The sequence below is a fragment of the Elgaria multicarinata genome, chromosome 4, assembly GCF_023053635.1.
Source record: "Elgaria multicarinata webbii isolate HBS135686 ecotype San Diego chromosome 4, rElgMul1.1.pri, whole genome shotgun sequence".
Lineage (NCBI taxonomy): Eukaryota > Metazoa > Chordata > Lepidosauria > Squamata > Anguidae > Elgaria > Elgaria multicarinata.
The window spans coordinates 26740107-26812195 of record NC_086174.1 but is presented as its reverse complement, the minus strand read 5'-3'; positions in this window follow the sequence as shown (position 1 = coordinate 26812195).

The window sequence follows — 72089 nt, the reverse complement described above, 5'->3', positions numbered from 1 at the left end:
CTCCTCCCTTTAATATAACGCTTTCAATCCACTTTCATAGTGCAATATCCTGCTTGGTGTAGATTAGGCTCAGGTTCACGAGCATATGGAATAGGGGTAGAAGGAGGAAGGGATCTTCTGATGGCCACCCTTCCCACAAAAGAGCACTTCTGGAATAAGTTGTACCGGGTGTTTGGTGTAGACTAAGAGTGTCTACTTTCCAAAATAAGTAGTGGCAAGCAGGCAGTCCATAGATAAGTGAGGGGCGGTGGGGGGAGTCAGAGAGAGAACACAAGAACATAAGAGGAGCCATACTGGATCAGACTAGTCCAGCACTCTGATCACACAATAGCCAGCTAGCTGATGGTCAGGAACCCACATGCAGGTTCAAATCCCCGCCTAGCCATGAAGGTCATTGGGTTATCTTGGGCCAGACACCCTATCTCAGACTAACCTACCTCACAGGGGTGTTGTGAGAATAATATGGGAAGGAGACCATGTATGCTGCCTTTTATTCCTTGAAGATAAGGTGAAATGTAACTAAAATTTTAGTACTATGGAGGTTCCCTCCTCAAACTACCATGCAAGAGTCACATGTGTTCCAGAACCTACCCACACATGTCTGTATTAATGTACACCTGATGTAAAAGGGGGGTTGATTGTACAGATCCAACATGCACATAAAGGGATGCATGTAAGATGATGATGATGATGATGAGAGAGAGAGAGATAGACAGACACATACGTTTCTTGGCCACCTTTCAGGATATAAGCCCTTGTAACAATAAAATACCCCTCAAAAGTTAAAATATTAAAAGCAATAAAAACATAAAAACAATAACATAAAAATAAAAACAGTAAAAGCCAACAAAAAACAGCAGGAACAACAATGGCAATAGCAGCAACAAAAGTAGTCATATCACAAGAAGGCCATTATTATTATTATTATTATTATTATTATTATTATTATTAATTTATTTATATAGCACCATCAATGTACATGGTGCTGTACAGAGTAAAACAGTAAATAGCAAGACCCTGCCGCATAGGCTTACAATCTAATAAAATCATATTAAAACAATAAGGAGGGGAAGAGAATGCAAACAGGCACAGGGTAGGGTAAGCAGGCACTAGTTCACGTGACACAACAGGCCCACCATGGGTTAATTCACTGGCGGGGACAATCACGCTGTGCTGGATGCCTATGGCCACCATTTTTGCATGACGCCCCACCCGCCGTGGCCCGTCCCGTCATGCAAACCCAGGGAGTAAGGGTTGTTTGAGGGTTATACAGTCACAAAGAAATGAATGGCTGGTTTTAGGGTTATATGAGGGTTGTCTAACCCTCAAACAACCCCCGCCTCCTGGATTCACACAACACGACAAGTCACAGCAAGATGGGTGCCATGGAAAAATGGTGCCTTGCAGGTGCCCAGCACAACACAACAGGTAGATTAACCCATGGTCGGCTGTTGTTACAAGTGCTGCTTCATAAGGTGGCTATAACTTATAAAACAGGAGTAAGCAAACTGGTGCCCTTCAGATGTTTAGAACTGCATCAGCCTCAGCCAGCATGGCCAAGGGTTAGGAATTATGGGAGTTGTAGTACAAAATCCCAGGAGGGCTATGGACTGATATGGAAAGCAGAGTGCAGGGCCATCTAGACACAAGCAAAGCTACCTGAAACCCTTCTGTTCTTTTAATGCTGCTGGGATAGCTTTCTAGACTGTAGGTTAGTTTTCTAGACAATAGCTTTCTATTTTCCATGGCAAAATAATATGTTTTCAACGCCTTCTTAAAAGTCTGCAGTGACCGAGCATGGCGGATCTCCAATGGCAGTGAAGGGCCACTGCAGAGAAGGCCCTCAGACGTATCATCACCCACCTAATGAGAAATGAGAAGGGCCTTTCTTTCTGATCTGTTCACTGATCTGTTCACTGTGGGTTGGTTTGAATGTAAGCCACTTCTCCACACTTGAATGTAAACTACTTCTCCACACTTAGACAACTGGAAAGCTGAACGTATGAGCTGTCTTCACAGAGAAGGCAAGTTCTGCTTGTGGTTTTAATCTATGACGGCTCATTCATACCAGGAAGTCATCATTTGAGAGTGCAGTCATCAAGTAGTGTGAGAACCAGCTGTCCACATAGAGAGGATTCCTGGTTTGGTGAGTGTGTGATTGAGCCCTTTGTGACCATGCTCAATGGAGCAAGCAGCAACACAGGAAGTTATGAGGCATACCTCCTCTCCTGTTGCATCAAACAGGGCGGAGCTCACACCTTACTTCACCTCGCCACATTCTAACATTAAAAACGGAAGTGATAGTCTCTCCAAGTTACAGCTCTTTTTTGTTTAATTCCATGCAGACATCTGAGATTGTTTACAAAGAAAAATGGTTGCGGTAAGCATGACGTGAGCGTCACCTACCTCGGAGGCCTTTGGCTTCCTTATTGCAAAAAGTAGATGACAGACTGTAAACAAGTGTTCGTGCAAGTTTTCTGTCCAGCAGTACTCCTAAGTAAAGGGTATATTAAACCTTAAGAGAGATTTAGTACAATCCTCATCTGATCCTTTCCAACTGCCGGTGGCAAACTATATAAGTCTGAAACAATTAGATATTGTGGAGAGGCCCAGATAAAAATCTGAAGTCATTTCAGCTTCCCTTGCAGCCTGTAGAAAAACAGGAAGGCAAGAGAATTCTTCTTCCAGAAGCTCTCATATTTGTGCTCATAACGCACAGGGCAACGTGTAATGATGTGAGTTTCATATCTGTTTGCCACATTAGACGATGATCCGTACGAAAGCTAGAGATTAGACTGCGACAAACAGAACTGCACCCCAAGACTATGCTGGGAAATACATTTTCTCTTCTACCTAAGTATCTAAAGTGATTTTAAATGCAAAATATTAGAAACAGATATCCATTCAGTTCTTAATCAGCTCCCTACACATACACTCCGTAGCATGATTATCCATGATATGTAGCAAAATTATCTATTCTGAGTCTTGGGATGGGGGAGGAGGAGCAGACTAACTGCAATTCCTTTTGGATCTACAATCATTTTGTATTTATTTATAGATTACCCTTTGGCTCTTTAAAACAAAAACCAAAAAAACGCCCACGCCACCAGCACTTCAGAAATCTCATTAGATTTCTTTTGGATGCCATCCATGTGGGTGAGGGATTCTTATTTGTATTATTATTATTAATAATAATAATAAATGGTATGATATTATGGGGCACAGTCCATTTTTCTGTGCGTATTACTCTGAAAGGCAAGAAGTTTCAGAGTCCATAGCAGGGCCGGCCCTACCATTAGGCAAAGTGAGGGGGGTCACCTCAGGCAGCAGATGCTGGGAGGTGGCAGCAAGGTGCTGAAGGAAAGAGAGCTGTGGTTCACTCAGCCTGCCTAAGCTAGCCTGTTGGCTTCAGATGTGGTGGAGGTTGCACTCCCATGGCCAGTGTTGAAGTAAGTTTTAGCTGTCAGTTCTGTGGGCATACAAGGACTGGAAGGGGGCGCCATCTTGTCCTTTACCTCAGGCAAGACAACATCTTGGGCCAGCATTGGTCAAAAGGCAACATAAAAATATCTGTATAAACCAGGGAGGGGCAACTTCCACAGGTGGCCCCGCCAGACTCCACTGGGGGGTTATGCCCCTGCTTCTGCCATGCTGCTGAGCTGTGTGGTAGCAATAAAAATGGGGAAATGGGTGCCTTGTTTTCAAGCGAAATTGTGCTCGCAGGAGGATTCTGAGTATCCTAAACACACAAGGAGAAGGACCATGCTAGCCCTGCCCTTCCTTGCATGTTTTGATCACTGTCTTCTGATGGAGGGTGACTTTTTATGAAGAGAGCTTCTGGTATCTAATGAGGTTCTCCTCTTGAGCCAGAGCACTGGAAAATCAGCACTGTTTCAACGATAGAGGAGGCTTTCCTCTTCAGAAAGTCTCCCTCCATGAGTAAAGGGCAATGTATGTGATGACAGAGGGGGAGGGGCTAGCATGCCTCCCTCATTCCTTGCTTCTTAGCTATCATAAGAATATATGACCGGGGGGGGGAACCCACAAGCAGGACACAAGTGCAAAAGCACCCTCCCACCCATATTCCCCAGCAACTGGTGTACCTAGGCTTAGTACCTTTGATACTGTATGGGGTGACCTTATGGAAAGGCAGACAGAGCTTCTGTCTCTTTAACAGTTGCATAGAAAAGGGAATTTCAGCAGGTGTCGTTTGTATTATGCATGCTGTTGGAAGTTAAACTCTTTTCCAAGATAAGCAGAGTTAGAAGTGTCTCTCAGCAGGAATACAGCAAAGACTCAAGTAAGGCTCAGGATACTTTGTTTTTAAGTTAAAACAAAGCTTCTTTACTGGCATAGAAGTTCAGTTGAATAAATCAGTTACAGCATCACACGTATACTCACAACGATCATATCAGTTACACAGCAGTACAGATGGGGTACAGATGAGGGAAGTAAGAAGGCATACACAAAACACAGTCATATATATAGGGCAAAAACTGTACAGTCATCCCAGCCACTAATTGGCTAATTGAAAAATCATCCCAGGCCAATAATTCAATAATTGCATTGTCCAGCTGTGGCCTTGACATTTAGAAAGCATTTCTTCATATTTCTTCATGTCTTCTGCCATTAGGCATTTCTAAAACACTGGAATAAAGTAAAACCAGATCCATTCCAGGATCCAACACCCCTTCTTTTACTTTATGGAAACAGCTTTATGCAAAAACAACATTGTACAGATATTTACATTTGCTCCTGCCTGAAACCTAACGTTTCACATATTTCTCTGTGTCTTGTAATCCCTAAAGTCTTTGTGAACAGGTCAGCAATGTTTTCCTTTGACTCACAATAATCAAGCCTTAGAGTTTTATTATTTATGTGTTCCTTCACATTCTGATATTTAATTGCAATATGTTTTGATCTGGCTTTAAACATATCTGCGTTTGCTAAAGCTATACAGGACTGTGAATCACAAAAAAACAGTAATTGGTGTTTCAAAAGAAATTTTGAAATCCTTCAGTAACTGCACAAACCATGTGATTTCTCCACATAATTCAGACAACGCCTCCTATTCCACCTCACAGGATGAAATGGATACGTATGCTTGTTTTCTGGATTTCCAGGAGATTAATGCTTTGCCAAACATTAACACGATTCCTGACGTTCACTTACGATCTTCCAGGCAGCCTGCCCAGTCTGAGTCGACATAGCCCAGAAACTTTTTATCCTGTTCTGATGACAGCTTTAGACAGAAATCTAAGGTTCCTTTAGATACCTTAGCACACATTTTGTTGCTTGCCAAGCTGGGACTGTTGGCTGAGCAACAAACCTGCTCAGAATGGCAACTGCAGCAGCAAGACCTGGCCTAGACCATGACACCAGATAAAGTAAAGTGCCCACCACTGAATGATACAGACTTGGGTCACTAAAACTTTCCCCCTGCAGATTCTTACGTATATCAACTTCCAAAGGACTTTTGACTCCTTTGCAATCTTGCATCCCACAAGCTTCTAGCAAGTTCAAAATCTTCTGCTTCTGACTAAGCAAAAAGCTTCCATCTTCTGCTATTTTCACTTCTACACCCAAGTAATTTTTTACTGGGCCTAAAGCCTTTAAACTATACCTATTTCCAAGTTGATTTGCAACTTTCTGGATTTCTTCAGTGTTAGTACATGCAATCAGAACATCATCAACGTAAACAATAACAGCTTTATAATTCTTTCCACTTACCTGTGTATACAGACAAGGATCTGCCAGGTTCCTGTCAAATCCCATTTCATTAGCCAAAGTGGAATTTAAAACGGAATTCCAGCACCTGGCACTCTGTTTAAGCCCATAGATTGCCTTTTTCAGAAACCAATCTTTGTTATTTTTAGTTTCATAACCTTCTGGCTTTTTCATGTAAATTTTTTCATTCAATGGAGCATTCAGGTAGGCCATTTGGAAATCGAACTGTTTAACGATTAATTTTTCTTTCCCTGCAATGGTTAGAAGCAGCCTTAGCGTCTCTGCTTTACAGGTAGGTGAAAAAGTCTCAACGTAATCCGATTTTTAATCTGATTAAAACCCCTTGCAACAAGCGTTGCTTTAAATTTATCACCACCAGACTCAAGTCTCTTTCGCTTAAAGACCCAGCGACAAGACACGGCCTTTTGTCCTTCGGGCAATTCAGTCTCTTGAAAAACATTATTGTCCTTTAAACTCTGCATTTCACTCTCCATTGCTTATCGCCATTTCTGCTTCTCCAAGGGACCTAATGTCTGGAGATCTGCATAAAACTCAGGTTCGTATCATACATTGAAAACCTTGGAAGCAAATCGCTCAGGAGGAAATCCTTTGTTCACCCACTGTGAACGACATGGCACAAAAACTTCCTCCCCCTCTTGAGCCATTTCGGCTCTAGGCTCAAGAATTTCCTCAGTTAACTCTTGTGCTGCCAGAGCTTCTGTTGGCCTGCTACTTAACTCAATTAAAATTTCTGGATTACTGTGGATTCCTGCCCAATTTTGTTCCTCAAATTGAGCCGATTTTGAAACCATAATTTTTCCATTTTTCATTTTTGAAACCATAATTTTTCCATTTTTCATTTTTGAAACCATAATTTTTCCAACTTGCATTTTAGTAGCCAACAAATCGTAACCTAATACCTTTCGGCCCTCCTTGCCTTCTCTGGGACAAAGGAATGTTAACAATCGCATAACTACCCCAGGTCCTTAAATGCTTAAGGTTAGGGCTTCTCCCATACAACAGAGAAAATGGGGTGTTATTAATGGCACTGGACCAGGTTCTGTTACACAAATAATTTGCTGTGGGGAGAAGCAAAAGCTTCTCCCCACAGCTGTTGCTCGGCTTTTGAATCTTGCATCAGGCATTCCATTATGGATTTTTACATGCCAATTCTCCACTCAACAGATCCGTTTTGCCACGGGCTTTTTGGATCTATTAATTTATGCGTAATCCCTGTTTTTGTACAGTAACGCTTAAATTCTAAGCTCTGAAACTCTCCTCCACGATCCGTCCGAAATTTCTGCACCTGTTTTTGGAAAAAACTTTCTACCCACATTACCCAGGATTTCACAGCTTCCAGACAATTACTTTTTAAATTCAGCATATGCACCCAGGAATACCGGGTTTTGTCATCCAGGAGAACCATAGCATATTTTGCCTTTCCAATGCTTTCTGGAAACGGCCCAGCTAAGTCCATGTGTATAAGCCCAAGGCTCTCTTTTTCTCTCCAATCTCTCACACATGGAATATTAGCCACACGTGATTTGGAAAGTTTGCAAACTGCACAGTCCAGGTACTTGTTGCAACTCTGAACTTTCACACCCTCTGTGACATTCAACGTCTTAATTAAGGACTTAAAGTTTGTATGACCGAAACGCCTGTGGAAAAGATGTATACAGTTCTCATGGGGAGGTAAATTGTTAATCATACAACCTGAAGGAATAGACTTCTTCTGTTCCCTTCTTCTGTTTTGTCATTCATGAAAAACAAGCCATTTTCCATATGGCCAGTCCCACGCAACTTTCCGTCATTTTCCACAAAGCATTTCCTCCCTTCAAAGCGGACTGTAAAGCCTTTTTCTGTCAAGATAGAAATGCCTAAAAGGGAATAACTTAGATTGGGAACAAAAAGCATGGATTCAAAACTTTCTTCCAAAAAAGGTAGGTAGCAGTCTCCTTTCGCACTCACTCGCACTGAGCTCCCGTCTGCCATTGCTACATTCCTCAGTGAAGGCTCTCAGGAATTCTGGAAAAACTTCCGTTGGTTGCAAATTGACATGCTACAAGCAGAATCAATGAGCCATCAATTGCTCTCTCCGCTCACCTCTCGACAATCCTTTCTGCTGACGCCAGCCGTGACAAGCTGCGCTTCCTCAAATTTCCCCAGCTTTCCTTTCCAACGTTGTTGCTCTCTATGGGGGTCAGTCGGCTCCAATTGCAACTTGACTCTGCAATCTCTTTTCAAATGCCTGACATGGCCACAGCAAAAACATTTGAGCTTCAGCAGCTTGGCTTTCTTCAAAGCGGAATATGCGCATTTGACTTCCTGCTTGACTGGCTTAACCCCTTCATTTCCAGACCACTTACGGCTTCACTCCTCACTCGCCTCTTTTGTTGTTCTTCTAACAGCTTCCTGGAGAGAAAGTTTAGGGATAATGCCGTCACTGCCATCACTTCAAACGTCGTAACTAAAACATCCCAAGAAGGAGGCAAACTAGACAGTACAATATAGACTTTAAGTTCTTCTGTTAGCGCCAGACCTGCGGCTGCCAAGCTTTCAAAGCAAATACGGAGTTCTTGTAAGTGCTTCAAAATGTCACCCCCTTCTTTAAGGTGAGTGCGATACATTTTTCTCGTTAAATGTATTCTTGCACCAGCAGTGTCCCAAACATAAACTTCATGGAGTTTTGTCCATATGACATTCACTGTGTCTTCACGGTTAATGAAAGACAACTGGTCATTCCTCACGCACAAAAGAACTTGTGCCTTTGCCCTTTCGGCACGGCGACCCCACTCACAGTTTTGTGCTGCACTCAAATCTTCTGGTGGTTCATTAGCCACCACGTCCCACAAATCATCTTTCTTCAAACACATTTCAATCTTAAATGACCATGAAAGATAATTTGAGTCTGTGAGCAATTCCATTGGAACATTACTGCCAAAATTAGTCTGTGCCATAACTGCTGGCTGCTCTTCAACCCCTTCTTTGCCTGATTCTTCCGGGTCTGACCGGCTATCCTCCGTGGATTCCTCAGATCCCTGAAAATCAGCAACTTCTCCTTCCTCCACCAGCCTTCAGACTATCCGCTCTGACCTCCAAGACAAATGGATCTCGAAGCAGCCTTCCTTGCCTTCCCAACGACTCCACTAGCCGCTCCAGGGTTTGGTCAGTCACGGTTCCGTCCACTGGTCTCACTGCTCCTTTCTGAGAGAGAACTCTGGGTCTGGGCCCATAACCTGCTGGAAGTTAAACTCTTTTCCGAGATAAGCAGAGTTAGAAGCGTCTCTCAGCAGGAATACAGCAAAGACTCAAATAAGGCTCAGGATACTTTGTTTTTAAGTTAAAACAAAGCTTCTTTACTGGCATAGAAGTTCAGTTGAATAAATCAGTTACAGCATCACATGTATACTCACAACGATCATATCAGTTACACAGCAGTACAGATGGGGTACAGATGAGAGAAGTAAGAAGGCATACACAAAACACAGTCATATATATAGAGCAAAAACTGTACAGTCATCCCAGCCACTAATTGGCTAATTGAAAAATCATCCCAGGCCAATAATTCAATAATTGCATTGTCCAGCTGTGGCCTTGACATTTAGAAAGCATTTCTTCATATTTCTTCATGTCTTCTGCCATTAGGCATTTCTAAAACACTGGAATAAAGTAAAACCAGATCCCTTCCAGGATCCAACACATGCAGCACCTGGTGAAATTCCCTTTTCATCACAACAGTTAAAGCTGCAGGAGCCCTGCCCTCTTTTGTATCTGGTCACTCTAGTATAGCTCTTGAAGCTTTTACCATTGTGATGAAGATGGAATTTCCCCAGGATCTACACTACTGCTTTAAAGTGCTTTATAACAGTTTTGACAACTGTTGGGGCCCAGGACACACTCCATATACAGTTTTCAAAACATTTTCCAAGTGCTTTATCCTGCTTGGTGTAGATCTGGTGCTACATGCATCCAAATGACACTTGCTGAAATTCCCTTTTCTATGCAACTGTTAAAGAGACAGGAGCCCTGTCCTCCTTTTCATAAGGTCAGCCTAATACTGTAGAATGCCTGAATAGGGTTTCAGAAGTATTCTCTTCCAGAGTATAGTCACTAGATTCTCTTGAGGGATACCCAAAGTGTTTGTTGTTTTTAATGTGACTTTGGAGGCCTTCCTTCCAGATGACAGTCCTCTCCTTGAAAGGCTGCCAGAGAACTGTCCTCTATTTGAAGGCAGCCTCTGTTATTATTATTATTATTATTATTATTATTATTATTATTATTATTAATTTATTTATTTATATAGCACCATCAATGTACATGGTGCTATACAGAGTAAAACAATAAATAGCAAGACCCTGCCGCATAGGCTTACATTCTAATAAAATCATAATAAAACAATAAGGAGGGGAAGAGAATGCACCAAACAGGCAGTATAAAAGTCCGAACAAAATTAAGTTTTAAAAGCTTTAGGAAAAAGAAAAGTTTTTAGCTGAGCTTTAAAAGCTGTGATTGAACTTGTAGTTCTCAAATGTTCTGGATGTAGTTCTCAAATGTTCTGGATGTAGTTCTCAAATGTTCTGGATGAAGGCCTGTCCAGTCCCAGTCCAGTTTAAATAGAAAGAACCATAAGAAAAAGAGAGTGAGAAGTGTGTTCAAGTAGGCTCAAAGCAGACACAGCTTGCCTGCGGGGTGTTTTCTGCTCCAAAGAATTTGAGTGGTGGCGCTTCCCGCATCAAGCCATCAAATTCTCAATGCGCCGAACATGTCGGCCAGTTTTTATCCAGCTGCATGCCTTGCTCTTAAGGGATTGATGTAAGAAAGAAAGCATTTCCAAAGAGACTTCGTATTTTAAAAGGGAGAGATTATTTAGCATTCCTTAGCTGCATTTCAAAAAGCACAGCTGCTTAACTGAGCTAGTCTAGCGGAGCTGGGAAACCCCAGGCCTTGCCTCAGCCAAGAGCTCACTATGTGGTCTGAGGCAAAAGGTGAATGTCTCCCCTTCAGTCCTCTTCTGCAACTTGGGGGTAATAATAACTGGCCTGCCTTACATGGCTGTTTTTATCACTGAGATAAGTACAGTTCCAAACACTTCAAGCCTGCAGTCCTATATATGCTTACCTGGGAGCAAGCCTTATTGGACGTTAGTAGGGGTTATGTCTGAGTAGACATACTGTACGTAGGATTGTACTACAAATATATTGGCTCCATCTGTGCTACAGTTTCGGAAGCAGGCAAAAACATTTTTGTTTCAGCAGGCTTTTGGAACTACACTGGACCTGCGTTAATGAATCTGTTACTGTTTGGTTTTTTTAAAAAAAACACGTGTTTTTAATTTTACTGTAGGTTTAATTCTATTTTAACTTTTGTAATTTATATTTATATGTTTTAATTGTACATGTTTTACTCTTGAAAACCACCTTGAGTCCCAATACTGGGAAAAGGCAGGATAATCATCATCATCTTCATCAAGAACAAGAGTATCAGCAGCATACATGGTGTGTAGAATGTGGATCGGAAGACATTTTTCTCCCTCTCTCATAATACTAGAACTTGGGGCCATCCCATGGAGATGGTTGGTGGGAGATTCAGGACAGATAAAAGGGAGGACTTGAAACTCCAGTTTTGCTGAATCAGCGGTCCCTATCCTTGTTCCTATAAACTTCAACAGGAGGTGCTTCCCCTCCCCCCCACCCATCATTTCTCTCCAATCCAAAGAATGAGACACCTGCTGGATTTCTGCAGGTTACGTGGCTGCTAAAAGCATCAGCATTCCCCAGCCGACAGCCCTACTCCAAATGACAGAAGTTCTACAGTTATGTGAAAGCAACATAGAACTCTTCTTGATGTGAGCTTATTGCCTGAGCAATGCCAATGGAAAATCTAGTTACAGAGGGTAGCCCCAGTTGAATTTAAGAACTGCACGAACTCCCCGCCCCTTTTCCCGAGCGCTCTGTGCTTTCGGCTGAAGTGAGCTGATTTATGGGAAGAAGTTTGTATTTCTGTACACAGAAGGCATGTTTCCATAAAACATTTCAGATGAGCCATGAAGGCCTTTAAGGAACCAGAAAGGCACTTTTCGGCCAGTACAGATCAGTCACGTCTCTCACAGAGTGATCTTTTCCCATGGGCACATTTTGAAGGAACATGACGCTGCCCTAGCAATACGCTTGTGCCCATCAGTGCAAGGGAGACAGCGGGGTGGAGTTAGGAGCAGGCCTTCCTTGGAGTCCTGCAGCGCAATGTGGCCACCCTACATGGATTCATTTTGACAGCATGTGTGGGCGAAAGACCATGGGCAGAATCCAGTGGGCTGCTTCCTCCCTCACTGATCCTTTTCTGCCCGTTCCGTTGCACAAGTGGGACCCACTGCTTATCCAGGAGAGATTTAGCACTTTCTAGGGGAAGCTTCGAAATGAGCAGAATATTCATTCCTGGAAGGAGGCAGGTTGGTGGAGCTTTATTAAGCAAGCCCCTCTGACCTGTGTCCTTCCAGAAACGAGTGTTGCCCCTTATTTCGAGCTGCCCAGAAGCACTAAATTACCATTGTGCAAGCAGTGGAGGCCACGTATAATGCAATTGGCGGGGAGCGGAAGAGAATTGGCAGATGAAGAGCCTCAATGTGTGGAGTTGGGTTGTGTCTGATAGCTTAGGGCCAGCCTTCCCCAACCTGGGGATGTGTTGGATTTCAACTCCCATAATTCCCAGCAACATTGGCCACTGGCTTGGGCCTTAGCTCGACAGGGCAAAATCCCCGGGACATCCCCGGGATCGTCCCTGTGCGTCCACATGACACACAAGGGATCCTGGGAACAGGGAGGGATGAGCCCTTTCGTGCCCCAGGATCTTGCCCTACCCTTTAGGCCCAGTTTTTCCACAGTCTGAGGCTGAGCCCAAGACCACAGAATGTGTGGCTAGGTACCACAGTTTGTCCCAGCTCCTCGTGGTTCCTCGTGAGGAGCCGGGTTCTGCGCATGGGGCGCAGAGCTCTGTGCCCATCAGGGGTGGGGGGAGGAGTGGGGTGGGGGGAGCAGGGAAATTTTTTTTAAAAAAAAAACATACTTACCTTCTGCACACGCACTCATGCGCTCCGATCTCTTTAAAAAGAATTTAAAATGGTGGGCGCGACGCCTCTCCCTCTGAGGTCGTTGCGCACTGTGTGTGAACAGAGGGGGAGATCTTGCGATAAAAAATTTGCGAGAACTTCACCCTTCTGTCCTGCTAGACCCGCTAGGTCTAGCTAAGGCCGTAGTTTAGCTAAACAAAGTCTGGTTATACATTGGGCCAGTTCATACATAACACTAAGCCACCATGGGTTAATTAACCTGCAGGGCTTCATGGCACGTGCCAGTTCCCATCTGAAAATGCAAGTTGTGGCGCGCGCGCGCGCACACACACACACACACACACACATGCTGTGGGTTGTCGTGTTGTGCAAAGAACCCTTGGATAATACTAGAACAACCCATGGTTAATTAACCCACGGTGGCTTAGTGTTACAGTATGTGCGAACCAGCTCAATATGTCTTAATCTAACAACTGTCATTGGTGAAACTTCATGTCAAAAATATCTGAATTTAATTTTCAATATCCAGGCACATTATTGGGGGATGAATAGGGATAAGATGGGATTATACCCCAAGTGGTGCACTGTTGTATTTTTTCCCCTATAAAAGATTACTTTTTAAATTTATTTTGAAAAAAAGATTCTAGGAAGAACCACTAAATGGTGATAAAAACTGGGTGGGGAAGTGTATTTACTGAGGTTGTCTCCAAGAGAAAGACAACTTTACAAAAACCGCAATAGACCAAAACACCCAAACCTGTTTCAAAGACAGTGATAACAGCTGAAAAGAGACTGGCAGTGATTAATTGAGAGTACGCAGTGTCAATAACTGGATTTCTGTCATTCAAAACATTGGATTAAATTGCAGTATAAAGTTTCACCATACCAAATAGCTGAGGCAGAGCTCGCTCCTTTAGAGTTCTGACTGGTTCTGACTGAAACCCCGAGTGGATTCCCTGCCCCACTGACATCAGAGTCACCAGCCTCCACTGGGGCTATGGCAGACATTTTATTTGACTTAGTTCAATTTCTAGGCTATACTGAAATAAATGGATAGTCAAGAAGAGAAGTTCTGTGTGGGTGCCCTAGAACACCCACATACGAAGTGGGAAGGGAACTCTGTTCTTGATAGCAAACATACAACCAAAGTTGTTGCGAAATTAACATTAACACCACCCCCCAAATCATTCTTTTTTATTTCCATGACATTTTCCCAGTGCTTTGATTGTTGTTTCTTGTAGCTTGTTCTTCTTTTTCGATGGTCAAAACACTTTATATATTCTGGCTTAATCTATACCAAGCAGGATATTGCACAATGAAAGCAGTATGAAAGCTGTATATAAAAGGCAGGAGCCACACCAAGCAGGATAAAGCGGTATGAAAGTGGTATGAAAGCGGCATATGGGATGTGTCAATGGGCCCAACAGTTGTCAGTGCACTTCAATACCGCTATAAAGCAGTAGTGTGGCTCCTGCCTTTTATATACCGCTTTCGTAGTGGAATATCCTGCTTGGTGTAGATAAAGCCTAAGTGGTGTTCAGTTGTGGTGTGCAACTGGCAGAAGGGCCTTTGATCCAGTAGAAGCTTTCTCTACTGGAAGAGGGGAGGGAATTCCTGCCATCCTCTCTGAATCCCCCCGTCTATCCTGAGAAATCTGCTCCAGATCAGGACGGGCTCCAGGTTTTGGAGGGCCCTTGGGCAAGACACTCTCAACGGGAGTGTTACCAGCTGCTATTACTACTACTCCTCGTTTTCATTATTGCTACCGTGGTTTTTGATTGACAGGCAGAGAGAGCCACTGAGCAAGCAGACAGTGGCATCTCTTGTTCCTCCTTCTCACCACCACCAGAGCAAGAGGCAGGTGAACAAGCTGGTTGCCATGGTGAAGAGAAGGAACAACTCGAGAAGGCTTTTGTCAGTGGGCCCCTGCTGGGTTGTGCCTTACCTGGCAGGTATCTTTGACACCAGCCCTGCTTGGGTGGTTGGGACACACTCCAAAATGACATGGGAGTGGTGCAGGAGGCTTCAGGGGGAAGGGGTGAAAAAGAAATGCCTCCCCTCCCTCTGGTCACTGGATCAAAAGGCCTTGCACAAACGCAAGTGGTGCAGTCCATGGTGATGTTGGTTTGGGAGAGATTAAAGAAATCTGTGCCCCATCCCCTAAGCACAGTAGCAGTCATTGGTCGATCTCACAGACAGGGAAACATAATTTGCAGGAGGGGGAGAGGAGGGAGTTAGCCAGCCTGCACATTCCCTCTCTTGCAGATGGGGAGCCAAAATTAACAGTAACAGAAATAGAAAGCCGTATAGCCATTTTTCACAATCACTGCCCTTGGATGCAAACTCTGGTTATATTATCTATTTTCATGATGTCATGCTTTTGACATCCTGTTTTGTAGCATGCGTTATGTACTTTGGCTTTCTGCATGGCCTTTGGCAGATGCAATTGTTAAATAAATCGAAGCCTATAAACGGGATATGGCAGCATGGGGTGGGGCTCGTCTTCCTAGCACAGAAGCAGGTGAGTGTGAGCTTCCAGTTTTGCTTCTGCAGATTGAGTAATCATGCAAATTATCTTTCCCTACCAATTGCACCTTCACTGGATCAGGGCCCCACATTTTAAATAAGTAATATTTTACAGGGCTGTACACAGACACACACCCAACCCACTTTGGAGGCCAATTTGGCCCAATCCAGACCCAATCCAACCCACTTCAGATCCAGATGATTTGGATGTCCATTTTCCCAGGAGTGAGGCCACATGGGATATGACAGGTGCCTGACTGGGAGTCCTTCAAACTCCCTCCCCACCGACCCCTGGACGCAGCCCAGCAAGCCACTGCCACCACCTGCTGAGCCTCAGGAACCTATCCACTCACACCTAGCAGTCGCCCGCTCTCTATGTGAGCCAACATTTTTACAGAAGAGAAGGGTCTTGTATTTTCATAGATCTAATGCTGTACACAACGGTAGCTGTAATTAGACTATTTCCATCCCTATCAGGGCCTCTGATTCATCCAAATTGGACCAAAGCAGTCCAAAACACTTTGGATCGATCTGACCTACTTCAGACCACTCCAGATTTGCACCGATTCAGTCCAAATTGCTCCACTTCAATTTGGGATTTGGAGCCACAGCTGAAGCTCCGCACATTAGGGTTGTGCACATATCTTCTGTGTTTAGGTATATATATGGGGAAACTTTTGGTTGCCTTAAAAATGTTGCATTTGCAACTATTACCCAATGATAGTAAAATATAGATTAGATTCTTAGCTATGTTTTAAAATATGTCCACTGAAAACAGCTTTTGCCAGCATTACCAGATCGAACATCAAAAGACACATGTAAAAAAAGAAAAGGAAGGACAAACATAAGCCTTCAAAACTTAAATGAATAAGGGATGTTGTAGATCAGGACTGGAATGGTTTAGGAGGGTTTTTTGTCTGTGGTTTGGTTTGTTTGTTTTATTCCTGATTGAATTTGCACCAGTACAGATCTCAAATTTGGAAACCTAACCGATTGCAATTCAGTTTGTTTTGTTCTAAAAAGTATTGTTACAGATGTTGGGAGACAAACCTTCGTTAGGCTGATGACTTGCTAATGGCTTAGGAAAACCAGGTGATATTTCACCAATGGGTACTAATAATGGGAGATGTGTTTCTGATACCTGGGAATATCTCCTCAGCTTTTTGGGAGGTAACTCTAATGGGTGACACTACTTCAGGAAAAGGAAGGTAACACATGAATATTTCTGAGCCAGTTTGCAGTTCCAACAATGGAGAACCAAGATCAGTGATATAGTGGCAAATTTTGACAAGCAGATGCTCATCTTGATAGTCCCCATAGCCACGTCCCTAAGGAGAGCACCCAAATTTATTTATTTATTTATTTTATTTATTTATCATACTTATACCCCACTCCTCAGCCAAAAAAGGCTCTCGGAGCGGCTTACACTTAGCAAAAAAGACAGTCCCTGCCCTCAGGCTTACAATCTAATAAAGACATGACACACAAGGAAAAGGAGTCAAGGAGGGAGGGAGGGAGGAGAGAGAAAGAGAGAGAGAGAAAGAGAGAGAGAGAGAGAGAGTCCAGCAGGAGCAGGCCCCGATGTTACTTCTACCTGCTCCTGTCCCCTCTGTCCTTCTTCTTCCCCACAGGGCCAAGATGGCAGTTTGCCCTGTGGGGGGGGGGAGAGTCCAGCAGGAGCAGGCCCCGATGTTACTTCTACCTGCTCCTGTCCCCTCTGTCCTTCTTCTTCCCCACAGGGCCAAGATGGCAGTTTGCCCTGTGGGGGGGGGAAGAGTCCAGCAGGAGCAGGCCCCGATGTTACTTCTGCCTGCTCCTGTCCCCTCGGTCCTTCTTCTTCCCCACAGGGCCAAGATGGCAGTTTGCCCTGTGGGGGGGGGGAAGAGTCCAGCAGGAGCAGGCCCCGATGTTACTTCTGCCTGCTCCTGTCCCCTCGGTCCTTCTTCTTCCACCAGCTGTGTTGATTCATTGCTCCCCCAGCTACTGTGATGGTTGTAGCTAAGCTCAGAGGGAACAGAAGATTCTGAAGGGGGGGAAGATGACATAAGCATCCCTGTTAATCAAAAAGCGTGAGTGATGCATCCCTGCAAGTCCTGGGTCACCTACATCGTGGATTATTATGGAACAGAAGGCTGGAGTAAGGATATCTGTTGCAGAGAAATCCAGCCCTTTGGGGGCTCAACAGATTTCCACAGAAACCCTGGTTCAGCATGCATTTGCAGAATCCAGGAAAATTTTGTTTGTTTTTGTTTTTCTCTTCAGATCGGTAAGTTACACTAATTGTGGCTGCAATTTGCCTATCATGCACAAATTTCAGCCCTGATTAGTATTGTTTGTACAAATTGGGTCTGTTAAGCGCTGCATTGGGCCCAAATTGTGGGTGCAATTTGCACATGACTAAGCATTTTATGCCACACATTGCACACATTGTGCTAATTACAGTCAAAATGTGCGCAAATTATTTGCCACGTTTGCTTATTTGCTTAGATGGGTGGAGGAATAAAATGGAAATGCACGAACCAGCCCGACTCTCACAGATCAGGTCAGGCCGGGTTGTAGGTTGGCAAATTGGAATCCAGGGGCTGAGCTGCAGAATGCTTGGGGTTCTTTGACCCCCAAATTCCTTGGACATCCCTAGTCTGGGGCTATTAATTGTTTGATGGTGATCATGATCATCAGTTTATTTGTATGCCACCTTGTCATAAGCTCCAAGTGGCTTACGACAAGATCAAGAAAATATACACACATAAATATATCAACATTTCTAAATAATTAACAGTGACACGTTATAACAAGATTTAAATAATCCCACATATATAAGACCAAACCACCTTCGTAAATATACACTGGGACCCAGGGACTTGTTTGAAATGCCTGATGCAGGTTTAGCAGCTCTGCTGCCAGCAGCAGAGGCTTATGCCTTTCAGTCCACTCTGCTTGTATATTTGTTAAATAAAGCAATTGGGGAACATGGGCTGTGTCTACACCAGCCATTTCCCCCAGAATCATCCCTGGATCGTCCCTGTGTGTCCAAATGAAGCACCGGGGATCCTGGGAGCAAGCAAGGATGACCCCTCCATTTTCCTGGGATAACTGAGAACTTGGTTATCCCAGCTTTACCTGCAGTCCTGGGATGATCCCATGGACCACGGGCGGTGTGGGAGCCTGTCCCAGCTTCTTCCCTTTTCCCCACAAGTAGCGGGGGTCAGCAGAGGAAAGGAGCCAGGCTGGGGGGAGTCCAGGGACATCAAGGGGGGAGCGGGATCAGGGCTTTTGGGGGGGGGTTACTTATGTTTCACTTGAGTGCAATTGCCCTCCGGCTTCTGTTTGTTTGTTTGTTTTAAAAAATGGTGGGTGCAATGGGTGCAACATCTCTCTTCCCCTCTGGGATGTTGCACTTCCATTTGGACACTCAGGGAGGATCACGAAAGCAGGTATATCCACAATCCGCCCGCCCCCGTCTCCCCCTCTACACCCTTAGATGTAGAAAAGGCCAAGGGTGGGAGGGTGCTGCTTCACTGTGTCCTGTTTGTGGGTCCCTCGTCGACAGCTGTGAACACAGTCTAGATGGACCCTACATCACATCCAGCAAGGCTCTTCTTATGTTCTTTAGGGTGGATTCCTGCACTGAGCAGGGGGTTGGACTCGATGGCCTTGTAGGCCCCTTCCAACTCTGCTATTCTATGATTCTATGATTCTTATGCTCTAACTATTATGAAGACACCATTAAGTCTCCTGTGCTCTCACATGCAAAGGAAACTATTGCAGCCATCCTCCTAGCCACACTTACCTGGGAGAAAGCCCCATTGAAAGTAGTGGGGCTTCCTTCCAGGGGAAAAGACATAGCATTGGGGTTAAAACAAACAACAACAAAACCTGGGGTGCTCACAGCTCAGCAAAGTGAGGTGAGTAAGCAACAAAATCCCTAACAATATCTCATTAAGACATGCTGGGGATCGAAAGAATGTGGGATGGCTTGCACAACATGAGTGCTTTGTGATGTCTCAGATTAAGAGAGTTGGGAGAATTACTCTGGGTAAATGGATCCAAGATAAAAGGAGAAAATCCCCACCACCACCCATTTGAAAGAACATTTAGACACCTTTTAGGCCAGGTACAGCTGTGGGAACAAGAACTCCTAGTCATGAAAAGTATGGCAAAGATTTTGATGCGCTGTTTATCCCAAAACACTGGAGGCTCAAAATAAATCTCAGCCTACGGAACTCAGCCAATGAATGCTGGCCAGCCCAATCTAGTGTAAAAGTAAACTGCTTTGTAGCATCTGTGGCAGGCTGGCAGCAAGTTGAACGTTGGGTTAACTTTTCATCTTTGTGCTGCTGTAAAAAGTCGGGCTGGTATTTCATATTTTCAATGGGCTTCAAGGTCCAACCAAGGACCTCCGACTGGGTGGCGAGGGAAGGTTTGATGTTCCAATCCGGGCTTCGACCATATCCATATCATGCATATTCTTTGTCTGCCTGTGTCTTTGGCTCATGAAAGCTGTTCACCTAGACTGTTACTGTCCTAAAATCACACAGCGCCGAAAACCTCTTGTTCTGAGCTATTTGGGGTCATTCTTTTTTTTTACTCTGGGCCGGCACTGCTGTCCGTCGGGACATGATCTCTTTCAGTACATCAAATGAGCCAGATGCACAGTTCAATGGCCAGACACTTCAAGTCATAACAAGCTAGCGAAGCGAGCAAATTCTGCTTGTAAAAGAATTAGCTTTTATTTGCCTCGATTACCCGGTTTTGCCCTGCGTAGACTTTTTTACCAGCTGCAACTCTGCTGACTTCACAGTTTGGGAAATATATCACTAGTGATGTGTGTGGTTTCTAGAGAGCCCAGAGGGTTTGCTCAAGCAACCTGACTTCAGCTCGATGAGAAATGAATGGAGCAAAAGTAAAAAAAATATGTGGACAATTCTGTGATAAGTTTGGGGGGAAAGGTAGCCTGCCTTGCATGAGGATAGGCAATTTTTGCAATGTGAATGTTTGCATTCGAAACGGAAATCCTACGAACATTCGTTCAGTGACCTTCCCGATTCTTTAAATGGGATTTCAGAGTGGTTCATATAAGCAACAGAAGGGGTGGATTCAATTTTTCATATGGATAAATGAAATAAATGTTTGCATAAATGCATGTTTTAAGATTTTTACCCTATTATCTTTTGCTGGAAAAGGAATCTGACTGATATAAAATCTACTCTTGGCCAGTGAGCTTCTACTCCCAGAGGGAGATTTGGATGACTTTTCAGCTTCAGCGTTCTAAATATTTGCCTAAATATGCTAATATGTGCATGCAAGCAGAGACAGGTAAAAGGTGAATGCACTATCTAGAGAAGGGCAAATGTACAATAATGGTGGACATAACATGGCAAGAGAGTGTAGAGGAAACTACTGCTGTTGCCAATTCCTTGTGCCCCAACCCAGCCTCAGATCCAGGAAATGGAAAATAATTTCTTGCAATCCAGGGCAGGATCTACACTACTGCTTTAAAATGGTTTATAACAGTAGTGACAGTTTTCAAACCATTTTCAAAGTGTCATTTCCTGCTTGGTGTAGATCTGGCGCTATAATAGGGTGACCTTATGAAAAGGAGGACAGGTCTCCTGTATCTTTAACAGTTGCATAGAAAAGGGACTTTCAGCAGGGGTCAGTTGTATATATGGAGAACCTGGTGAAATTCCCTCTTCATCACAACAGTTAAAGCTACAGGAACTATACTAGAGTGACCAGATTTAAAAGAGGGCAGGGCACCTGCAGCTTTAACTGTTGTGATGAAGAGGAAATTTCACCAGGTTCTCCATATATACAATTGACCCCTGCTGAAAGTCCCTTTTCTATGCAACTGTTAAAGATACAGGAGACCTGTCCTCCTTTTCATATGGTCACCCTACCTAGTAATCATTATTTTGCCTTTTTTAAAAAAGTAGCTAAGCCACCCTGGGAGTATTTCCCAGTTGGGCACTATATAAGTAAAATAAATACATAACTCCATCTATTAAAGTCACCAAAGTTGGACTAAACCAGCCTACCTCAGCCTGGTGCTTTCTGGGTATGTTGGACTACAACTCCCATAATTCTCCAGCCTGCAATGCAGGCTAGGAGTTGTAGTCTAACATATCTGGAGGGCATCAGGTTGATAAGACTGGAATAAACCAACCTTAAGGAAAAGGGGGGATAAAAGAACACATGGCCAAAAATCAGAGTGTTCATACCTTCTGTTTGATATAGATGGTTTGATGCAGACTAGAGCTATGGAGGCTAAGATTTGTTTTTAAATGTGGGTCTTGAGGAAGGAAGAGAACTGGAGAAGGACTTGATAGAGAAACAACATGGCTCCAAGAATATGGAAGAATGTTACAATTTCCAAAGATTTCATAAAACAATCCCATGCAAATCAGAGGTAAGTCCGTGGCCAGAGGTAAGTTCAAGGTTAACTGGCTGCCTTGGGCAGCAGACTTTTGGTGTCATGAAAATGTAGCAAAATATTAGTTATTAATTTTTTATTATTATTTGGTTGTATCCCGATTTAGTCATACTTGGTTTGGGATTTACTGTAAGTTAGTCCCGACTAACTTAAGTTCCATTGATTTCAGTGGTTCTATTCTATTCAGTGGTTCTAAGTTTGGATTCAACCCATTGTAATTTTACTACCAGGAATGGGGAGAGGTGCTTGTGAGCTTTCCTGCTTCAGGTGCCAAGTTAACGTGATTGGCCTTTGGGTACTATGACCTTGACTGGTATGTTTAAAAGTGGATGGATTGCACCCAAAGAACCAAACTCACTCTGCTTTCTAAACAAACCTTGAAGTTCCATTTAAACAAAGAGTTCTGTAGAACTCTCTCAGGCTGCGGCCTCTCTCTCCTCAGGCCAGAAGCAATGGGTGTTACCCTCAACAACTTCCTGGTTCCTACCAAGAAGCACAACCCTCTCAGGCTCAATCTAGCAGTTCTTTCATAGTGTTACATGAGGGGGACCAGGCTTCATTTGCTCCTCGGCCTCAGGCAGCAAAATGTCTTGGGCCAGCCCTCAGTAAGGCCAGATCTACACCAAGCACTATGACCTTTTTATTCTCCCAACATTTTAACAATCTATAAATTTTAAATAACATGGTTTTAAATTTGTAATTTTGCATTGCTGCTGTTTTTATCTGGTTGAGCTTTTATATTGTATTTTATATTATGGTTTTATACTGTTGTTTTATACTTTGAATGGTTTTAATTCTTGTGAACCGCCCAGAGAGCTTCGGCTATTGGGCGGTATTATTTAATAAATAAATAAATAAATAAATAAGTCGTATATAAAAGGTAGGAGCCACACTACTGCTTTATAGTGGTATTGAAATGCACTGACAACTGTTGGGGCGTATTGACACGTACCACTATATTCAGCTTGGTGTGGCTCTTGCCACTTACATACCGCTTTCATACCACTTTCGTAGTGCAATATCCTGCTTGGTGTAGATCTGGCCGGTCTCATTGTTTTCAGTGGAACATACTCCCAGGTAAGTGGGTATAAGATTGCAGCATCAGGAACTGTCTTCTCAAAAGCCCGTGCACCATCAGTGGATCAATGAAATCTTCTGACTTACCCTTCCACCAAGCAGTTGCTATTTTGTCACTTGATGAAGAAGAACTAAAAATGACAGAGTGGCAATAAAGTCTGGTTTAGTACAACTGGTGTCATTATTTGTCTCCAACAACCTCTACTGAGGCTGTGCTGTACCGTTTATTTCCTTCTTCTCCTCAATGGAGGAATTTATTAGGCCCAAATGTCTTTTTTTACAAGCTATGGTTCTGGTGTTTTTATTACTCCTGATCCCAAATGCTGTCATTTGGAGTATGAAGCTACTACTTTCAGTTTTATCATGAACATAACAAAATGCAGCAAAGGTGAGATTAATCTATTAACCGGAAATACTTAAATCTTGCCTCTCAATTTCAATTTCCAAGGCATCTTACAACATAAATAAAGTTTCACATGGAAAAGCTACTAATACCATAGGTGGGGGTGCTGAGGAGCAGCAGACAAACGACAGCACACACACACACACACACAAACACACAAACTAAACAATGTATTAAAAGCATTTAAAGCATTTAAAGCAATAGCGTTAAAACTAATTTTGGAACAACAATGGAAAGTATATACTCAAAGGATACTAATTCTCATTTAAAGGCTGTTTAAAATCATTCTAAAGCCAGTATAGCTGGCATCTCAAAGCCACCCAAATAAGCACTCAGTGAATGGACAGGGGAGGGAGTTTCACAAAGCAGGTTCCACAACCAAAAAGCCCCTGTCCCTCATTGCCACCCTCCTCACCTCTGAAGGTGGGGCCACTCTGAACAGTGCCTCTGGCCAAAATCTTAATAATTGGGCAGGCTTGTATGGAGCTAGGCGGCCTTTCTATTATCATTTTCCAAAGCCATTTAGGAGCCATGCTGATTTGGACCGAAAACTGTTCTGTTCCAGCACTTTCTAACCAGCTGCCTGTGGAAAGCCCACAGGTAGGACATGTTCCCATTCATGTTCCCCAGCATTCAGAGGCATGCTGCCTCCTCCAATATGGGAGGTAATATATAGCATCAGGACTAGTGGCCATTGATACCTTTATCCTGCATGAATTTGTCTAATCCCTGTTAGACATCCAAATTGGTGGCCATCACTATGTCTTGTGGTAGCATATTCCATAGTTTAACAATGCACTATATATGAAGAAGTGCTTTCTTTCCTCTGTCCTGGATCTCCCACCAATCCACTTCATGCATAGCTTTGTTCACCTGTACCATGTCTTCCTGTCCTTGCCTTTTTTCTAAGCTAAGTAGTCCCCGATGTTGTAACCTTTCCTCATAAGGGATTGTGAGGTTTTATAGGTCAAACCCAACACTGTGAACTGTGCCCGGAAACTATTTGGAAGACAGTGGAGCTATTGAAGTGCAGGGATGATAGGTCACCTTCATATATTATATTTTCAAATGTGTACCATACACATAAAAGAAATATCCTGAGTTGATTTATAAATAGCTTTTATTATCTATTTAAGTTGCTCTTTAGAAAGTATTGCGCATTAGCCATCTCTTTGTGGGTGCAGCTGTACCCACAAAGAGGTCATAGGGTCTTCCTCTCTCACTCCCCCTATATCAGAACAGGAGTCTTGTCCCTCTGCTCCTTGGGTTTCTTTTGTTGGAAGCATTATTAATGTGTGTATTCTGGAGATGAGAGGATTGGTTGGATCCGTATTCAGGTGGCTTGCAGCAGTCTTCAACTAAGGGCTTGCGATGGAGGAACCCTGTTAAAGACCATCTCTTTATTCAAGCCTCCCTTGAATGTTTTTGCTTATTAATTACTGTCCTTTTAACTTTAGTTTTAAATATTTAAAACATTTTAACTGATGAGTTTTTGTATTTGTCAATATGTATTTGAATCTGTTTCTGTAAACTGCTTCGAGATGTCTGTTGATATGGTAAGTGATAAAATGATGGTGATAACGATAATGGAAATCATATGGGATTATGACCGCCTCCAGATTGACAAAAGAGCTCGTGCCTTGAACCAAACCCCCCTTGAGTACCATTTTCTTGGTATAAACATGGGGTATAAAACAAATCAATCCATCAATAAACAAGGTTTGTTCCAAGGGGAACCCATTGCCTTAGTATCATAGTAGAGATTGGAAAGGGACTCTCTCCCCTGATAACTTAACCTGATGACATTTGGATGGCGGTTCCTGCCTTAGGCCACAGCTAGACCTAAGGTTTATCCTGGGATCATCCAGGGTTCGCCCCTGCCTGAGCACTGGATCCCCTGTGTGTCACCTAGATGAACAGGTTTGACCCCTGGATGATCCAGGGATAAACCTTAGGTCTAGCTATGGCCTTAGTCAGTGGCTTGCCTTGCTTCCTTGAGGAATATGGAATCATCAACAAGCCGCTGCGATGAAGCTGATCTCTGTGAGACCCTGTGATTTGGCTTGTGAAAGGGTGTGCTCTAAGCACACTGCCTGGCTTTTAACAGCCCATTCGATTCTATTATCGAACAAAAAGTGCACCTTTCAAACGGGGTCTGTACAATTCTATTTATTTTTACATCACATTTTGAAACCTGTGAATATGCAGGACCAGACAATCACAAGTTATAAATGAAATATATCTTTCACTTGCTCCTACTTGCTCAAATAACACATTTGCCTCTAGTATTGGACACCATGCAAGCTCCATTACATTTTAATTGCCTTTTTCCACTATGCATAAGGAACATATTGGTTTCAAGGTGATGGTTTTTAAACAGGCTGTTGCTGTTGTTTTAAAGCAGAATTTTAAAAATAAATATTCAGCTTGGGTTTCTTCTTTGGGCATCACATATTCCATGCAGTGTAGACCTACTAACATCATACATGGGCTTTTGCTATCAATGCCACCAAATTTCATAATTAGTCAGCTCATTGGTCAAAACTCATTCCTTCGTAAGGCTCACCTGTGTTGCAAGCATGGACCGATGCATTACAAATCCACTAAAGTTTGGAATTGATTGCAAGCTTTGGAGCATGGGTGGTAAAGTAGTATAGATTACCCCCCCAAAAAAAAAAATCAGTTGTCCTACCACTTAGTCCCCCACAAATTTACTTGAAGGAGTCTCAGCCACTTGTTGCTGCCATAGCTCTGGCTCCAAGGAGAAGGAAGACTCTGCAGGGTCTGTCTTCTTACAAATGATGGGCAACAGCAAGTAAACATCACACAGCATCCTTATGCAGGCAGACCACGTGGAAACAACCAATCAGAAAGGGGCCACGGTGTGTGACATCATGCCGTACTATGTGATTCCAAATTACAGCTCCCAAGATTCACTTTGATATTGCACAAAAACTTGGATATAAGGATTGAGATTTCATATTAAAGGAGAACTCTCAACTGAAGCCACATGGAGGAGTTAGGTCCTTTCCCAGTAAATATCGAATTCAATTGGGGTAAGTTTGCCCATCTGTAGCTTTTATCATTGTGTATATGATAACAGGAGCCCCCTTTTGAAGTTATTCACCCAGACACCTCTTTATTCTCTCAGTATTTTAAGTCTATAAATTAATTTTAACTTTGCTGTTTTAAATTTGTATTTAAAATTTGTATTTTGCATTGCTGCTGTTTTTATCTTGGTTGTGCTTTTATATTGTATTTTATATTATGGTTTTATACCGTTGTTTTGTTTTGAATTGTCTTAATTTTGTAAACCACCCAGAGAGCTTCGGCTATTGTGTGGTATAGAAATGCAATAAATAAATAAATACCGACCGTGTGAAAGGAGAGTGGGGCCATGCACACCACCCCAGTTGTCCACCAACTCCACTCTTGATCTTCCTTTATCACATGGGACAGTACGGTGAAGGAATCTTTGCATGTTCAAATCCCCCTTCAGACCTTCCCACTCAACACACGAAGGTTGGAGTCACCCAGGATGACAACCAATTTGGATGGCTTTAAAAGGGGATTGGACAAATTCATGGAGGATAAGGCTGTCAATGGCTATATGCTATCTCCAGTACCAGAGGCAATATGTCTATGTGCACCAGTTGCTGGGAAATATGGGTGAGGGGATATCATTGCACGCATGTTCTGCTTGTGGGTTCCTGCTCAACAGCTGGATGGCCACTGTATGAGCAGAATACTGAACTAGATGGACTTTTAGTCAGATACAGCATGGCTCTTCTTGTGTCCTTACGACCTTGGGGCAAGACCACCTTTTTGAGTAAGTGGGACCTTGGGGGCACAGCTCTTGCGTTCTTTGCACACTGGGGCAGTAACCTCTGAAGGGGACCCTATAGTCCTCTGAAAGCACTAATCAAGGGCACATACCTTCAGATTAATCAGAGAATAAATACAGCACACAATTATTCCAGCCTCTCATCTGTTTCCTTTCCCCTTTCAGTCGGGGTTCCTCAGGGCTCTGTGCTTGGCCTGTTGTTGTCTTCCCTTTACGCATTATCCTTGGGTAATCTTATTCATTCTCATGGCCTTCAATACCATCTATATGCCGACGATACTCAACTATATCTTTCATCCCCAGATTTGTCCTCTGATGTTCAGGATCGTTTCTTGGCCTGTCTTGCAGATGTTTCAGCCTGGATGCTGCAGCGGCGACTGAAACTGAACGTGGCAAAAACAGAATTGCTAGTTTTTCCTCCTAAATCTTGTCCTTCTCCTTCATTCTCTATCACTATTAATAATGTTACGCTCCAACCTGTTGAGGAAGCTTGTAGCCTTGGTTTCGTTTTTAATTCTTCACTTTCCTTCTCATCACATATCGAGGCTGTAGCTAAGTCTTGTCGTTCCTTCTTGTACAACATCACTAGAATTCAACCATTCCTATCGGTCTCTTCCGCCAAGACCCCTTTTCACGCTTTGGTTATTTCTCGCCTGGATTATTGTAATCTTTTGTTGACCATTCTTCCTTCTTCTCATCTGTCTCCACTGGTCTCCATTCATCATTTGGCAGCTAGGATTATTTTCTTGGCTCGGCGTTTTGACCATGTCACTCCACTTCTAAAATCCCTCCACTGGCTTCCTATCTCTTATATAATCCAATACAAGCTTCTTCTCAATTTTAAAGCCTGTTATGATCTGGCTCCTCCCTACCTTTCGTCCCTTATTTCACTTCATCGTCCTGCTTGTGCCCTCCGCTCCAATAACACCATGTCTCTTACCTGCCCAAGAGTTATCACTTCTCTCACTTGTCTTTGCCCATTCTCGCTCACTGCCCCCTATGCCTGGAATTCTCTTCCAGTGTATTTGCGGACCGCCACATCAATTTCAGTTTTTAAATCTTGCTTGAAAACGTTTCTTTTCTCGAAAGCTTTTCAATCATAGCGTGGTCATAGTAGTCTATATTTTAGTTTTAATGCCCCCTACCCCGGTTGGTTTTTCCTCTCCCTCCCGTCTATTACTGTGATTTTAGATTGTAAGCCATATGGCAGATTGTCTTGTTTTGTTCTGTACAGCGCCATGAAAATTGATGGCGCTTTATAAATAAATCATCATCATCATCATCATCTAGTGGTACCCAAAATGAAAGAACCTAAAACTACTCCAGAAACCTAGGTAATCTTTATTATGGTATAATCTTGGGAGCTGTAATTTGGAATCACATAGTACGGCATGATGTCACACACCACCATGTTATGTGGCCCCTTTCTGATTGGTTGTTTCCACGTGGCCTGCCTGCATAATGATGCCGTGTGATGTTTACTTGCTGTTGCCCATCATCTGTAAGAAGACAGACCCTGCAGAGTCCCCCTCCTCCTCTTTGGAGCCAGAGCTCCAACCATCACACATCCAGAGAAGGAATGGCTATTAAACCAGATTAACTGTTTCTATATGAACAGCTCCTAACACTAGCAATGAGAAGGCAGCTATTTCATCTTTTCTTCCATAATGGATTTACTGCAGTAAGAAAAATAATGGAAGAAGCTAGGGAAAAACATGGGAGAGTTATCAGTAGAAATGTCCGTCACTGGAAAATCTGGGTCTTTTCCCCCCCTCAATGGGGTTCCACAGGGTGTGTGACTAACTTTGCATCTGTAAGCCAAACCACAGGTTCTTCCCATAACTCCAGGGGGAGTGTTAATTTGTGCAACTGTCTGGCCAATTTGCATTAACTGTGGCCAAATTTCCACAAATTATAGCCAAATTTGGCCATATTCACGTAATTTGAGCAAATTTGGCCAAGATTTGTGCAAATTGCTTTGAATCTTATGGAAATTGTTCAGAATCTTATGCGAATTGCTCAGAATTTTATGAAAATTGCTCAGAAATTTGTTTAAATTGCAAACCTTACTCTAAAAAATGCACAAAAGTCCTGTAATTAGAACTAATTCACATTAAGTAATGCAGATTACTGCTAGTGGGAATTAGTACAAATAGAATTCTAGTTTTTTAAAAATCTGATTCTGTCAATGAGCAGACAATGGAATGAAAGATGCATGACAATCCACAAAACACAAATGGAACAGTTTTAGCCAAATCCATACATCCCATATATATTAAAAAGCCAGCTGTGATTGTTGTTAATGTGGAATATGGCCAGAAAGGCAAATAATTCAACTGAAATGATGTCCACAGAAATGTGGCCATTTAGATCCAGGTTTTATATTATGGGCTTTCCAGTGCTGATGGCCATTTTAGATCAGCTACGTGGCAGCTTCTAGCACCACATGGTATGTAAGCCATACGTGTGTATGTAAGCCCACCAGACAACAGGACTGATTATTTGTCTCCACTTTGCATTATGCGCTAACATAATGAAACCAACTATTGTCTATGTATGAAAAGAACGCCAATACTCCATAAGTGGGTGTGGCTTGTGCTGCTGAGAGTGCACTTATGAAGTAGAACCACAGGAGGGCGCTGTTTATACCTTGGTAATTCAATCGAGCTTCTCTGCTACTGTCCGAATCACTTCCCTCTAAGGATTGGGTACTTCCTGTGTCAGTATGGAAATAAAAGGTTCTTTTATGCCTTAAGCAGCTGGTCATTTCTGCTAACTTTTTTTCCATCTCCAATGGAATCAGTGGAATTAAAAGCTGCCACTTCCCACCTTTCTTTCCTAACATTTCAATGGGATCGAAAGGTTCCTCAGTGCACTACCTTTTTATCTACAATCTATCCTGTAGTGACTGAATATAAAGAATAATGTTGACACTTATCTCAGCTATGTGCTACAAAGTGTTTCTCAAGAATATCTTTATGGTCTTGAGAGAGAGAGAGAGAGAGAGAGAGAGAGAGAGAGAGAGAGAGAGAGAGAGAGAGAGAGAGAGAATACATGATTATCAAGAACTGAAGATCTTCATCCTTTAGTTGCAGCTGTATTCTTCAAACTCTTAAAACCTCTTTTTAAGACACTGATTTTCCAGCCCATCTGGGCTTGTGGAAAGAGGTGTCAACAGATGTGCTATTGTCTTTCTTTTAAAACCTTCATAAAGCCCAAGCTAAAAACAATGGAGCCCTAAGAAGTGTCAACAAATCCCATTGAACTTTATGGGGGAGCTGTTAGCTTTGAAGCTCCATTTCAATCCCTCTTTAAAACAACATTGTTAATGATTTCAGTGCAGTCATCTCACTAAAAACTCTGAAGTAATGAACTTACCTCGGGTGGGTATTTGCGTTCCTTCCATTCTGATTTACAGCTTTAAAAATACAGCAGTGTGTGAATATTCTGTGACTTTTTGATGGCTGAGGTGTTGCTACTTTTGTCAAAACTACACTGAAACAAAATGTCAGGGGAGTAAAGATGAGCTAACATAATGCTATTAGAACCTTGGGGAAATGGGTGACTTTGAACATGTGTCAAGATGCACATGAAGGGGTCCAGTTTTATCAACCAATAAACATCTTCGTAAACATCCTGGAGTTTTAACAATCAAGATTTTATTAACTGAGTTGGGACGGAGATTCTCATGTAACTCTTGTCAAAACGTAATAAGCAAGTTCTTTACATTGATGCTGGTTCACAGAAAAGAAGAAAATTAGTGGTCCAGTTAAACCTGAGAATTAGTTTAAAAAATTGTTTTACTAGTTTGTGACTAAAGCCGCTCGAATTTCAGCAGCCAGAAAGAGTAGCTCATCCTTCCCCAGCCTGGTCCTCTCCAGATGTGTTGGAATGCAATTCCCAGCATCGTCAGATAGCCTGACTATGGGATGATGGGAGTTGTAGTCCAACACATCTGGAGGGCACCAGATTGGAGAAGGCTTGGATTGGTAGATTAAGGTTTTTAAGGGGGAAAGTGCTGGCCTTATTTGAAAAACTGTTACAAACTGCAGATTTTATTTATTTATTTATTTATTTATTTATTTTATTTATTACATTTCTATACCGCCCAATAGCCGGAGCTCTCTGGGCGGTTCACATTTTATTTTAGGGGTAACTACATCACACCCAGGGTTTTTTTATCCCCCCCTTTTATTTTTTTCTTGTTGTTGTTTAACATCAAGCCTGATGAAGAATTCTGGAGAATTTGAAAGATTGCTCACTGTTTTGTGACATTGTAATTGGCCCTAATAAAGGTACTGGCATACTGTGCAGGGTTTGTTTGATGTGGTGGTGTTGGGTTGTTCTTGTTTTTTGGATTTACATGAAGGAACACAGTGAAAATTAACAGGTTGGCAACTCTAGGAACTGAACTCAAGGGGAAATTTATCTGTGAATGTCTTTTGAACCAAAATGTGAAACAGAACATAAGAATAGGAAGAGCCCTGCTGGATCAGACCAAGGGTCTATCTAGCCCAGCGCTCTGTCCACACAGTGGCCAACCAGCTGTCGACGAGGGACCCACAAGCAGGACACACTACAACAGCACCCTCCCACCCATCTCCCCTAGCAAGTGGGGTATATAGGCTTCCTGCTTCTGGAGGTAGCAGGTAGCCATCAGGACTAGTAGCCATTGATAGCCTTGTCCTCCAGGAATCTATCTAACCCTCTTTTAAAGCCATCCAAATTGGTGACCCTCACCACATCTTGTGGTACTGAATTCCAGAAACCCAGAGATTGCACTCCTCAAACCACCTTCTCCCAAGAATGTCCCACTCATGTCAACTTCAGGGCAATTACATTAAGAATTTCTAAATATGTAAATCATCATTCATCTCCAGCTTTATTTAAAAACACAAATTTCATGTAAAGAGTATCTGGCAATTCCCAAGATGCTCTAGCAACATGTTAACGCCGTACATCAAAGAGAGTGGAGCAAACAGGCTCTTGTCTTCTTCAACTTGTTTATTCTTTGTTGTCAAATTAGCCACCTCCGTCCGCAGTCTGTTCATCTGTTTCCCTTGGTGTTTGTGTGAGAGCCTTTATTTTGCAAAGTATTTAGAAAAGAGGGAAAACCAGAGTAAAACCAAACAAGGGCATGGAAACACTGAACAGGCCTTTCCCTGTTTGCAGTGGAGCTGAGCATATTTCAAGCCACAGTTTAGTCTTTAAAGAAATATAGTAGCGAGGGAATCATAAAGCTCAAGGCAGCCCTGTAGGCCATCTAGTCGAACTTCCTGCTCAGTGCAGGAAATCCAGAACTGCCCAACCTCTGCTTGAAGTTCTCTAGCAAGTGAGAGCCTACCACCCTCCAGGTAATTGGTCCCCCCATTGAAATGCTCCTACCATCCAGAAGTTGTACATTCTTTCAGTGGAGTCTGAGGGTTCCGATGTCAGAGGGGCAGTGAATCCACTCCAGGTTTCAGTCAGAACCAGTCAGAACAAGGTGTTTCAAACCTTGGACAGGTCCTTTAGAGTTCTGACTGACTCTATCTGAAACCCGGAGCTGTTTCACCACCTCACTGACATTAGAGCCACCAGGCTTTACTGCATCCCTAAGTGTTTCAGAAAGTATTACACCAGATTTATTATGTTTAACATGTGCCTATGGGTCCTTGTATTTTGCTCTGATCAGCAACAACAGGAGAAGCTGGACTTCTTAGTTGGGAGAGGGAAAGACAACCAAGAGCCAGTGTGGTGTAGTAGCTAAGGTGTTGGACTGGGAGTCGGGAGATTCGGGTTCTAGTCCCCACTCGGCTATGGAAACCCACTGGGTGACTTTGGGCCAGTCACAAACTCTCAACCCAACCTACCTCACAGGGTTGTTGTTGTGAGGATAAAGCCTTGGGTTCATTGGAGGGAAAAAAGGCGGGATATAAATGTAATAACAACAACAACAACAATAATAAGGGATATGACAGAGGTTTATGAAAGTTATAGAAGGGAGGGAAATTGTTGTCCTTGGGTGCTTGAAGATATGGAGAGGTGCTACCAGTCAGGTGGCATTGTGCAGTTATTTTCTGCCTTAACAGATTTATTGCAGTCAGGAAAAAAGCCAGAGGAAGTGGTGAGAAAACACAGGAGTGTTACAAGTAGAAGACAATGACCTCTGGAAACCCCCACCACCACCAACCCCTAGAAAATTTGTTGAATGAGAGGAAGCCCTGAAATAAGCAGAAACTCGCTTCTTGATCAGGGCAGGTTGGCCAAGTTCCTTTCCACGAGCTCCGCCCACTTGAGCCATTCCAGAAACTAGCATTTTAACTCATTTCCAGTTGCCCGGGATGCTCTAAATCGCCCTACCACAAGCGGGGCATCCTGCTTACAGACAGGAATCTGCAGAGGCGTAAATACCACATTGGATTCCACTCTTAGGTTTCAATCCTATACTAAGGATGTGCAAGAATTGTATTTCAGTTCGAAAATAATCAGCACTTACCTCTTGCACAACCACAAATGTGAACAGGAATGGGAACATGTATTTTTTTTCAAAACAACAACTGCACATTTCTGAAGTTTTGATCACATTTGAGAAATGTGGTGGTTGTTTTAATATGCACACTTTAAAAAGCACATTTTTCAGAAGACACATATTTTCATGCTTTAATAAATCTGGAGTGCAAACTTTTTTAAAAAAATGTGGCCAGAAATGAGCACTTTTCCCATTCAAATGAAAACAAAAGCAGGTTACAAACAAAAATGGGAGAGAGACGAACTGAGCTTCAAAGTAGAGTTTGGAGAATTTTGGTGAGCTGGAGCATCCCTACCGAACCATTTCAAATGCAGGTCCAACCACGAGCATATCTCCATCAAATATGTTCATAAATTGCCAAACATGTGCTCATGTTCAATTTGTGTAAATTCCCTAAATTTACGCACATTTTGTAACTTGTGCAAATTTTGCAATTCCCCCGAATTTCCCCCACGGACTGAAAAAAATCCCACTTTAGTCAATTGAACAGAGAGGAAAGCTGTGCAAATTTCACAGTCAATCATTGCTTGACTTGCATAGTCTTCCCATTTGTGCAGAGTGAACAGCTATCCCAAATGCAAACGGGGATCGTGCAGGAGATAAGCAGCGATCCAATGTTCCCCACACTGGTTGGGGAATGCTAGGAGTTGTAGGACTTTTTGCTGTCTAAACATGCCTAAGATTGCACCCCACTCCCCGGAGTCATCTGTGTAGCCACTTTGCAAAACAGGTATTTGAACTGGGCAAGCCCTTGGTCTATTTCAGCGAGGCTCTCATTGTGTTCTTGGGATTTTTTATGCATAAATGGAACTTCCACATTCAGGGGCACTATACCTTTGAATTCCAGATATTAGCAACAAGGCCAGGGGGTGAGGGGGAATTATTCCCTTTGTTCTTTGCTTGTGAGCACCCAGAGGTACTATTGGAAACAAATTTCTAGGGTACATGAGCCTTGATCTCTTCCACCAAGCAGGGCTGTTCTAGCGAGTGGCAAGGTCTGGTATTTGTGGCACCCCTAAGGCTGAAAAAGAGCCCATGGCCCCAAGAATGCAACTATACTTACTTTGTAAGGAACACCCAAAAAGATCACAGGCAGGACAAATGAGTTCTCAGTTTGCATACTCTGTCTCTTCCTGGTTAAGGGGACCCAGTACTGGCACTTTTCCAGTGTGTACTCTGAAAATCCTGGAGCCTTCTTTATTTTAGGGGATGCTCTTCCTGATTGTATCTAATTATTTAGTGCATTTCTATCCCAATTTTCTTTTCTTCCAAAGAGTTCGAAGTGGTAGGCATTGTTCTGCCCTCTCTTTATCCAGACAATGGCCCTGTGAGGTAGGCTAGACAGACAGACAGACACACACAGACAGAGAGATTAGTCCATGGAGATCCAACAAGTTTCATGGCTGAGTGGAGATTTGGACCAGGATCTTCCCAGTCTTAGTCTGATACTCAGCCGGGCACTTTCCAGATGATTTGGACTTTCATCAGCTCCAGCTAGCATGGCCAGTGATCAGGAATCCTGGAAGTTGTTGCCCCAAAAATCTGGAGGGCAACAAGCTAGAGAAGGCTGTTCTAACCACATCACAAACTACTTCTTTTTTTATTACACTACAACAGGGTGGGCCAGGGACCAGGCACACTGCAGAATCAAACCGTTTCATCTCTGGTATGTCAATACAGGGGTTTTGTAAAATACTTACAGATACAAAAGAAAAGCAACTGAGAATGCAATCCCATAGAGATAGCTGGGAGCCTCCAAAATCTGAGGCTGCTGTGTATGCATTGCTGGGTGGCTGGAGCATGGAAGCAATCCTTGCCTCCATGCTCTGGCCACACTGCATTTTGCTAGATGGGTGGTTTTGCCCATCTAGACACAGCTTCAGGGAGTGGGAGGGAAGAAGCCTGGGCACTTGATAGGACGGTGCCTAAAGCAGCCTCCCCAGTCTCCTCCCCATCCCACTCCCAGGACCACCCCCTTTTTCCAAGTGCAGAAATGTGGCCAGTGAGGAGAGAACCACCCCAGCAGGAATCAGTTTCTGGGCTCTGAGGCCAGAGCCCTGATTCTGACCTCGGATCCCAGAAATCGAATACTCCTATGTCCCACCAGATGCTTTCTAGAGGGTATAAGATTGCTCTCTGAATGCCTATTAACATGCACTTTTTTCCTCATGGTCCAGTGTTCAGGTCCCATGTCAATCTCCCCCATATCTACCTACTCAGACATTAAAATCACCAACTAAGGTCCTCCTCCAGGTGACCCCAACCAATGAGGCAAGGCAGGTGGCTACAAGAGAGAGGGCCTTTGCAGTGGTGGCACATCATTTGTGGAATGCTTTTCCCAGAGTGACTCACCTGGCACCTATGTTATAGTATTTCTGGGACCAGGTAGCGACTTTTTTATTCTCTCAGGCATTTTAAGAACTCCTTTTAGTGCTTATAGGTTTTTTATTATTATTTTGCTGTTGCTTTTAAATTGGCTTTATGTGCTGAGGTGGTTTTATTCTGTGCTGTTGGTTTTATCTTAGTTTTATTCTGGGCTGGGTTTTTAAAATTGTTTTAATGTTTGTATTTTATGTCTTTATTGAATTGTACACCACCCAGAGAAATTTGATTATTGGGTGCTTTAAAAGTACAGCAAATCAATGCATCGATAAAAATGCCTTAACAGCTAGGAGGACCACATAGTAACGTAAGGCTCTGCTGTGCATTTCGGCCTTGTTCATTTCCTCCATTCAACTGTTAACTTGTCAGGGGGGGAGTGAGGCACTGGGGGTGGGGTAAGCCTCCTTGACAGTTGGCTGCGAGTTAATTTGAAGTTCTTGCCAAAGGTGTCATAAACTGTAGTTATGTTGCAGGCACCGGTCTGTTAGAAGCGGCCGTGCTGACGTTGGCAGGGCTGTCAAAGGCTTTGCTTCACACTGATTTCTCTTAGTCTGCTTCAGCGTGGAAATGCCAGCTACGAAATTCTCGCCAGTGCTTTCTTTTTTGTACTTTCCACAGTCTCACTTACAAGCTGATAAGACGTGAGTCAGAATTGCTCATGAAAGAGCCATCCAGGCTTTGTCATCATTGAGAAGACGACAGAGGGAAGCACATTCGGTGGCAGACACTCTCAAAGCAGAAATGGGCACGCTTGGATTGGATGGCAGATCATTTTTGTGAACCGCACAGAGAGCTTCTGCTATTGGGCAGTATAAAAATGTAATAAATAAATAAATTTGCGTTTTATTTTCATCTGCTTTCTTATGGGGGAGGGGGGGAAATACTTTCCTAATCCATGGATGAGACTGGATGTAGGGGTCTTGCATCGATGTACACTTGGTTGGGCACCTGACCAAGGCCCACACCCCAGTAGGGGCCCTTTGACAAAGGGCCCCTACTGTCAATGGTGAAGAGGAAGTTTATCTTCCTCTTCACCATGGCAACCTGCTTGTTCACCTGTCTTTCATAGGTCAAGCAAGCAACTAGTGACACTGATCGCTTCCACTTTCTATCAGCTTTAATCAACAACCCAGGAACACCCCCGTTCCTGGATTGTTTGATGTGGAACACTCTAGGTTGTTGTAGAGTTAAACAACCTAGAGTTTAACCCAACAACAAATCATGATCCCAGATTGGGACCCTGGCATGGGAGTAGGGAGGGTAATGAAGCAGATCTGCCCCCCTTCACCTATCCTAGAGCAAAAAAGGAGAAAAAGATGAAGCTGCTAGATACAGATTTAAAGTACCATCTGTTTTGACCCTAATTTGGCCATTAGAGATTAGTCTGAGTTAGATTTCTGGTAATTGCTGGAAAGGGCTGGGCTGGGCGGTTACTTTCTAAGGCCCTGCAGAACTCTTTACATCTCCTCATGACAAGCAGAGGCAGAACTAATGATGCAAAAGAAGTAATAATGATCCACAGGCCTATCTGTATTTTATGTTTGCCTTCTTCTCCTGAAACAACTGGAGTGAGCAAGAAAGGTGCCATCAAAAGCTTTGAATGGGGAAGAAAAGGGACGAGTAAATTGGATGAATCTATCTGTGACCTTTTGTCTGAGAGCAAGCCCCTTGTCTGTTCATTACACACACACACACACACACACACACACACAGAGAGAGAGAGAGAGAGGGGGGGGTCTTCAAATACCCATGTCCCAAGGAACGGCTGAGTCTGAAATTTACCCAGCAATCAACAGGATGCAATGTAGTGTAAGGTCAATTACACAATTGCCTTTCCATTGACCGATTCTCATGAAACATGCTTCATTTGAAAGCTCTTGACAAGCAGGTTCCATGAATAACAACAGTTTTCACTATAATTCAAAGTTGGGGGGGGGGGTTATTTAGGTCCATAAAGCTTTTAGCAAGTCAGCTAATTCAAGCAAGGTCATTCTTTGTCCCACTGTAACTACGTTAACCAGATGGTGAGGAAAGGACCTTCTTGAGCACAGACAAAGTCAACGGCAATGATGCCAGGCATGATGTGCAATACCCTTCAGAGTTCCTAAGCATCTTAATCCAAGTGGTTTGCTGTCAAGCCAGTTGACTCTGAAGAAGGGCGCTGTGGTTATCCAGCTAAGAAACCTGGACATGACTCAAGAGTCTTATCAATGGCACAAGGTTCATCATTCTTCTATGCACAACAACTGTCTGCATTGGGAAGCCCTCATTGAACAGGCTAAGGGCAAGCAAATCTTCCTGCTAAGGATCAGCCTTGCACCTTCCAACTCATCTCTCTTCTTCCAATACAAGTGTCACCAGTTCCCTATTCATCTGCCTTTTGTCATTAGCATCAACAAGAGCCAAGGACAGACTGTGGACCACGTTGATATCTATCTGCCTACACCTGTCTTCTGCCATGGATAACTCTGCATTGACATGAGTCATGTGCACTCATTGGCAAACCTCAAGATTCAAGTCATCAATGGACCAGAACAAGAACGTTACAGTGGCCACACTGGAGATTACGCCAAGAACAATGCATTTCTGGAAGTTTTGTAAAGTTTAAAGATGTAACACTTCAAATGTTTCAATAAATGCAGTTAGTTAAGTTAAACTTTTCATTTGATTTGATTTTTTTCTGCGAGCTGCGTTCACAGATAACCAGCTGGTACCTGACAGAATTCCATGCACACAAAAACTGCAGTAGCTAAACTCCCTGGAGCTTTGCAGCCTTATTCCTTACTCCTAGCTCATGGTATTTTCTCAGAGAATGATATCCAATGCTGCCTGTAAACCAGTAGAACACATCACTAATGCAGCAGGAGGTCAGCAGTTCTTAAAGCAGCTGGAAATGAGCTGAAATGCAGAAAGAAGCTCCACTGACCTGCCCCATTCTGGTAGTGAGCATTTTGGTTCATTTCTGAGCATACCTTAGGAAGCAGTAGCTTCCCGTTTCACCAGTGGCTGGCCCTGCAGGCACAACAGAATGAGCAGGCGCAGCAGCAATATTGGATACTGCCCAGATTCTCCATGTGTAAGGATGTCAGAGGAATCCCTTGGTTAAGCCCTCCAGACTTTGGTCCATTTTCCATAAGCCAGCCTGACTCAATCTAGTGTTTGCAAATTATGCAAATTGCAGGTGCGGTTTGTGCAAATCTCTATTTGCCCAAATACATAATACAAAAAAAGCTCCAGGTGTTCAGAAAAAACCTTGGTTGGGCACCTTGGGGAACTCCGTCAAGCCAAAAACTAAATGTATTTCTTTCGACAGACATCCCTAACCACACGGAGTGCCAGGAAGGCTGGAAGGCTGCAAAAACTTCAGTGGGGATGTTAAAGAGGAGAAGGAGCCAACAGGTTCTTCCCAGCTCTCACCTGGTAGAGAAGGTGGAGGAATGCCTGAAGAGGACATTGTGTCTGAGGCCTTAGCTAGACCTAAGGTTTATCCCGGAATCATCCCGGGGTCATCCCTGTTCATGTAAATCACACACAGGATATCCCAGGAGCAGGCAGGGACAACCCTGGGACGATCCCGGGATAAACCTTAGGTCTAGCTAAGGCCTGAGTGTTTTGTATACTAGAGATGTTGCAAGAATCCAGTTTGGTGGGATGGAGTTTGGCAAGCTTTCATTGGCTCAGCCCCCAGACTCTGTTCCAACTTCCACCAGCTGGCCCGACTTGTTCCGCAGCACATCAGGCCTGCTGGCAGATTTTCCATCTCTTTCAAAATTTGCGCAAGTTCACGTTTGTATAATTTGTACAAATTGCTTTCAAATTTTTGCAATTGTGCAAATTGCAGGTCCAATTTCCACAAATGTCTATTTACACATTTAAAAGTGGGGAGAAAACAAAAGTTCCTGGATTTCCATGAAAACCTGTAGCTTGGCTCACAAACTTAAGCTGAGTCAGGGGCACCCAGAAATCCAGAGAACCCCAAAACAGCTTGATTTCCCAGTGATGAAAATCCATATTCTACACTACTCCTTCCCAGAGATGGGTTTTGGGAAGCTTTAAACAAGCTGCACCTAACAGGACAATGTGAAAGCAGTGTACATTAGAGAGGAGGCATCCATTTTAATGGAAACACACAACCTTAGGCAAATTACTTAACTTCTTGGCACATCAGTTTTCCCAGCTGAACAACAATACTGCCTTCGCAGATGTATTCTCTGAAGAGTCATATTAATTAAATTATTCCTTTGGAGCAAGACTCATTTAATGTTGTGAGAAGTGTTTACGCATATTAATGTTTGAAAACCAGTTTGAGATCCTGGCCTGGGAGGCCCCATAAAAGCAATGAGTATTACTTTTATATGAATGATCTTCATGGCTTCTCCTTGGCTAGCAGGAAACAGCTTTTCAACGAATTATACTGCCGTTTGCCCACAATCAAGCTGAGTATGATTGCAAAGCCAATGTGGCCTGCCAGTGCAGGGAGAAAAACTGACACTGAAAACAGAGGACGTGTGTGTCTATGTTACAGCCTCAGAGTGCTTTATCAGTCATTCTGTTTCCCCAAAAAACTAAAGTCCTGTCTGGGAGGTTAAGGATAACTAACAGAGAATTCTTCAGTACCCTCACCATGCTACAGTTCCCATCATTCTCTGGGAGAATGTCATGACAATTCAACTTTGGCAAACATTGAATTACATCCTTCCCTCCTCCTCTTCTTCCCCCTAACCAGTCTCCTTCCTTATCTTCCTCCTCCTCCTCCTCTCTGTTTCATCTCTTTCTTTGCAAGGATTTTGATGAGATTCATGGGCAAGAAATATGTGATTTTTGTGTGTATTGCAAATTTTCACTGGGCATTCGCATAGCTGTGTGGTTGTGAATAATTGCAATTTATTTTAAAAATTGTTTAATTATTTACAGCCGCACTGCTGTGTAGATGCCCAGTGAAAAACCGCAACACACCCAAAGTCACATATTTCCTGCTAACAAATCCCATCAAAATCCTTGCGAAGTAAGAGAGTGGAACAGGAACCTGTATTCCTGCACAGCTCTGAAAGTGCGCATTCAGTTAACAGAGTCAAAAAAGAAAGCAAACCAATGTCAAACCAATATCTTCTACAATTGCATTGTTTTGTCCTTTCAAACTCCTCCAACTTGTCCCAGAACTACAACACTGTGTGGCACTCAATCATATACACATGGGGCTCATCTACACCAAGCAGGATATTCCACTATGAAAGTGATATGAAAGCGGTATATAAAAGGCAGGAGCCACACTACTGCTTTATAGCGGTATTGAAGGGCACTGCAAGAGCCACACTACTACTTTATAGTGGGACTTTATAGTGGGTGAAGCAAGCGTATCTCGTAGCAATGAAGAACTGGCTGCAATAGGGAATCCATGGGTTCATCTACACCAAGCAGGATATTCCACTATGAAAGTGGTATATAAAAGGCAGGAGCCACACTACTGCTTTATAGTGGTATTGAAGGGCACTGCAGGAGCCACACTACTGCTTTATAGTGGTACTGAAGTGCACTGACAACTGTTGGGGCCCATGACACGTCTACACCAAGCAGGATATAACACTATGAAAGTGGTATGAAACCAGTATATGGTATGTGTCTTGGGCCCCAACAGTCATTAGTGCCCTTCAATACCGTTAAAGCAGTATTGTGGCTCCTGCCTTTTATATACTGCTTTCATACTGCTTTCATAGTGGAATATCCTGCTTGGTGTAGATGAACCCATGGTGGATAGTGTGCTGTGTTCATTAACACATGCCCCCAAGCTCCCAAACTGTATTTGAAAATAATTCCAGCACACTCTCTCACAAACAAAAAGAGTTCCAGTGTAGATGTACCTGAGTATATACAAATGACGAACTCACCAAGCGATTAATGTGAAGTCTTAGCATTTGATAAGGCTCCCAATGTTCAGCACATATTAGCATTCATGGCAGGAAAGGAGGGGGAATCTCATCACACTCTCAAGTGTAGAGAAGACCAAGCAAATCTGAGGTAGAAAATCTTACCAGTTGATGAGTTGATCTTCTGTACTGGGCTACAGTCTTTTGCGCTCACATCTTGAAACATACAAGATCTTGTACACAAAATCCAAGCTTGAAAAAAGAGAGTTCTGACACGGCTAACTCATTCCAATGTGCTTTTTTCACATGGATATACTCATGGGATGGGTTTCAGAAGGCATTACATGAGACAGTAATCCATTAGAACGTCAAGTCTTTCTTCACCAGATTGAGCATTTCATACCAATGTTTCTAAACTGAAATATGCCAAACTGATTTTTCACAGGTAAGTAGGGATGGCGGATTTCCCTGAGCCCCCAGCTCAGCTTGCGTTTGTGAGCTGAGGGCATGTTCCTGAAATCTGGGGACTTCCACGTTGTTATTTTCTTTTAAGAACATCACTTGTGCAAGCTGTAGTCAGAATTTTCTTTTTTCAAGCTTGGATTTTGTGTACAAGGGAGCTGCTGAGGGAACTGCACTGGCTGTCTATTCGCTTCCGGGCCAGGTTTAAGGTTCTTGTACTTGTGTACAAAGCCCTAAACAACTTGGGACCAGGATACCTGAGAAAGAACCTTCTCCCCTAACAACCTGCTTGGTCACTTGGTCATCCGAGGCCATGCTCCTGGTGGTTCCACACAGACTCATCCTCTGATTGGACTCCAACAGGGGAAGAGCCTTCAGTGTGGTGGCCCCTGTACTGTGGAATTCCCTGCCTCTGGAGGTCAGGCAGGCGCCAACTTTGTATTCCTTTCAGCACCTCCTGAAAATGTCATTGTTCCAGGAAGCCTTTCCTTAATGACCAGCCAAGGGTTCACAGTTCACCATTCATTTTGCTTTTAAAAATGTATTTTAAGGTGTTTTATTCTGTTTTTATTGAATTTTATCTTGTACACTGCTCTGAAATTTTGAATGGGGAGGGCTATATAAAAATTGTAAATAAATAAATGAATGAATAAAATTTATATAAGTTACGCAAACTGCAGCTGTGAATACGCCAAACTTGCGCAAATTGTGGCCGCAAATTCTGTAAGGCCGTAGCTAGACCTAAGGTTTATCCCAGGATTGTCCTGGGGTCAATCCTGTTCATCTAAGTGCCACACAGGGCATCCAGCGCTCAGGCAGGGATGAACCCGGGATGATCCTGGGATAAACCTTAGGTCTAGCTATGGCCTAAGTTAGGCATACGGCAAAATGCAGCTTAAAATTTCCATAACTTACACAAATTGTGGGTGCAACTTGCATAAATGCCATTTTTACAGAACATACACAATGCAAAAATCGACCGATTGAGTCATGCCAGCTATCAGAAAAGCAAGCTGGAGTCCAGGGGGTGGGGGAGGCAAACTGCAAGAAGCTCAGAGATACATTCCGAGAGCCAAGGAGAATTAAGAACATAAGAAGAGCCCTGCTGTGTCAGGTGAAGGAGCCATCTACTCCTGCATTCTGTTCACACAGTGGCCAAGCAGCTGTCGATCAGGGACCCACAAGCAGGACACAGTGCAACAGCCCATGTTCCCCAGCAACTGATGTATGTAGGCTTACTACCTTGGATACTGGACCTGACATGCTGTTGCAAATGTTTCTTCATGCTCTCCCTCAGGGGGAGTAGTTAATCGTTGTAACTATGGGGCGGTATGTAAATGTAATGAAGAAGAAGAAGAAGAAGAAGAAGAAGAAGAAGAAGAAGAAGAAGAAGAAGAAGAAGAAGAAGAAGAAGAAGAAGAAGAGGATTAGGAGGAGGAGGAGGAGGAGGAGGAGGAGGAGGAGGAGGAGGAGGAGGAGGAGCAGCTTTTGAAGCAGGGGCCCGGTGTAACTGACCGACAATGGAACCAGTTACCTAGGGAGGTTTTGGGCTCTCCCACACTAGAGACATTCAAGAGGCAGCTGGACAGCCATCTGTCAGGGATGCTTTAGGGTGGATTCCTGCATTGAGCAGGGGGTTGGACTTGATGGCCTTGTAGGTCCCTTCCAACTCTGCTTTTCTATGATTCTATGATTCTATGACCACAGAATTGCTCTTCAAGAGCCTTCTAAACCATCACATTCTTGCATGTATCTTAGCAATGGATGGCTCTACTAAGTAGAAGCATGTGAACTTTTATAAAGAGAAGGGTGTTCCAGGGCTGGCTTTGTGGGCATCCATCATTACCATTAAGAGAAATGTTTAAGATTCCCTTTCAACAGCTTGCCCTTGTGTTGATAGCTGAGGGGTGTTGTGGGGAGTTCCCCAGTTCAAGGAGCAAAACAACATAGACGTTTTGGCTTACATTCAGTTGATCAACTAGGCTGCGAGCAACAGTTCCTCCACAAAGACTATCGGTATTTTTGAGATCGTCAACAAGATTGGCTACTCACTGCATGCAAATTTACAAAATGAAGCTGCACCTTTGTTTTTTATTTTAAAAAATAATAATAATTCTTGGAATGTAGCTTTGGGAGACTGCGATTCTTAACCCAGGATGGAAAGAGGTATCATCCAGGGGACTGCAGATGTGTGTTTACAAAGGTAAACATTCAGCTGGAATCTCATGGGGGAGGGGAAAAGTAGCTCAGGTGAGGGGAGACCTTGAGCAAGGAAATGGATGGCAGGAAAAGGCCTGAGCACTTCCTCTCCTCTTGCCAATCCCCCCTCCCGCTTAAAACACCGCCTCCCAAGAATGCTTTTTAGTGAGGAGGAGGGACGGAGGGCTCTCTTAGACATTACAGACAATCCCTGAGGTAATTTTTTGAACTATCCTCTGAAGTAAGGGAAGTATTTGCAAGGTATTTGTAGGCTGCTCTATAGACCTCTATGCCGAACATCCATCTCTACATTGCTCTATGGTGGACCAGCAGCACAGTTGGTTAATGTGTTTGCTGAAGCAACCTTCCGCCAGCCAGCGCCCTCTACTTCAACTTTCCCCAACCTGGTGCCCTCCAAATGTTTTGGATTTCAACTCCTATCAGCCCCAACCAGCATGGCCGATGGTCAGGAATGCTAGGAGTCGTAGTCCAAAACATAGAGAGAGCACAATGTTGGACAAGGCTGCTCTCTTTGCGCACACCTTTGCACATCCCCAGAACTGTTATGATTTTGCTCAATTAGGCGATAGCTCTGATGTCACTGTTACACACAACATTCGACAAGTATCTTTTAAACTCCAAGTTTAATGAGAGAGAGAGAGAGAGAGAGAGAGAGAGAGAGAGAGAGTGCTTTTCAGATCATGTGATACTCTTCTTGTATACGAAGCCAGGCATGACAGAGCTTCCATATCTGCTGGCATCTGTGCATGGAAGTGATGAGAAAGCAAAGAAGCAAGTATATTTAGTTAGTTTAATGCGTGTTGAAGAGGGGGGGGGGGTCCCATTCTAAAAGTGGGTGGGGAACAGCAAGCAGAACATCATGTGCAGCTGTATACAGCCTACACAGAAATAATATTTGTATGCGCATAGGTATTTTAGGATTCCAGAATCAAAATAGTTAATTGATCTTTCAAATATGTAAAGGGGTTACTTTTTTCCCTCCCCCAAAAAATTAAAGTTGCTTTTTTTTTAATATACATTAGGAACATGATCTGAAAGGTTGTCAGGGTAAATGACATTTGTCAACCCACTATGCAAAACTAAAAAATGCTTTGTAATTTTTTATAACAATACTACTATTGTTGTTACTGTTGCTTGTTGTTTATTATTACAACAATAACAACACCAAGTCTCTCCTCCTCCACACCAGGAACTGATGTGCAGCATTACTTGCATAGATGTGCCCGCGGGTTCTTTCTTTGATACTCGTCCACAAGACTCATGGTTTAAGTTTGTCTTTGTTTTAAAGCACAGCGAAATGTGAAAATAAAAAGTCCCATAGTCAGGTCTGGATTCTGAAATTTTGCCTGTGGTTTAATTTCAGTTCTGATTACAAGACAACTGTGTGGCTGCTATAATTCCAGTGCACAAAACTATAAATTACATTCATGCTTTGGCTTTGGAAGATCCATGCATTTGCTAATCCAAATGCAGATACTGCTATATATTTCTTGTTCTGTGTGGTCAGCGCATTCTGCTTTGTGCCTTTAGGTCCAAGAATTATCTTTTTAATCAAGTTCTTACCATCTCCTTGAAAAATTCCCCACCACACCCCAGCCTGCTTATCTTTTATATTATCTGCCCTTGGGCAGTATCCAATGCTCCAGGGGAAGCGATCACTAGCAAAGCAGGAAGCTAGCATTTCCTAAACCAAGCCCAGAAACAAGTGGAAAATCTTGTTTCTGGGACAGGGCTGGTCCACGCAGCTTCCTTCTGCAAGTCCTGCTGGCCTATCCCATTCTGGAAACCAGCATTCCTGCTCATTTCTGTTTCCTTCAGGATCCACTAGCTTTCCATTGTGCTAGCGGTTGGTCCCGCTAGTACAGGGGCAGCATTGTATACTGTCCATTGTGTGTACTTGCTTAGAGCCAAAACAGGCATGTCGTTAAATCTGTGTTTAGCAGCTACTGTTCATTTTACTGTTCATTTTACTCTAGAGTAGGCACAGGGGTCCTGGTCCAGATCTAAACAGGCCCACTACCTCCCAGGATCCTGATCTGAATTGGGTGGCCTACCCTAAAGTAAAAATGAAAAAAGATGTAACTGTTGGACACAGATTTAACGTCATGTCTGTTTTGGCCCCCGATCTGGTATGGAAGGGAAGAATAGAATCTCATTTTTCTAGACTGAAGCCAGTTTTGACAACCTGACAGGCTTTACTCATAATCTGGTGACTGTTCAAGCACCATGAAGGTTTGCCATGGTTAAGAAGGCAAGAATAGCCATTATGGGTCAGAACAAGGGTTCATCTAGTCCAGCAGAAATTCTGCTCACACAGTGGCCAGCCAGCTGTCGACAGGAAAGCCACAGGCAGGACATGAGTGCAACAGCACCCTCCCACCCATGTTTCCCAGCAATTGGTGTACACATCATATATCTTGACTTCAGCAAAGCTTTTGACAAAGTGCCCCATGATATTCTGATTAACAAACTAGCTAAAAGTGGGCTCGATGGAACAACTATTAGGTGGATTTATAGTTGGCTACAGAATCAGACTCAAAGAGTACTTATCAATGGAACCTTCTCAAACTGGGGAGAGGCAACGAGTGGGGTGCCGCAGGGCTCAGTCCTGGGCCCAGTGCTCTTCAACATTTTTATTAATGATTTGGATGAGGAGGTGCAGGGAACGCTGATCAAATTTACAGATGACACAAAATTGGGTGGGATAGCTAATACCCTGGAAGACAGAAACAAACTTCAAAGTGATCTTGATAGGCTGGAGTGTTGGGCTGAAAACAACAGAATGAAATTTAATAGGGATAAATGCTAAGTTCTACATTTAGGAAATAGAAACTAAATGCACAGTTACAAGATGGGGATACTTGGCTCAGCAATATTACAAACGAGAAGGATCTTGGAATTGTTGTAGATCACAAGCTGAATATGAGCCAACAGTGTGATATGGCTGCAAGAAAGGCAAATGATATTTTGGGCTGCATTAATAGAAGTATAGCTTCCAAATCGCGTGAGGCACTGGTTCCTCTCTATTCGGCCCTGGTTAGGCCTCATCTAGAGTATTGCATCCAGTTCTGGGCTCCACAATTCAAGAAGGATGCAGACAAGCTGGAGCGTGTTCAGAAGAGGGCAACGAGGATGATCAGAGGTCTAGAAACAAAGCCCTATGAAGAGAGACTGAAAGAACTGGGCATTTTTAGCCTGGAGAAGAGAAGATTGAGGGGAGACATGATAGCACTCTTCAAATACTTAAAAGATTGTCACAGAGAGGAGGGCCAGGATCTCTTCTCGATCCTCCCAGAGTGCAGGACACGGAATAACGGGCTCAAGTTAAAGGAAGCCAGATTCCAGCTGGACATCAGGAAAAACTTCCTGACTGTTAGAGCAGTATGACAATGGAATCAGTTACCTAGGGAGGTTGGGGGGTCTCCCACACTAGAGGCATTCAAGAGGCAGCTGGACAACCATCTGTCAGGGATACTTTAGAATGGATTCCTGCATTGAGCAGGGGGTTGGACTCGATGGCCTTGTAGGCCCCTTCCAACTCTGCTATTCTATGATTCTATGAGCATACCGACTCTGATACTGGAGGTAGCATAGAGCCATCAAGCTTTTGTAGTAGCCATTGACAGCCTTGTCCTCCAAGAATTTGTCTAACATCCCCCTTGAAAGCCATCGAAATTAGAGGCCATCACCATGTCTTGTGGTAGTAAATTCCATAGTTTAATTATGCGCTATGTGAAGAAGATCCATCTGGAATCTCCCACCAATCAGCTTCATGGGATGGCCCCCAGGTTCTATTATTATGAGAAGGAGAGAAAAATGTCTCCCTACCTACTTTCTCCACACTGTACATAATTTTGTATGCCTCTATCATACCTCCTCTTACTCACCTTTTTCCAAACTAAACAATCCCAGCTATTGTAACTGGCTACTAGGAGGAGGGCTTTCTCCGCTGTAGCACCCTGGCTGTGGAATGAGCTCCCCAGAGTGGTCTGCCTGGCGCCTACACTGTACTCTTTTCGTTGACAGCTGAAGACCTTTTTATTCTCTCAGTATTTTAACACTTAATTTTAACTTAAATTTAACTTAAATTTTAACTTAAAATTAACTTAATTTTAACTTAAATTTTACTGTTCTAACTCTGTATTTTAATCTTATATGAATTTTGCTGCATGGTTTTATCCTGGTTGTGCTTTTTATACTGTATTTTGTATTTGTGTTTTTAACCTGTTGGTTGTTTTATTATGGTTTTAATTTTTGTGAACCGTCCAAAGAGCTTTGGCTATTGGGTGGTATAAAAATGTAATAAACAAATAAATAAATAAATAAACAAACTTTTCCTTTCAGGGGAGTTGCTCCAGCCCCTTGATCATACATACTAGTTACCCTTTCCTGCACTTTTCCAGCTCTTTTTTCAGGTGTGGTGATCAGAACTGTACACAGTCCATGAAGACAAGCTTTGCTGTGGCTATCTTTGTATGAGAGATAAGCCCTCCCCTTGGTACTATATGTGACCTGACAGGTCAAGTCTATGTGAGTTACCAGGCCTTTACTCAACTCAGCCTCATCTACATGATAATCGGGATAAACCAATGCTCACAAATCAGCCATAAACATGGAATAAGTAATTGCTGGCTTCATTTGTATCTGGCACTTGCATATGATTGTTACTATATGATACAAAAGTGTTACCTCCTGAGCCACTTGCCTGGAGTGGGTGTTGGAGAGGAGATTCACAAGCATTAACAGCTTATTTGCATTATTCATGCAGCCTGCAGCTACCATACAACAAATACTGCCGCTACTATACAACAAATAACCCTTGTTTGAATAATCGGGACTTAACAGAGTTCCCTCATTCCATGGGCCCAGATACAAAGAGGTGGCCAAGGGCTGTAATGTCAAACTAGGAGTGTAGATGTAAAAGAAGGTATGAATCTGCATTTGGCTATTTGTTTGTTTGTTTAATGTTAATATTTATATACCACCTGTCATGTTACGATTTTCAGGCAGGGTACAAGAAAAAGAACAAAACTTACTTTTAATTCAAAATCCATTATACAATATACAAATATAATAATACCCAACTCAAAGATCCAAAATAAAATAAAATTGCAAGCTTTCAAGACCTCCAGATCTCTTCATCATGCGGGATGCCACAAAATATTTATTGTGATCTTTAAGTTGACATCACTATATACCATAACGGTTGGCACTACAATCTGCCAAATATTGAGGTAAATGAGGTTAAAGATCTTCAGCATGTGCCGAAAATGTAACACTGGCCTAATCTACACCATGCAAGTTATTGCACTATGAAAGCAGTATATAAAAGGCAGGAACCACACTATTGCTTTACAGTGATATTGAAGTGCACTGACAACTGTTGGGACCCGTTGACACATACCATGTTGGGAAAGACTGTCCTAGAGAGAAAACCCTAATTCTGTGTTGGAAAGAAAGGCTTTTAATATTCTTCAGAAGCAAGACTGGAAAATACAGAGTGTATGCCTTGTCTGCATAGTTTTCTTTGCACTGTCAGGGTGCTCTAGATGGTGCTATATAAATAAATAATAATAATAATAATAATAATAATTTTTGTTGTTTAAATTCTCGTACGGAGAGCAGAAATGCCAAGCATGAATTATTAGCAGTTATAAGGCATTTCCAAATGCTCTTGGAATTGTAGGCAGCACACGGGTGATTTTATGAAAGTTAGAAAATGGGTGAGAGAGCACTCTTTTTGTCAAGCCTGGAGTGTGAGGCCCCACTGATGCAGCATCTGAAGAATTTGTCAGGCAGGGTGGTAAGATGCAGTGGATGGGAGGGCAAGTGAAGGGAATTTTAAACAGCCTGTGACTTCATCCGCCTAGCCTAGGAGGCCATTCATAAAGGGCGATCTGTGTTGAGGAGTATGAAAGTCCAAAGTGTGAACACAGCAGAAGCATTAAGGGCCCATATGGAAAATAGTGCATTCTGTGTTGGAAGGAAGTGGATGTGTTTTGATCCAAGGTGTTAATGGGCTCACCTTTTCCCCTGCGCAGGAACAGGAATACCTAAAAAATATGTAAGTATCTCTAACGATGTGGCGTTCCTATTTAGTATGTGCTGGAAAGAAAATGCTTCTCTGTGTAGCGTGACTTTTTTTTAAAAAAAAAAAAAACATACGCACATTTCAAAAATAAAGCCCCATTTAGTTTGGGTGACATGTTATATCAGCCCTATTCGTTAAATTGGGCGTGCAAGCTTTATTCAGCAGATTAAACAACGAGGTATGTTCACTTGGAAGGTAGTTCCACTGAGTTTAGTGGGGCTTATTTCAAAGTAACCATACATAGCATTGCAGCTGTACAGTACAGTATAATCCTACATATGTCTACTCAGACATAAGCCCCATTAAGTTCAATGGGACTTACTCCCAGATAAATGTGCATAGGGTTGACAACAAAGAGCACAATCCTGTTTAGGAATAGATAGAAAAAAAGTTGTACAACTCGCAAAATTCCCCAGCAAGCATGGCTGCCTAGAGAATGCTGGGAGTTAAGGTACAACCTTATGCATGTTTAGACAGAAAAAGGTCTTATAACTCCAAGAATTCTGCCAGCATGGCTGGCTGAGGCTACAGTTAGACCGAAGGTTTATCCTGGGATCATCCAGGGTTCGCCCCTGCCTGAGCACTGGATCCCCTGTGTGTCATCTAGATGAACAGGTTTGACCTCTGGACGATCCAGGGATAAACCTTAGGTCTAGCTATGGCCTGAGTGAACGTTGGGTGTCATAGGACTTTTTTCTTTCTAAACACTCATAGAATTGCAGTCTAAATTTGTTAACTGGTCTAGATCAATTTTAATTGGTAGGAACGCAATATAAGCTTTATGGAGGCTGTTTTAGTTCTAGTGTGTCACTGTTCTAGGAAATGGAGAAGAAAATATGCAAAATGACTTTTCTGCAAGGAAACATTTATTAGTTTCTAGTAAGTTATTTGTTCCATTTTTATCCCAACTTTGGCCAGGGAGCTCCTGTTGGTATCCACTGTTCTTCCTGTGAGGCAATTTAGATTGATTGAATTATTATTATTATTATTATTATTATTATTATTATTATTATTATTATTATTATTTCAATATACTGGATAGTGGCTGGCCTAAGGTTAACTACTGAGATGGGGAATTATTTTGCCTTCTCAATTTTGTTGAGAGACTTCTGTGCTGACCTTCAGCAACAGGATTCCACCATTTGACCCAGGTTTCCACAATGCTAGTCTGACAAGATACACCACATCTTAAAATGCTTTCGACATCTGAGGACGTTTCCACTGAAGTTTTGGCAATATTCAACTATATTTAATTGGCTGGGGCATGCTGGGAGTTGCTTTTCCTGTCTAAACATGCATAGGATTGTACCTTTAATTAGTTGAAGGGTATACTGAATTTTTTTTTATGACAATTAGATATATAACTATGAAATATTTCAATTTACACATGGGGGTTTTAAGAGGACATCCTGATTGCATTGAGAAGGCTGGCTTTTTAATTCTCAGGGAATGAGCCTTTGGCTTGAGAAAGAATTGGGTGCACAATCTCTTGATACTGGTATTGGGTTTATTTAAAGGTGCAGATTTGGCCGCAAATTTAGATTAGGGTTTTATTTTTCAAATTTCAGTGGTTTACTTCCCCCACCCCTCTTTAAAGTCCACATAACTGAATGAAACTGGCTTCAATGGCAAAAACAATGAGCAAGGTGCCTTCAGAATGGCTTGAATGTTTACATGTGGAACATATTGTACATACATTATGCACATAATCTAAAAAAGTGACGCTGGGCCAACCCACTACATAAGTAGCGTATTAAGAAACCGCCCGTAGTTAATTCAGCCAAAGGCTTGTCTGGTTTTTCTGTTTTGTTTTTGTTTTGTTTGGCTTCGAAGAAAGACTGCAATGTTATTATGTGTTTTTGATTCTGAGTTGTAAGAGTCTCTCAATGAACTGAGAAGGGTGTTGCTGAACCAGGACCAGCATCAATGGTAGGCATGGTTGGGCCCATGGCCAGGCTCCACACTGAAGGAGGAGCCATTGACAAGAAGACCCGCCCCCTGGAGTTGCTCCTCATCTTCAGCACTGCCACCACCTGCTTCTCACGGTGGTCCAGACAATGGTGGTGATGAGAAGGAGAGCGCTAGGGGCCATGGTTCCCTTGCTCTCCAGCTGTCTGCCTGTCAAGCAAGCAACCCGGTCCTTCTTTTTTCTCCTTTCCACAGGCTCACTTGCAGGCTCATAAGACCTGAGTCGGAAGAGCTCTCAGCCACTCACGAAAAAGAGGCATTCAGGCCTTGTCATCATTCAGAAGAAGCAAACTTGGTAGGAGAAACTCTCAAAGCAGAAGATGGGATGTCAAGTATTTAAGTTTGTATTTTATTTTCACGTACTCCTGATTTTATACTGCTTTTTTGCAGGGTGGGAGAATCTACTTTTAGGGCAATCAGACCGCCCGGAAAATTCCAGAGACCTCCTCTGAAACATTGCGAGTCTGGAGCAACCAGAACTGAGGGGCAATTCACTGGGGAAAACAGGCAGCGCTGCAGCTACATTCAAGAGTTGTTTTCTAACTGGCTGGCTTTCCCAGGAAGTTCCAACTCTCGCGAGTCTTCCAGTGAGATTTCCATGAGATTTGGGACTGCAGCTGGGAAGACGGGGCGCACTTTCATGCCAAATACAGCCTAGCTTTTGCAGAGGCAGCAGCGAGCAGCCAGCAGTAGGGCATCATCATCATCGGCGGAGGAGGCACACCTCTTGGCACCAGGGGCGATCTGCAAAGGTACGTGGATGAGACAGCGGCGCTCATAGGCTTCCCACCCGCCCGGGTAACATATCTCTCAGCCCCGACGCACACACTGCTTGGCTGCCCTGGGCTTCCTCCCTCCAGTCTGGATCAAGCCACCAAGCACGTGGCTGCATTGAAAGTGCTCCTGCATACTGCTTAGCTGCCCCTGCCCTGTCCTCCTCTTTCACGCCTGGGCCTGATTCAGGGTGTGGGATTTCCTTGTCTGCATAGGTAGGATGCGTTTTAAATTTTATCTTCTATTTTTTTAAAAAACCAATGTTCTTATAACTGTGAGACATAGGGCTCATCTACACCAAGCAGGATATTCCACTATTAAAGTGGTATATAAAAGGCAAGAGCCACACTACTGCTTTATAGTGGTATTGAAGTGCACTGAAAACTGTTGGGGCTCATTGACCCATACCATATGGCACTTTCATACCTCTATATCCTGCTTGATGTGGCTCCTACCTTTTATATACTGCTTTCATACTGCTTTAATAGTGCAATATCCCGCTTGATGTGGATGAGCCCTAGGAGAGCAAAACCAGGGTAAATTTTAAAAAGAAGGAAGGGAAAGAGAGGTCTAATCTACACCAAGTAGGATATTGCACTATTCCCTCTTCATCACAACAGTTAAAGCTGCAGGAGCTATACTAGAATGACCAGATTTAAAAGAGGGCAAGGCACCTGCAGCTTTAACTGTTGTGATGAAGAGGGAATTTCACCAGGTTCTCCATATATACAAATGACACCTGCTGAAATTCCCTTTTCAATACAGCTGTTAAAGATACAGGAGCCCTGTCCTCCTTTTCATATGGTCACCCTAAATTACTGATAATGTGCAGCATGTTCTTAATATGTACAGTTTTTTGCCAAATTTCATGGTAACTTGTCCATATCTTTGACTTAAGTTTATAATTCAATAGTTTCTGGACATCGACATTTTTCTCTCTCATTAATCAATAAAATAAGGAAATGTTGGAATGAAGATTTAAACTTAGATTGCATGGTCCAGACCCAAGACTCACCTCAAACTCCCAACCCACTTCCACAATTTTCTCCATGCCCAATACTGGCAGCAACATTGCTGCAACTCATCTGGGCTGATCTCACAACCCACTTTTGGATCGTGACCCACCAGTTGAAGGCCACTGCTTTATACAAACATCCAAGCTATTTCTTTCGCTTGCCTATTATTTACTTGATGACCTGGTTCCCGATCACATCAACGTGATCCATTGGTCAACCAATCACTTTTAAGCTTTTTCTGTCCTGCTGCTTATATTGACCACTAATGGTGGTTCACATAGAAGAGGAAGGAGGTTATTTGTAATGCAAATGACCATTCTAGCCAAGGTGGGCTTTACATTTACATCACAAGGCTTGAAACAATGACCTGAGTTTCCTGAAGTATAACTGATGGATGTGGCGAGTAAAAAAACAAAACGCAGCCATGCCCACCCAGGAAGTCCAGGATTCAATCCACTGCTGGATGTCCACCAGTGGAACAGAAATCACTGGCAGAAAGTATTTCACCTCCCCCGCTAAAGGAAAGGAAATAATTAGCCAGCCTCCGCCTGATTATTTATTCCACAATTTTTCACCATTCTAAAAGGTTGAAATGCCTCTCCTACAGCTTAGCTACTGGCAGTAAGAGCTTTAGGGAGCCAACAGATGGCTGGCTGGGGAATGCTGGGAGCCGTAGGACTTGTTTCTTTCAAAATATATGTGGGATTATGTCGTTAAGCTAAAATATGCTTATACTTTTTGCCCCACCCCTTTTTTGCCTTCAGCCTCACCCACCAGTGGAATGTGGGTCCCGAAAGCTTTTCTGAAAAGGAATTCGGCCCTTGGGCCGAAAGAGGTTCTACATCCCTTCTCTATGCTATTTGGTCAAGAGTAAAACTTGAAAGCCTCATTATCATCGCATTCACTTGCCAGAACAAGGAGGGCGCTTTAAGTACTCTGGCACGCTGGCAGATAACATCACCTCTCCTGCTCTGAAAAAAAAGTCCCAGATCTGCACTGCCCCGTTTTCCCCCTGCATCGCACCACTGTTTCCGCTGCAGAGCGCAGATGTGTGTCACACACACACACACACACACTGCAAATGTTTCAATGAAGCGGCTGCGCAAGTACTACAATATTCTTTAAACAGGGAGAGTGGGTGCGCATACCAGCCCAGTGCCTTAAGCTTAGCAGGGGCAGGAGAAGCGCTTACTAATTCCCTGAACAAAATTTCTGCCAGTGTCTCACTCCCTATTCCTGTCACTCTTTGCTATGACAGCCCAGAGTACAGTATTACTGCAGGCCAGAGAGTGTTGCGTGCCGAGCTTTGCCAATAACTGTGGCAGGTGTAGTGATGAGGAAGAGTGGAAAATAAAATCCAGTCGCACAATTCATCGCTGTAGATTTATCTTTTCTGCAGTGGAAATATAGGAATTGCTTTTATGTTCTGGAAGGAAATTACTTCCGTTTGAAGTAATTTCAAATGGAAATTAAGAAGAGGCCTGCTGGATCAGACCAAGGATGCAATCAGCCCAGCACTCTCTTCACACAGTAGACAAGCAGCTGTCAAACATGGACCCACAAACAGGACACGATGCAACAACACCCTCCCACCCATGTTCCCCAACAATGGGTGTACATAGGCATATTGCCTTTGAAAATGGAGGTAGCCCTTAGCCATCCAGACTACTAGGCACTGATAACCTTCTCCTCCAGGAATTTGCCTAACTCCCTTTTGAAGCCATCCAAATTGGTGGCCGTCACTGCATCTTGTGGTAGCAAATTCCACAGTTTAATTATGTGCTGTGTGAAGAAGTCCTTCCTTTTATCTGTCCTGAATCTTCATGGGAGGAATCCACTTTCTCCACACCATCCATAATTTTGTAAACTTCTATCATATCTCTCCTCACTCACCTTTTCTTCAAGCTAAACAATTGCAGCTGTAGTAACCTTTCCTCATAGGGGTGATCCAGTCCCTTGATTATTTTAAGTCAGGCCAGAATGTTCTGCCAAGAACGGAGGTCAGCATCTAGGGAGGGTTGTTTCATCATAGAATAGCACAGTTGGAAGGGGCCTACATCGAGTCCAACCCCCTGCTCAATGCAGGAATCCACCCTAAAGCATCCCTGACAGATGCTTGTCCAGCTGCCTCTTGAAGGCCTCTAGTGTGGGAGAGCCCACAACCTCACCGGGCAACTGATTCCATTGTAGTACTGCTCTAACAGTCAGGAAGTTTTTCCTGATGTCCAGTTGGAATCTGGCTTCCTTTAACTTGAGCCCGTTATTCCGTGTCCTGCACTCTGGGAGGATCGAGAAGAGATCATGGCCCTCCTCTGTGTGACAACCTTTTAAGTATTTGAAGATACCCAATTTTGTGTCATCTGCAAATTTGATAAGCGTTCCCTGCACCTCCTCATCCAAATCATTAATAAAAATGTTGAAGAGCACTGGGCCCAGGATTGATCCCTGTGGTACCCCACTTGTTGCCTCTCCCCAGTTTGAGAAGGTTCCATTGATAAGTACTCTTTGAGACCGATTCTGTAGCCAACTGTGAATCCACCTAATAGTTGTTCCATCTAGCCCACTTTTAGCTAGTTTGTTAATCAGAATATCATGGGGCACTTTGTCAAAAGCTTTGCTGAAGTCAAGATATATGACATCCACAGCATTCCCACAGTCCACAAGGGAGGTAACCCAATCAAAAAATGAGATCAAATTAGTCTGACAGGACTTGTTCCTGACAAATCCATGTTGGCTTCTAGTGATCACCGCATTGATTTCAAGGTGTTTACAGATTGACTTCTTTATAATCTGCTCCAGAATTTTCCCAGGGATGGATGTCAGACTGACTGGTCTGTAGTTCCCAGGTTCCTCCTTTTTGCCCTTTTTGAAGATAGGGACAACGTTAGCCCTCCTCCAGTTGTCCGGCACCTCACCCATCTTCCATGATTTTGCAAAGATAATAGACAAAGGTTCTGAGAGTTCTTCCGCCAGCTCCTTCATTACTCTAGGATGCAGTTCATCGGGCCCTGGAGATTTGAACTCATTCAAGGAAATTAGGTGTTCTTTGACCATTTGTTTATCAATCTCAAATTGAAATCCTGCCCCCTCAACTTCTGCTTCACTTTCTCCAAGGGGTCATAGACCCGCTTTTGGAAGAAGACTGAGGCAAAGTAGGAATTGAGCACTTCAGCCTTTTCTTTGTCATCTGTTATCAATTTGCCATCCTCATTAAGCAGTTGAACCACCATTTCTTTCCTCTGTCTTTTACTACTCACGTATCTGAAGAAAGCCTTTTTATTTCTTTTAGCATCCCTCGCTAATCTCAGCTCATTCTCATCTTTAGCCTTCCTCACACTTACCTGCAGCATGTCTCACTTAAGTCATCTGAACCCATTTCCCTTTCTGCACCAAACCTATTCCCTGCCCCAGCACACTGTAATCTAGATTTCAAGGGGTGGTAGTGGGGGCTATGGCAGTAAGGTAGCCTTGCATCACAACCAGGATTGACACTTCAGATCAAAACATTTTTCTGGGTTGTCTGTCATTAACAAACCATGGTTTGCTAACATAGTTCGGTTTGCACATCACAACAACCCAGAATTCAACACCCCACGGTTTACATAAACCACACATTAGCATCATGTGCAAACCAGATGTTGTAGTTTATATGCCCAGTTAAAACAGGATGGGCCTGTTCAGAAGACACCTTCAACCCTGCTGGTTAAGACATTTGGTTAAGCAGCAGGGTTTAAGGTGTCTTGTGTGATGCATTTTGCTACACCCTGCTCACTCACTAGCCACAGTCAGACCATCTGCAACAGGGTTAGCAGCTCTAACCATGGCTTGAAGTGTTTTGTGCGACAGCACGGCTTGTGGTTAGTGCTAACCCCAGAGAACCACAGTTTCATTAACTACAGAGCCTGAAGTGTCGTCTGAACAGGCCTGATCTGTTAGACCAGTTTTTAGACAGGATCTCTCTCCTACACACACACACACACACACACACACACACACACACACACACACACACACACTTGCTAGCAGACAAGAGAAATTACAAATGCTTGAACTGCAAGTTCAAGTTCTTTTCCTGGGGCAGTCTGCAAAATATCGAATACGCTGATACAATTTTAAATGAACCCTGAGCTCTTCTGAGGTGATAGTTAAAGAGGATGTACCTGAGGACAAATGCTTTTTATCATTCCCCCCTCCTCACCCCTCTGAATTATGTGATGGAATGACCTGTGGCTACTGCAAATTGTTAAATTTCCTTACATTAGGAAAGCAGCCTTAGGGGGGTTCCCCATAGCTTGTGCATATGACAGGCACCAACAGGCTTCAACTCCCATCAGCCCCAGCCAACACTGTCAATCTTCAGGTATGCTTGGAGTTGTAGTCAAAACATCTGGAGGGCATCAGATTAGGAAAGACTGAACTAGGCTAATCTACACTACTGCTTTATAATGGTATCGAAGTGTACTGACAACTGTTAGGGCCCATGACACATTCCATATACCGTTTTCAAACTGCTTTCAAAGTGTTATATCCTGCTTGGTGTAGATCTGGCCTTAATATTTATATTTATATTTTTATTGGGAGGCTGCAAGGCAAAGCGCTGCCCACCAGCACCATCTTTATTTGGGTTTCAAAGAGTGCTTTTGGGCTTTAGAGCTCAGGCACCACCTCTGCCTTGTACTTCAGTTCCTGAGCAAGTTACTTTTCTTTTGTCTTACCAACTGCCTTCTGAGAAATGAGTGTTTTGTGACTGGCCACGGTTTCCATGTGACGAATGGGCAGGAAGCCCACACAAAACAACACACAGCAGTCATTTTGTAAAGACACCCACGGCACTCTCTCGAAAGGCCAAATGGGGATCCCTGTCTTTGGGAATAGATTAACATAAGAAGAGCCCTTCAATGGAGGCTGGTGGATCTGTTGTCAGTGGTGCAGTGAATCCGCTCCAGGATTCATCTAAGGTCTAAGGTCCTCCTCCGAGTGCCTACTCCGAGGGAAGCGCGGAGGATGGCAACAAGGGAGAGGGCCTTTTCAGTGGTTGCCCCCCAACTGTGGAATGATCTCCCCGATGAGGCTCGCCTGGCGCCAACGTCGTTATCTTTTCGGCGCCAGGTCAAGACTTTTCTTTTCTCCCAGGCATTTTAACAGCATTTTAACAGCATTTGGCAACGTTGAGTTTGTTTTTGATGGACCCCACAATTGTTGTTTTTAAATGGATACTGTTATTTTTATACTGTTTTTATGTTTTTTAAAAAAATTGTATACTTTTAATGTTTACTATTTTAAAATGTTGTAAACCGCCCAGAGAGCTTCGGCTGTGGGGGGTATATAAAAGTAATAAAATAAATAAATAAATAAATATTCAGTCAGAACTCTAAAGGAGCCAACCGAACTACAGAAGCACTTTGGAGAGCTCCTTTATGGTTCTGACTGAAACCTGAAACATGTTCACCGCACCACTGACATCAGAGCCACCAGCCTCCACTGCAGCCCAGCTGTGGCAGACTGAACATCCTTCTTGTTTGATACTGACCAACCAGATGGTCTTGAGAAGCCCACAAGCAAGCCATGAAGACACAGCTGTTCCTCGCAATCCTTACCACCCCACCACCACAACTGATATTCAGGAGCAAGCCCTCTCCAAACATGGGGTTTTCGATTTAAACCTCATGGCTATCCCTCTATATATAGACCTATCCATAGCCACTGATAGACCTATCCACCATAAATTGGTCCTAATCGTAGAGGATAGGTTACCAGCGTGCACTGCACTGGTTACCCACTGGTATTTCCGAGCCCAATTCAAAGTTTTGTTTTTGACAGTTAACGCCTCAAACGGTTTGAGACCAAATTGCTTGAAGAACCAGAGAGGCCCTTCTCATTTGCCCACCTGTCAGGGCAATTAGGTGGGTGTCCACACGAGAGATGACCTTCTCTGCAGTGGCCCCACACCTTTGGAACAACCTCCCATCGCAGGTCTGTCATGTTCCATCAAGCCCTTTTAAGAAGGCCTTGAAAACGTGTTATTTTACCATGACCTGCTCGTGATATGGCTACTGTTTTTGCTGCCATTGCTGTTGTTGCTGGGTTTTTTGCTGATTTTTATTGCTATTTTATTGTGGTTATGTTTTATTACTTTTAATATTTTAACTTTTTAACGTATTTTATTGTTGTAAGCCACCTTACGAGGGCATCTGCCCTGAAAGGCGGCCCAAAAAGTGTTTTAAACAAATAGAGAGAGAGCTCCTTTAAAGGCATCTAAGCCAGTAGTCACCATCCATATACATCCTGCCTTCTTTCGGAGGAGAAGGCTTTCCTCTGGTTTTTTCAAGGACAAATTGACCGGGAGACACAGAACTGAGATTTCCTAGTGGTGGCACCTCTGCTTTGGAACACCCTCCCCAAAGAGAGCCACCTGCCCATCACTCTGCTCTCTTTTGTCAAGTGAAGACATTTTTCTTCAGAAAAGTAACCAGCTGCTGCTCCTCCTTGGATATACCATTGAGCAGGGGATTGGACTCAATGGCCTTATAGGCCCCTTCCAACTCTACTATTCTATGATTCTAAGTTTAGTTCTATTATTATTACACATTTACATCATCATAGAACTCAAGGCATCTTATATCAAGCTGCTACGAGCTCCCCCACGCAGGCACTGATCACAGCCAGACCTGGTTAGCTTTACCAAGGTTGTTGCATTATACGCCTTCAGACCACACTCCGTGACATGAGTGTTACCGATCGACTGGTTTTACATCTATGTTTTGATGTAGGCTTGGCTGACTTTTGTCTCTAATACAGGTTTTAATTTGGTCTGTGTTCAATCACGATGTCATTGTTTTATCTTCTTAAATAGTATGCTTCTTTATGTGCTGTGTCAGCAGAGAAGATGACTCAGGACAAATAAAAGGAACACCGCATAGTCATACTGTGGAATTTGTTACCGCAAAATGCAGTGATGGCTGCCAACTTGGACGCCTTTAAAGGGAGATTAAATAAATTGATGGAGGATAAGGCTATTGCCAGCTACTAGTGATGATAGTTATAGATTCTTCACACAACGCAGAGTTAAACTATGGAATTTGCTACCACAAGATGTAGTGATGGCCACCAATTTGGATGGCTTTAAAAAGGGATGGATAAATACCTGGAGGAAAAGGCTATCAATGGCTACTAGTCCTGATGGTTATATGCTACCAATAAAAAAGAGAGATAAACTCTAGTGTTGAAGAGTAGAAAGGTTTTTTATCTCTTTGTCCAAACGTCTCTACTGTTTAAAAATATGTATTTTTTTAAAAAAAACTGTTTGAAAAAGGAGCTTGATGTTTCGAATCTATCAATCCTTCCTCAGGAGCTGATTAGACAGAATAACATGAAAAAACAAAGAGTCAAAATGGAGCAGTTCAAAGACTTCTTTACGTTCTTATCACCTGTTGTCTCTGCAGCCACCAGTATCAGAGGAGATATGTCTATATACATCAGTGGCTGGGGAACATGGGTAAGAAGATGTTGTAGTACTGTGTCCTGCTTGTTGGTCCCTGGCCGATGGCTGGTTGGCCACTGCGTGAACAGAGTGCTGGACTAGATGGGCCCTTGGTCTGATCCAGCATGGTTCTTCTTGTTCTTATATATCTATATTACCTCCAGTATCAGAGGCAGTAGGCTTCTCAACACCACTTGCTGGGGAACATAAGCGGCGGGAGGGTGCTATTGCACTCATGTCCTGCTTGTGGGCTACCCATGGGCATCTGGTTGGTTACTGTGAGAACAGGATGCTGGCCAAGATAGGCCAGCCTTCCCCAACTTTTGGTGTCCTCTGGATGCTTTAGACCTCAACTCCCATTAGATCCAGCCAACATAGCCAATGGTTAGGAATATTGGGAGATGTAGTCCAAAACATCACCTTTGGCCTTATCCAGCAGGGCTCTTCTTATATTCTTAGGTTTTACAAAGTAAATAAATACTTCATCCCATGAGGTGGAGTGTGAATTGGAGGAACTAAAAGTTTGATTCCCTGAATAAAGCTCACTGCAAAGCTTAATGTGAGCTAAGGCTTAGCCCCAGAAAGTCTTTTCAATACAGGACCGCCAGAGTGCTTTGTCCTGGGATCAGTAACAAAGACAATGACCTAAAGCAGTAAAGTGCTTGAGTCTGATTGATGTCAGCAAGAGCTAAGCATTTAATTTGCTCTGGGTTGCTCCTAAAACCGCTCTTGTATATTCTGCAGGTTTTCTACAACACCTGACTCCTATAAATAAATTTTAAAATCTCATCGCAATTTTCAGCAAATGCACGAAGTCTGACAGATTCTCTTTCAAAAGTGTGGCTGTGTTCCAAAACAAAGTTGTTTAAAATGGTTTTCACTCTTTTTTTGGGGGGGAGTGATTTTCCCCCGTTTCTTCTAGTTAAACGTAGTGTCAATTATCGGAAATGGTTAAGGCTACAGTGAAACCTGTCATTCCAGCAAATTAGCATACAGTATGTCTTTCTTTAGTGTCTTTCTTTTTCCTCCCAGAGTGCAGGACATGGAATAACAGGCTCAAGTTAAAGGAAGCCAGATTCCAGCTGGACATTTTTAGGCTCTCCCACACTAGAGGCATTCAAGAGGCAGCTGGACAACCATCTGTCAGGGATGCTTTAGGGTGGATTCCTGCATTGAGCAGGGGGTTGGACTCGATGGCCTTGTAGGCCCCTTTCAACTCTGCTGTTCTATGATTCTATGATTCTATGATTAAAGTCACTCTACTCCCTGCCATGCTGGAGTCCCAATGCATGTACTAACATGTAGTTCACTTTGTGAGGTCACATTCCATAACTAAAGGAATGAGCCCCATTTTCTGTAATAGAATTCCTCTGGAAACCTTGGGAGTACTGCCAGCATTCCAGTTTCACAGTGAAACTGAGCATGCCCAATATAACTTTGCCAGCAGTTGCCACCATAGGCTTTCATGGGGCAGAAAAATCTTAATAAAAGTTTGTACCGCTGCGCGTAACTTCACCAAACTGATGAAAAGCAGATCTCCGCAACAAGCCTGAGTAACATTAGGCCAGTAGTTTTCATCCAAATTTGAAAGAAATATATATGATATGCTGGCCACAGTTTGAGATATAAAGTTTGAGATATAAATTGAGAATATTTTAACGAAGAATATTATAGAAATTTGGGCCAAATATAAGGGAAAATTAATGCCAAATATCTCCCCCCTAACTCCAGTAGTAATGGTGCAGAATTTCCCTGAGAATTTAAAGAAAAAGTTGGAAAAAGAATTAAGGGAAGTAAATAAATTAAAAGATTGGATGGAAAAGATGAATAATAAAGGGCAAATAAAGGAGATAGTAAGGGAGAAAAAAAATCCTGGATGGAGGCGATACAACTAGAACAATGGACAAAAAAATGGAAAAAGGAGAATTTAAAGTGCAGGGAAATTACGGAGATTGAAAAGTTAATCATGCAAAGGGAAGAGGGAGGTGGAAAGATAGTTAGTAAGGGTATAATGAGTGCTTTCTATAAGATTTTGTTGGGAACGGAGGAGAAACATGAGCATTACAAAATGATATGGGATAAAGATATGGAAAAACAGTTGAGTAGTTATGAGTGGGAAAAGATATGGAACAAATTAAATAAAAAAATAAAAAAAATAAAGACTATGTCGGTAAGAATAAAGGAAAATTATTATAAATTGATATGGAGGTGGTATTTAACACCAGTAAGACTACACCAAATAGATAAAAAGTATTCTGTATATTGTTGGAGAGGTTGTCAGGGAAAAGGCACTTATTTCCATATGTGGTGGACTTGAAGTTATTCAGAGGTTTTGGCAAATGGTATTCAAAGAGATAAATGATATAATGGGATGGAAGGTTAAGTTAGGGCCAAGGACAGCACTGTTATCAATACATGAAGGGGTTAAATGTACACAAAATAGTAAAGAATTAATAAACAATTTATTAACTGCAGCTAGATTAATAATTGCCAGGAATTGGAAGAAACAAAGGGATTATCAAATAGAAGAATGGTACAAAGAAGTCTGGGATATAGCTATTAATGACAACTTAGGTGTAGTATTGAAGTTAAGAGAGGATTATTGAAACAAAATGACTTTGATGAGGTTTGGAGTCCATTTGTTAAATTTGAACTGGAAAAAGGGAAAGGGAGTAAACTGGTGCAGGATACATTACAATTTTGGAAAGGAGAATAAGGGTCCCGGGGGGTGGGGTGCACAAGATAGTCCTATATGTTTCCGAGCCCAATTCAAGGTGCTGGTCTTAACCTATAAAGCCCTACATGGCTTGGGACCACAATACCTGATGGAACACCTCTCCCGACATGAACCTACCCGTACACTGTGCTCAACATCTAAGGTCCTCCTCCGAGTGCCTACTCCGAGGGAAGCTCGGAGGATGGCAACAAGGGAGAGGGCCTTCTCAGTGGTTGCCCCCCGACTGTGGAATGATCTTCCCAATGAGGCTCGCCTGGCACCAACGTTGTTATCTTTTCGGCGCCAGGTCAAGACTTTTCTCTTCTCCCAGGCATTTTAACAGCATTTAACAACGTTAAGTTTGTTTTTAATGGACCCCAGAATTGTTGTTTTTAAATGAATACTGTTGTTTTTATACTGTTTTTATGGTTTTTAAATTTTTGTATACTTTTAATGTTTACTATTTTTAATTGTTGTAAACCGCCCAGAGAACTTCGGCTGTGGGGCAGTATATAAATGTAATTAAATAAATAAATAAATAAATAAATAAATAAATTACTTTATCTAGTTTTTTAAATTTTATTATTGTGGTATATTAAGTTTATGTGACGTGATTATTGTATGTGTAATAAAATTCAAATAAAAACTATTAAAAAATATATTAAAGTACCGATATGTCCTTTTCCAGCATTTTTTAACTGCCGGACGTGTGACAATTTGAAATTTTGCACAATTGTGGACCTCAAGTCATCAGCTCAATGGGTCTCATTTTTTTATTAGCAGTAGAATATTAAGGGTTATAATTGCAAGAGCTCTTTTCTTTTCTGTTTTTGCAAATCACCTTAACTACAGCAACACTCCCCTGCCACTTTAATTTGACTGGCACAATACCATCTGTCTCTTTATCTGACTGTCTTGGGGAGTGAACCTCACAACTATTTCGTGTGATATTTAGGTATGAAAACTTGTTTTCTGGATGGTAAGAACAATATATAAATTAATTTCGTGGAGGGGTTAGTGGGGCATATCATAGTATCTTAAAATTTACCACCTTTTCTTTGGCAGGGCCTCCATGCTACATAATAGGTAAAAATTCAACAGGCAGAGCTTTTCTTGGCATAGGGTTTTTACATGTTGAATTGTTGCCTGTTAGAGGCACAGGAGGAAATGTGTGAACCCTAACAGACCCCAAGGAAACTATTTACTCATTTGGCTTCCTCATTGCTAAAATACAGATTCCTAGATCACTTAAATCAGGGGTGAACAGAAGATTGATCTCCAGTTTACACTTCAGCTCCCATAAACCCCTTTCAGCATAGACTATTGTCAGGAATGCTGGGAGTTGAAGTCCAAAACATCTGGAAATGTTCTTTCTGCTCACCCCTGCCTTCAACTATTCCAGCTTGTCTCTTTCACATGTTTAGGCTCTTTCCTCCTCCACCTCTAACTACATTCAATGTAAGGGGTGCAAAAAGAAAAAGCCAATAACATTTTGTTCCAATTTGTTTACTGACAAGGCACTAAGAGGACTCAAACAAGACATTCAAACATCTGTAGCAATGCTATCACAGTCCAGGCCTAACTGCCAGCACACCCTTTCTGTGGGAAAGGCCCACGTCTACACAAACAAGAGTCAAACAAGCCCAGGATAAGGCAGCTCGGGAGTTTAGAAAACACTGTAGGCCAGTATTGTGTGGTTTCTAGGTTTCCCACAGATAGAGCATCTGGGCAACGTTAACCATGGCATTCCGTAAACACAGGCTGGGGGAGATAATAGACCATAATGTGAAGGAACAAAGCAGCCCACATAAATTGGTTTCCTCTGTTTCTGTCGTAATCAGATTGATTGGCCAAATGTAAATGCCTATAGAAGGAAACACTGGAAGTTGTTTAACACACGTTTACAGCACAAGGATTTGAAGATAAGGAGCCAGTTGTTCTTCAATAGCTAGAAGGCCAACTATAACTTTAAAGAGAAATAGAACAAATGAGTTGATAGGCTTCTTGGACCAACTAACATCCAAAATGCTGGAATCAAGCTTTTGAAAGACACAAGCAAAAATATGCGGAGCAAAAATATATATTTTTATCCCACCCCAAATGCTTCTATACTATTCACCCTGCTCTAAATATCCAATACAATGCAGAAAGTGGTCTACAAAGCATTGGGGAGGTACTCATATCTCCCCAAGTAATGGAGGAACTCTGTATACATTACCACCTTTACCTGTGGCCTCTTCCTCTGTTGCCATGGTAATGTTCAGAAGCACGGAATTGCACAGGAGACTAAATTGCACAGGTCATCATCCAGCTGGGAGTAAGGTCAACAATCAGGTGTGAGTAACTTGTGTGTTTGGCCCATATGGTGCTGGACCTTCTAGATGTTTGGTCCAGCATGATGTGTCTCTGTGTTTAGGTACCTTCACATGTACAGGTCTTGGTAGGAGTCAGGATGTTTTAGTTTCACAAGTGGGGCAGAGCTAATAAAACAGGCCGTTCTCATCCTGGAAGTTACTTTTATCATAGATGGCCATGTGTCCTTTTTTATGGAGAATAGTCCTCCAGGGATGCCAGAGAACTATCCTCTGTTTGAAGGTATATTTGGAGTGCTGTTCTGTCCAATTCCAGTTTAAACCATAACAATTGTTGCCCATCAACAGTTAGCACCTGAAGAGCAGACTGAACAGGAAAGCACATGGATCACCTGGACATAGTCTTCTACGCTATGGTAAGACGTACTGTATTTCTATTTAAATTATCTCAATTTGCATCTATAAATATAAATTACCATATGGAAATTTCATGCAAAATACTTGAGCATAAAGTTCCTGGCCTAGATCTTTCATGCAAAATACTTGTGCATAAAGTTCCTGGCCTAGACAAATACACATAACATAATGTACTTATTAGTACTTATATGGGACCAGCACAGCTTGTAACCCACCATGCTAAATTCAGCCTATTAGCCCTCTATTGTGGCCTGCCAGATATTTGCAAACATCATGTTTTTTGTAGGCTTAGGCAAGCAGAAAGAGAAAGAGAGAGAGAGAGAGAGAGAGAGATTGTGCTCCTAGTGAGCTACCATGCATGGCAGATGGCCTTTATATTAATATATTTACATTCATTTTTATACAGTGTTGCACATACATTACCTTGGTAATCATTCCAATTGTGGTTTTAAGCTTCCATATTTTATGCTGTACCTTGTGGTTTTAATTTTTGCGAACCACCCAGAGAGCTTCAGTTATTGGGCAGTATTGAAATGAAAGGAAATGAAATGAAATAAATACATAAGTAATAACTCTGACTCTAGGCCAGTATCATGTATCCCTACATGTATCCCTAGGGATATACTACAGATGGAGGGAGGTTAAGGCAAAGAGATAGTAGTTTGTATTAGGCATTTAATCACATGCCCAAATCTACAATTTCCTCCTGCTTCTCTTCTTCCCCTATGTTAATAATGGGCTTGTTAAGAACTCAGGAAGGGTCCTGCTGGATCAGACCAAAGGCCTGTCTAATCCAGCATTCAGTCCCCACAGTAGCCATCCTGAGGTGCTTCCAGACGAACGACTCCTGGTCCAAATAAAAAGACATTGTTCAGCTATTCCATCTTTCACTCCTGAACGGATTTTCTGTAGTAAGGAGAAGGATGGCAGCAGCAGTAGGAGAGTTACAAATTGAAGACCACAAAGCCCAAAAACAGTCTCTCCTCCAAACATATGCAAATGTTTCGTGTCAGTTTTGTGCCATGAGTCCCATGTTTTGTGGTGCCACCCACAAGTGGGTACCGTTTCATCAAATGCAGGTTTATAGTCAACAAAGCCCCATATTGCCTCTGATTCTGGGAGTAATATACAGCGATCATGACTAGTAGCCATTGATAACCTGTTGTTGGCTTGTTCTTGCTGTTGTTGTCTTTCTCACATTTTTATTACTTGGACTGTGAGGTCCTGCAAAAGTTTTATTCGTTCTCTCCAAGACAATTCTCTCCAAGACACATAGAGGACTTTCTTACTTTAAAGACAACAGTCCTCTATTTCAAGGCATCCTCTATTTGAAAGGCTGTCTGGACTAAATCCGTAAAATGAGAGAGCAGAGGCCTTGACATTGCCTAGCAACAGTGAGCAACTGGACAGCAGATTGAGCAGGCAGACTAATCACCTGGTCACAGTTCTGCATTATTGAGAGCTACTGTGGTGAGCACTGTGTAGAGTACTGGAATGGGAGTTGGGAGATCTGGGTTCTAGTCTCCACTCGGCCATGGAAGCTCACTGGGTAACTTTGAGCTGGTCACAGACTCTCAGCCCAACCTACCCCACAGGGTTGTTGTTGTGAGGATAAAATGGAGAGGAAGAAGAGGATTATGGACACCAGGAATCTGTATAACGAACAAGTAGCAACGGTAAGAACAGACCACGGAACAACGGACTGGTTTAAGATTGGGAAAGGAGTACGGCAGGGTTGTATACTCTCACCTTACCTATTCAACTTGTATGCAGAACACATCATGCGACGTGCTGGGCTTGACGAATCCAAGGCTGGAGTTAAAATTGCAGGAAGAAACATTTTTACTTCTTGGGAGGAGAGCAATGACAAATCTTGATAAAATAGTTACGAGCAGAGACACCACACTGACAACAAAGGTCCGCATAGTTAAAGCAATGGTATTCCCCGTAGTAACCTATGGCTGCGAGAGCTGGACCATAAAGAAGGCTGAGCAAAGGAAGACAGATGCTTTTGAATATTGGAGGAAAATTCTGAGAGTGCCTTGGACTGCAAGAAGATCAAACCAGTCCATACTGCAGGAAATAAAGCCAGACTGCTCACTTGAGGGAATGGTATTAAAGGCCAAACTGAAGTACTTTGGCCACATAATGAGAAGACAGGATACCCTGGAGAAGAGGCTGATGCTAGGGAAAGTGGAAGGCAAAAGGAAGAGGGGCTGACCAAGGGCAAGATGGATGGATGATATTCTGGAGGTGACAGACTTGACCTTGGGGGAGCTAGGGGTGGCGACAGCCGACAGAAAGCTCTGGCGTGGGCTGGTCCATGAAGTCACGAAGAGTTGGAAGCGACTGAACGAATAAACAACAAAATGGGTTCCTTGAAGGAAAAAAGGCGAGACATAAATGTAATAAATGTAATAAATAAATAAATGTATCTATTTCTATTTAAATTATAGTAATGACGTCTAAATGTTCATCTAAACATATAAATGTACATGCAAAAGGTGTCCTCTTTTGTCCTCTTCTTTGGCAGTGCATTTCCTCTCCTTCAGCAATGCGCATATGGCCACCCTCAACACAGTCTAGGTTTGTTTGTATTACAAAACAAATCTAAGACCTAAAAGAAACCCATCAGAAATACTGTCTCCCCACCATTTTAAGCACTCTCAAAAAATATATTACAAAATAAATATTTTTTCTTCTTTCCCTTGCTTTTCCACCCTCTCCTTTTGTAATGAATTTTTTTTTTGGAAAGTTTATGAAAAGAAAACAGAGACAGCGATCACATCTGGCTTGTCCATGGCGCCACTTCTCGCTGGAGGGGGACTGCTTGGAGTAGGTGATGACTGGTAAGCTGGTGACTGATATTAATAGGGAGACAATGGATAAATTGCTATCCAGTTAACCCTTTCATATGCTAAGCTAGATCTCCCCTCCAGTCGCTTTTCAAGTCTTAAGCTTGATTAGCAGTTCCTTCTTCTGCCTGTTTGACAATGTTTGTTTCCCATAAATAATTTCTTGGCAAAACACACACATTTGAGCAGAGGAGAGCACTGCTTAAATGGGGGGAAGTTGGGGTGTCCTTAATGAAATCTGTAAGCCCCACATCCTGACTTCTTCCAATTTTAACTGAATCAAGGTCCCCCTGGAGTCTAAAACAGTAGACAAAAAGGCATCACAAAAGGTAAGAAGCCAGTGCCGCCACACACACCCCCATTGTCTCCCTCCCCACTGCCATAATTTGAGTGCTGAGAGGGAGAAACTGCTGGTGAAATAAATAAATAAATAGATAGATAATCTTTTTCATGCTTTGGTTCCTTATGCGAGACTGAATATATTGCAATTTAATGGAGAGGTTGCTTTGTGCTCTTAGTGCTTTTGCATTTATTCAGAAAGGCCTAAGTAGTTTAATAGGTAATATAGTACAGCAGTTAAAATCTTCTCCAAAGGAAGTGAGGCAGGTGGCTACTAGGAGGAGGGCTTTCTCCGCTGTGGCACCCCGGTTGTGGAATGAGCTCCCCAGAGAGGTCCGCCTGGCGCCTACACTGTACTGCTTTCGTCGCCAGCTGAAGACCTTTTTATTCACTCAGTATTTTAACACTTAATTTTAACTTAAATTTAAATTATACTGTTTTAACTCTGTATTTTAACCTTATATCAATTTTGCTGCGTGGTTTTATCCTGGTTGTGCTTTTTATACTGTATTTTGTATTTGTGTTTTTAACCTGTTGGTTGTTTTATGATGGTTTTAATTTTTGTGAACCGCCCAGAGAGCTTCAGCTATTGGGTGGTATAAAAATGTAATAAATAAATAAATAAATAAAATCAAGGAAATAATCCAGTCCATGGAAGTGGGCACAGCCTGGGTGCCACAGCAGAGAGGGCCCTCCTCCTGGTAGCCACCTGCCTCACTTCCTTGGGTAGGGGCTCACAGAGAAGGACCCCTAAAGATGACCTAAGGGTCCAGGCAGGTGCATATGGGAGGAGGCGTTCCTTCAGATATTGGCCCTTGGTATCAGAGCTAGGATAAACCTCCACCCAAGACCTTGAAAAGCCATTGCCAGTCAGAGGAGACACCACTGGCCTAGATGGACCCATGGTATATGATGCAATATCCGGCACTTTCATATGCTAAACACTTGTCCAAGGCATTATGGGCACAGAACTCATCAAAAGGGTTCCATATTTGGCAGCAACCTTTGGTTGAGCATTGTAACTTCCAGTGAAGCACAAAAGCTATTTTGTGAGTTTTTCCGAGGCCGCACCTGTCCCTCGGCACGCTCCCCTTCACCTTAAGAAGTCAGGTTTTAAGAAAATGACACCATTTCCTCGGGAGCAGCTCCATTTCCCTTCATTAAAATATCCCTTTCGCATGCAGCTTCATCCACGAGAGTTCCTGTCCTTTGCCAGCTGTGTCAAGAAAGACGCGTTGAATGAGGATGTTGGATGAATACTAGCCATTCATAGAAAAGCCAAAGTGTCTGCAGACTAGCCAAAATCTCTGTCATTTGGGGAGTAAGGTTTCCTTGTTTCAGACCAATTTAAAGGCAAGGTTTTTGTGTTAATTAAAAAAAAATAGAAGTTCTGAACTCTGGTTGCAAAAAGTGTCCGTTTTTCATACATCGCCTCTCACTTTGACTGCAGCGATGGTGAGTAATGGGGTATCAGCACCTGAGTGTGCAATTCTTGAAAATGTGGCAAAGAAGATGCCCAAAGATGTTTACATTTTGAAAAGAGCCCTCAGTCAGCTCTAAGCAATGGTTGTGAGTCATCCTATTTGCTTTTCAAAGAACAGGCCATCTA